The sequence below is a fragment of the Cucurbita pepo genome, chromosome LG11 (assembly GCF_002806865.2).
Source record: "Cucurbita pepo subsp. pepo cultivar mu-cu-16 chromosome LG11, ASM280686v2, whole genome shotgun sequence".
Taxonomy (NCBI): domain Eukaryota; kingdom Viridiplantae; phylum Streptophyta; class Magnoliopsida; order Cucurbitales; family Cucurbitaceae; genus Cucurbita; species Cucurbita pepo.
In genome coordinates this window covers 863,609-928,993 of record NC_036648.1, presented here as the reverse complement: position 1 = coordinate 928,993, position 65,385 = coordinate 863,609, and the positions used below count along the sequence as shown (strand labels likewise).

At 35.8% G+C, this 65,385-nt stretch overlaps 15 protein-coding genes, 2 long non-coding RNA genes and 1 other non-coding gene across 29 annotated transcripts in view; 12 read left to right on the top strand and 6 right to left on the bottom strand.

Annotated features, from left to right (window-relative positions):
• The window catches only part of LOC111806047, a 5,433-nt gene extending 2,736 nt beyond the window's left edge, over window positions 1-2,697 (top strand). The window contains exons 1-3 of one of the 2 annotated variants that reach the window (XR_002816731.1): window positions 1-92; window positions 821-852; window positions 2,352-2,697. The exon at window positions 1-92 is cut by the window's left edge and continues 2,171 nt beyond it. This is a non-coding gene — a long non-coding RNA (uncharacterized LOC111806047). The remainder of the gene's footprint in view (window positions 93-820; window positions 853-2,351) is intronic. The other variant, XR_002816730.1, reaches the window with a different exon arrangement.
• Window positions 2,463-8,176, bottom strand: LOC111806046 (uroporphyrinogen-III synthase, chloroplastic-like). Its single transcript, XM_023691387.1, has 9 exons — window positions 7,905-8,176; window positions 6,614-6,701; window positions 6,361-6,427; window positions 5,501-5,616; window positions 4,835-4,930; window positions 3,867-3,922; window positions 3,266-3,351; window positions 2,988-3,122; window positions 2,463-2,845 (listed from the first exon to the last, which is right to left on the bottom strand). Exons 1-9 carry the CDS (start codon window positions 8,172-8,174, stop codon window positions 2,794-2,796), a joined length of 966 nt encoding a protein of 321 aa, XP_023547155.1. The 5' UTR covers window positions 8,175-8,176; the 3' UTR covers window positions 2,463-2,793.
• Window positions 8,177-9,772: 1,596 nt separating this feature from the next.
• Window positions 9,773-12,568, top strand: LOC111806045 (patatin-like protein 2). Of its 3 annotated transcripts, none has more exons than XM_023691385.1 (8): window positions 9,773-9,798; window positions 9,881-10,022; window positions 10,337-10,518; window positions 10,729-10,906; window positions 10,991-11,155; window positions 11,504-11,806; window positions 12,048-12,226; window positions 12,373-12,568. In XM_023691385.1, the coding sequence occupies exons 2-8, from the start codon at window positions 9,891-9,893 to the stop codon at window positions 12,476-12,478; spliced, it is 1,245 nt and encodes a 414-aa protein (XP_023547153.1). In that variant the 5' UTR covers window positions 9,773-9,798; window positions 9,881-9,890; the 3' UTR covers window positions 12,479-12,568. The 3 variants fall into 3 exon arrangements, with proteins under 3 accessions (XP_023547153.1, XP_023547152.1, XP_023547154.1); XM_023691384.1 differs by having other exon boundaries at window positions 10,726-10,906; XM_023691386.1 differs by lacking the exon at window positions 9,773-9,798 and having other exon boundaries at window positions 9,932-10,022; window positions 10,334-10,518; window positions 10,726-10,906.
• A 2,429-nt stretch (window positions 12,569-14,997) lies between these two features.
• On the top strand, window positions 14,998-17,083 carry LOC111805989 (patatin-like protein 2). Of its 2 annotated transcripts, none has more exons than XM_023691303.1 (7): window positions 14,998-15,129; window positions 15,293-15,474; window positions 15,570-15,750; window positions 15,850-16,014; window positions 16,125-16,427; window positions 16,513-16,685; window positions 16,964-17,083. In XM_023691303.1, the coding sequence occupies exons 1-7, from the start codon at window positions 14,998-15,000 to the stop codon at window positions 17,043-17,045; spliced, it is 1,218 nt and encodes a 405-aa protein (XP_023547071.1). In that variant the 3' UTR covers window positions 17,046-17,083. The 2 variants fall into 2 exon arrangements, with proteins under 2 accessions (XP_023547071.1, XP_023547070.1); XM_023691302.1 differs by having other exon boundaries at window positions 15,561-15,750.
• Window positions 17,084-17,537: 454 nt separating this feature from the next.
• On the top strand, window positions 17,538-17,688 carry LOC111806216. Its single transcript, XR_002816767.1, has one exon. It is a non-coding gene; the product is annotated as a U4 spliceosomal RNA (small nuclear RNA).
• Window positions 17,558-17,692, bottom strand: LOC111805467 (the record flags this gene model as incomplete). Its single annotated transcript, XM_023690574.1, has 1 exon — window positions 17,558-17,692. A coding segment is annotated over one exon (117 nt), but the record flags the coding sequence as incomplete, so codon positions are not given.
• Window positions 17,693-18,201: 509 nt separating this feature from the next.
• Window positions 18,202-20,533, top strand: LOC111805895 (26S proteasome non-ATPase regulatory subunit 14 homolog). Its single transcript, XM_023691179.1, has 6 exons — window positions 18,202-18,453; window positions 18,723-18,900; window positions 19,194-19,275; window positions 19,599-19,775; window positions 19,864-20,031; window positions 20,105-20,533. The coding sequence occupies exons 1-6, from the start codon at window positions 18,312-18,314 to the stop codon at window positions 20,294-20,296; spliced, it is 939 nt and encodes a 312-aa protein (XP_023546947.1). The 5' UTR covers window positions 18,202-18,311; the 3' UTR covers window positions 20,297-20,533.
• A 78-nt stretch (window positions 20,534-20,611) lies between these two features.
• On the bottom strand, window positions 20,612-21,873 carry LOC111805466 (probable carboxylesterase 2). The gene is made up of 2 exons (XM_023690573.1): window positions 21,853-21,873; window positions 20,612-21,736 (listed from the first exon to the last, which is right to left on the bottom strand). Exons 1-2 carry the CDS (start codon window positions 21,871-21,873, stop codon window positions 20,705-20,707), a joined length of 1,053 nt encoding a protein of 350 aa, XP_023546341.1. The 3' UTR covers window positions 20,612-20,704.
• Window positions 21,874-22,224: 351 nt separating this feature from the next.
• Window positions 22,225-24,064, top strand: LOC111805791 (succinate dehydrogenase subunit 5, mitochondrial-like). Of its 2 annotated transcripts, none has more exons than XM_023691025.1 (4): window positions 22,225-22,507; window positions 23,130-23,434; window positions 23,519-23,704; window positions 23,826-24,064. In XM_023691025.1, exons 1-4 carry the CDS (start codon window positions 22,339-22,341, stop codon window positions 23,880-23,882), a joined length of 717 nt encoding a protein of 238 aa, XP_023546793.1. In that variant the 5' UTR covers window positions 22,225-22,338; the 3' UTR covers window positions 23,883-24,064. The 2 variants fall into 2 exon arrangements, with proteins under 2 accessions (XP_023546793.1, XP_023546792.1); XM_023691024.1 differs by having other exon boundaries at window positions 23,127-23,434.
• Window positions 24,065-24,171: 107 nt separating this feature from the next.
• On the bottom strand, window positions 24,172-25,190 carry LOC111805793. Its single transcript, XM_023691026.1, has 2 exons — window positions 24,936-25,190; window positions 24,172-24,827 (listed from the first exon to the last, which is right to left on the bottom strand). The coding sequence occupies exons 1-2, from the start codon at window positions 25,098-25,100 to the stop codon at window positions 24,384-24,386; spliced, it is 609 nt and encodes a 202-aa protein (XP_023546794.1). The 5' UTR covers window positions 25,101-25,190; the 3' UTR covers window positions 24,172-24,383.
• Window positions 25,191-25,237: 47 nt separating this feature from the next.
• LOC111805794 lies at window positions 25,238-26,347 on the top strand. Its single transcript, XR_002816709.1, has 4 exons — window positions 25,238-25,329; window positions 25,402-25,573; window positions 25,744-25,819; window positions 25,916-26,347. It is a non-coding gene; the product is annotated as an uncharacterized LOC111805794 (long non-coding RNA).
• A 321-nt stretch (window positions 26,348-26,668) lies between these two features.
• LOC111805768 (DPH4 homolog) lies at window positions 26,669-28,461 on the bottom strand. 2 transcript variants are annotated; one of them, XM_023690987.1, is made up of 2 exons: window positions 28,249-28,461; window positions 26,669-27,658 (listed from the first exon to the last, which is right to left on the bottom strand). In XM_023690987.1, exon 2 carries the CDS (start codon window positions 27,579-27,581, stop codon window positions 27,042-27,044), a length of 540 nt encoding a protein of 179 aa, XP_023546755.1. In that variant the 5' UTR covers window positions 27,582-27,658; window positions 28,249-28,461; the 3' UTR covers window positions 26,669-27,041. The 2 variants fall into 2 exon arrangements, with proteins under 2 accessions (XP_023546755.1, XP_023546756.1); XM_023690988.1 differs by having other exon boundaries at window positions 26,669-27,609.
• Window positions 28,462-29,276: 815 nt separating this feature from the next.
• LOC111805955 lies at window positions 29,277-33,307 on the bottom strand. The gene is made up of 7 exons (XM_023691265.1): window positions 32,586-33,307; window positions 32,396-32,484; window positions 32,174-32,309; window positions 30,426-30,524; window positions 30,204-30,326; window positions 29,844-30,106; window positions 29,277-29,751 (listed from the first exon to the last, which is right to left on the bottom strand). Exons 1-7 carry the CDS (start codon window positions 32,746-32,748, stop codon window positions 29,641-29,643), a joined length of 984 nt encoding a protein of 327 aa, XP_023547033.1. The 5' UTR covers window positions 32,749-33,307; the 3' UTR covers window positions 29,277-29,640.
• Window positions 33,308-36,093: 2,786 nt separating this feature from the next.
• Window positions 36,094-37,323, top strand: LOC111804851 (BRI1 kinase inhibitor 1-like). The gene has a single exon (XM_023689650.1). The coding sequence runs from the start codon at window positions 36,215-36,217 to the stop codon at window positions 37,115-37,117; it is 903 nt and encodes a 300-aa protein (XP_023545418.1). The 5' UTR covers window positions 36,094-36,214; the 3' UTR covers window positions 37,118-37,323.
• A 2,358-nt stretch (window positions 37,324-39,681) lies between these two features.
• LOC111804850 (phosphatidate phosphatase PAH2-like) lies at window positions 39,682-46,297 on the top strand. 4 transcript variants are annotated; one of them, XR_002816580.1, is made up of 12 exons: window positions 39,682-41,673; window positions 41,891-42,767; window positions 43,056-43,363; window positions 43,456-43,529; window positions 44,025-44,109; window positions 44,215-44,301; window positions 44,457-44,529; window positions 45,074-45,117; window positions 45,302-45,430; window positions 45,528-45,626; window positions 45,703-45,809; window positions 45,896-46,297. XR_002816580.1 is itself a non-coding variant. In XM_023689649.1 (11 exons), the coding sequence occupies exons 1-11, from the start codon at window positions 40,375-40,377 to the stop codon at window positions 45,757-45,759; spliced, it is 3,132 nt and encodes a 1,043-aa protein (XP_023545417.1). In that variant the 5' UTR covers window positions 39,682-40,374; the 3' UTR covers window positions 45,760-46,297. The 4 variants fall into 4 exon arrangements, 1 of the variants encoding a protein (XP_023545417.1); XR_002816581.1 differs by having other exon boundaries at window positions 45,703-45,813; XM_023689649.1 differs by having other exon boundaries at window positions 45,703-46,297.
• A 3,800-nt stretch (window positions 46,298-50,097) lies between these two features.
• LOC111804852 (zinc transporter 7-A-like) lies at window positions 50,098-53,080 on the top strand. Of its 2 annotated transcripts, none has more exons than XM_023689651.1 (2): window positions 50,098-50,216; window positions 52,565-53,080. In XM_023689651.1, exons 1-2 carry the CDS (start codon window positions 50,143-50,145, stop codon window positions 52,944-52,946), a joined length of 456 nt encoding a protein of 151 aa, XP_023545419.1. In that variant the 5' UTR covers window positions 50,098-50,142; the 3' UTR covers window positions 52,947-53,080. The 2 variants fall into 2 exon arrangements, with proteins under 2 accessions (XP_023545419.1, XP_023545420.1); XM_023689652.1 differs by having other exon boundaries at window positions 50,098-50,227; window positions 52,576-53,080.
• Window positions 53,081-57,495: 4,415 nt separating this feature from the next.
• Window positions 57,496-60,505, top strand: LOC111805665 (UDP-glucuronate:xylan alpha-glucuronosyltransferase 2). Of its 2 annotated transcripts, none has more exons than XM_023690820.1 (5): window positions 57,496-57,720; window positions 57,803-58,003; window positions 58,072-58,498; window positions 58,993-59,517; window positions 59,874-60,505. In XM_023690820.1, the coding sequence occupies exons 1-5, from the start codon at window positions 57,532-57,534 to the stop codon at window positions 60,287-60,289; spliced, it is 1,758 nt and encodes a 585-aa protein (XP_023546588.1). In that variant the 5' UTR covers window positions 57,496-57,531; the 3' UTR covers window positions 60,290-60,505. The 2 variants fall into 2 exon arrangements, with proteins under 2 accessions (XP_023546588.1, XP_023546589.1); XM_023690821.1 differs by having other exon boundaries at window positions 57,594-57,725.
• A 716-nt stretch (window positions 60,506-61,221) lies between these two features.
• Window positions 61,222-65,385, top strand: part of LOC111805709 (protein WEAK CHLOROPLAST MOVEMENT UNDER BLUE LIGHT 1-like) — a 9,033-nt gene continuing 4,869 nt past the window's right edge. The window contains exons 1-3 of the mRNA XM_023690901.1: window positions 61,222-61,994; window positions 62,079-62,252; window positions 62,588-63,897. Of these exons, the coding sequence (XP_023546669.1) occupies window positions 61,779-61,994; window positions 62,079-62,252; window positions 62,588-63,897 (1,700 nt within the window). The 5' untranslated portion in view covers window positions 61,222-61,778. The remainder of the gene's footprint in view (window positions 61,995-62,078; window positions 62,253-62,587; window positions 63,898-65,385) is intronic.

Here is a 65,385-nt window from a genome sequence, read left to right as displayed (position 1 = left end):
AGTATTTAACTATCATGAAAGGAATGTATGATAATGATTTGAGGTTTTATTTTTGAAGATTGACGGCAAAATATCACAGAATCGATCTCTCAGTACGTATCTATCTTTTAAGTCTTTTCTTTACGTTGTACCAAATTCTTTTTTGCTTAATCTTGTACATTTCTTTGATCATTAACTTCAATTTGATTTGATTTCTAATTTAGCTTTCTGTAATTAGAATTACTTTGGTACGATTTCTGATTTAAGTATTCAACTATCATAAAAGGAATTGATGATGTCAATTTGAGGTTTTATTCTCTTAAAAATTGTGAGTGAAATGCCATAGAATCGATCTCAGTACATATTGATCTCTTGAGTCTTTTCTTTATCTTCTATCAAATCCTTTTGTTCGATCTTCTACATCTCAGTACATATTGGAATTACTTTTCTCCGTGTTTGAAGTTAGCATTGAACTATCATAATAAGAAAGAGGTCACTCTTTTAAGATTCTTTTTATCTTGCCTTTAATTCCTTTAAAATCATTTTGATATCTAAGGATTCTCTACACCTTTCTCCACTAATCTTTGTTTATGTTTTGTTACATCAAAATTTAGAGACATTTTCCATCATCAATGAATTGAATCATCAAAACTTCTTATTTAGAATGTCTAATTTGTAGCCATCACAAAACACAATTGAAATTTGTTTTAGATAGTTGCAACCTTAATATCTTGTCATAGTTAGATGATTAGTTATTCGTTTGTTTTTTATCAAGATTGTGAAATATATCTGAATTTAGTTTTTTTTTTTTTTTTTTTCTTTTGTCTTGCATATTGATCAGGTTGGATTGCATGAATGTGATCTTCACCCAAGGTAAATCTCCTAAACTAATAATGCCAAGTTTAACGTATATTATATAGATTTTAAGATTAGCTTTTGTATTTCGTTAGTTGATGATGATTGATTATAATTAAGGTTATGAATGAGAAGTTGCAATAAGACTCCATAGTATAACATAATTAATTTTTTAACAAACAGAAAATGGATGTTATTAGGGAGCAAGAAAAGTTGCAAAGTGAACGGTTAAATTTTAACATAATTGATATATTGTGTAGTACAGTAAATGCCGTGTAGATGTTTTAACAGCTTAATTTTTTTTTTCTTTTGTCTAAAAGATCGGCCTATTCAATATTCTTTTTTAAGGTTACATAAAATTGAATTTTGTGTTGAATAGAGTCCTATTTTTAATTTATATACATCGGTGAATTTTATTAATAATTGAATTGTTCATTTGTATTTTGCTTTTAGTTTTTTTAGTTTTTGCTTTTTTAAAAATTAATTTCATAGACACTATTTACACTGATTGTTTCCTTTGTTTATTGACTTTTTTAGTTGTATTTTCAAAATGCAAAGCCAAGTTTTGAAAACTATTAGTTTTTTTTTTTTTTTAATTAGGCTTATAAATACTATTTCTACTTATTTATTATTATTATTATTATTATTTTATTTTTTTGTTTTGGTTTATATCTACTTTTTAAGAATGTCTTCAAAAATCAAGTTAATTTTTGGAAAAATAAAAAATGAGCTTTTAGAAACTTGTTTGTGGTTTTCTTAGTTTAACTAAGAATTCAGTTAAAGAAAAGATAAAAATATGATAAAGAAGTGGCAATAAAACAAACAAATGAAACTCTAATTTTTAAAAACTTGTTTTTGTTTTTGAAATTTAACTTTAAAAAAAATTAGGTAAATACTATCAAAATTTTCAATATTTCAAATATTAAGTGGATATTAAATGGAGATTTAGTTTTTTATTTTTGAAAATGGTTTTAAAATGCTTCATTCTTAAGAGACTTGCGTAGTTGTGAACTAATTTTAAAAATATTTGCAATATTCCAAGTTTTTATTCATTTTCAGTGAGGTTGAAATTATTAACAAACTTGTATTGACTTCGGAGAAAAATAACTAAATTTCTAGTTATTTCTCCAAATTTTTAATAACTCCATAGAGATTTCAAAAAAAAAATTGCCCTTAGTAACATTTTTCTCTATTTTTCTTCTTTCAATTTACTAAGTATTATTTTGTATAATTTATCATCAATTCATTTTAACTTTCACCCTTAGTAATATATTAAATTAAAAAATGTAAATACATCATATACTAGATAGAAACTTCAAATACTTGACAAAAATATATCCATTAGGAATTTTGACTTATTCAATGTTTTTAAAATTCATAGACCAATGCTAAATATTCATTAACATGCTAAACATAAAATTAAATTTTAGATCAATTAATTTTACATATTTAGGAACTTCTATAAATTCTAGGATTTCTCAAACAAATTTGAAAGTTTTTTTATATTTGTTCTACAGGATCCAAGACATTTCAAAATTCTAGGATCGTAATTTTATAGCCCAAAAGTCTTAAAAGGTAACGGAAGGCTGCTGTGCTGCAGGAATCTTGCAATTAATTTGGATGGTGAATTACAAACGTGGCAACTTTATTAGTTGGAGCTACCGAACTTAATTTCTTCAAACCAAAGTTAAGAGGAAAGACAAAAGAAAGAAAATTGGACATTGGACAATGGAGCGATATACCTGTCATACTCTTTCTTTTTTTTTTTCTTTTTTACTACACGGACCTATCCTATTCATTGAGAATTTACAAATTGCATTCTACTAACAAAAAAGAGAATAGAAGAACCAAAATGTTCATTAATTATCTGAGAAAAGTTCCGTTTGCCTAACCTCGAAGAACTCGGGCAAATGGATGGTGTGATCATTCCATGACGACCCTATGTTTGAGATGCTTTGATCAAACAACTTGAGCTTCTGATCTTAGCGCTTCCAATATACTATCAACCCACCTGCATCACAGTTATCACAATTTGTAGATTCAGCATTCAATATATTCGATCAATTGAAAAGATTGTTAAGCATGGAATCTGAACTAAGAAAAGAAATGCATCAACTAGACGATTGTTAAGTTGGAAGTACGGATTAAGTTACCCTTCCAAGCCAGGATTCTTAGGGTAGTATATGTTTTTCAATCCTAATCTTTTTGCGGCTGCTGCAGTTGTTTCCCCAATACAGGCAAGTGACTTTTCCCACTCCTTCGGCTCTGAAATAAGGTTGACCCATGCGCTGTTGCGACAGATTCATGATCCATGCCAAGATGGAGCAAACAAATTAACATTACAATTCTCTCTCCCCCGGATGAGATAACTAAAGTAATCAAATAGACAAAGTGATACATGCAAAAAATAAAGGAAAAAAACAGTTCATACTGAATTGCAGAAGGTGAAGCCACTGTGACAACAGGCAATGAACGTGCTTGCTCGAGAATGAATTGATCAACGTAATCAACAGGTGCCTGAAAGGTACCAATCAATAATGTTTGAGTGGACCGTAATGTTTCACATAGCCTGTTCAGGTTACTTAGAGAATGGTGCAGGGAACAAGGTATTCTGATTCAAGACTACTCCTGGAAGGAAATATATATTACTCACTCAATGTAATTCAGTTTAATTTGAATCTTTTATTTAGTTGTGCAGTTCACAATTTCCTTGTAAAGTTCTCCTATACGCTAGGTACGGGTTCGCTGAGCATCTTCCACAAATCTCTTTCCCCAATGCAGCTAATTGTCCAAAGGATTGGCATCGTACACTTAAAGAAAGTCCCATATAACAGTTCTTTTAAGCATCTATCATTAGTAATGCTGTAACTCGCTTTACTGATTCCCTCTAAGATTGGGATAGTAAATTATATTTATTAAATTCACTCAAGATCAAGCAGATGTATACACCTCTAAAAACCGCATGCAATGCTGAATCAGGGTGGTTCATCTTTAAATTTTCAGTGTTATACTAAGGCACATGAATACTTTACCGTAGTATAGGTGTTGAGCCTCATGACCTCAAATCCACGATTTGAAAGGACTTCCTCTGTACAGATAGCAAAGAGGGATACCAAGGTTATTTCTAAAAGCCATTATTTTGCTTTTAGTTATAATAGACGGAACACTACGGTGCAACAGTGAGACCACCAAATACTAAACTTTATTTTTTAAAAAAGAAAAAAGAAAAAAGTGAGTAGCAGATAAAAGCCCGCTACTACATACTTGCAAACAAATCACTTGACAGGAATATCAGATATCCACTACAGTTTTCATAAAACAAGGAGGAAAATATATTTGTAAATAATATATACTATCTACCACAAAGAGTGATGACAGTCTACGAAATATGAAATATTGCTAGAAACGAAAAAGTATTGACTTAAGCAACAAGAGTCAGCATCTAGTTTCAGGCACCACTATGTCTGAAATTTAAAGTACTTCAATAAATAACTTCCTCTTCCTTAGAGTTTTTCAGAACAAAAGTTCCCTATTTTTTAAGTGATTAGAACATAAACAACCTGCCAATTATTCACATTGTTCGTATTTTGTGTTTTTATTTTACATGAATCAAAAGTAAAGAGATGTCAGTACTTGATTTGAGGGGAATGCCATTAAAATGTTATTAATCTAATTCAAAGTATTTTGAATTTTCAGCTGTGGCAATTAGGTTTTACTGGTCCAAGTAAAACTGGACTTATCACAAAGAGTGGCTAATCAAGTAAACCTTAAACAATTGATAGCTGCAAGCCATCAAGCAACAATTTAGTAGCAATAATTCCAGTTCAAATAAAATTTCTTATAGTTATGGCATGAGAAGAAAAAAAAAAAAAAAAAAAAAAAAAAAAAAAAANAAAAAAAAAAAAAAAAAAAAAAAAAAAAAAAAAAAAGATCATTGTTTCCACTCTATCTAATGAAAATAGCTCTCAAGAGGGTAAAAGAAAAAAAGTACGATGCATACCAATATCATTGCTTGCTTTGGTAGAAGCAGGATATAAGACACTGCACTTTGTATTCCCCAACTTCGGAAGCTCGGAAGCCAAGACCTTGCCTATTGCTGAAAGAGATAATTGGACAAATATTTCAAATTATGTATGTGCAGGACAACATCCTAACAAATAATAATCATCATCACCATCATCATCATCATAATAACAATAATAAGAATAAGAATAATAATAAACAAAAGATATGTAGGACATCCACGAATCTTCGTAGAAGGATTCTTACTCTAATAAAATCCAGATGTATACACACATTGAATAATAAATCGTCTATGTTCTCTCAAAAAGAAAAGAAAAGAAAAGCCTGCTGCGAAGATACAAATACCCCTGACAAATTGTGATTGTTCAACAACGTTCATAACAGAGTGAGGATTCAAGAATAAAAATTTCCAGCACGAATAATATCTAATGTATTTGACATATTTCTTTGGAGTTGTTTTGATAGTTCTGATGTGCCATACTACTTCACTGTCTTTCTTGAGATCTTTTCATCATCTTATTTGACTTAAGACAGAAGGTAAATGATATAGCTAAAAATGTTAACATCATGCAAACAAATGCAATCCACAAATAATGAATATATGTGCATCATGCACGAGACTTGATTTTGACATACATCTTACCTTTTGAGGGTGCAAACGCCACTTCGAGTAAGTTTGATGATTGCAACACTTCGTCAAAAATGTTAGCTGTACCAGCTCCAACAACACCTATTCTAACTTTTGGCATTCCAGCGGCCCTAAGGAACAAAATAATGTGAAGGTATCACTCAAGGACGACCTAAAGCAGCTTTAATGGAACACGTGATGGGAAAGTATTAATCAATCTTGAGTTTGTGCTCGTCATTTGTAAAAAAAGTGCACTGTGGATCATGATTATATATAACCAACTATGCAAATTACTATTCAGCAGCAAGAAAGAGATGACCAGTAATAAAACAAAATTCAAAAACACGTTTTGCCTCACTTGACCAACAATACATTTCAAAGAGAATGATATAGCTCATGTACCATACAGCCACATACAGGTTAAAGAAAAAAGGTCCTAACAACGCATTTAATGTTGTAAAATAGAATTTATCCAATAGCATTAACATAAGAATTTACATTATCAAATGGTAATATGATGTTTCCTTCGGTTGTATTGTATCACGTGTAAAACAAACCATCCATTACTCAACAAATTCTAAAGCGCTAGACCAAGTTGACCAACTAGTATGATGAGTATGAATTTCTTAAAGTCCTAACATTCTCTACAAAGAAAACAAGTTGTATGCAAATGCTGATAAATTAAATAGGAAAAATATTCAAAACATATTTTTAATAAACTCATGAAACTTCAAACCTTTCAAAGTTCTAGGAAACTAACAACTGTCAATTTTTATTTTTATTATTATTATTATTTTTTTTTTTTTTTTTTTACATATGAAATTGTGTGACATACAAGAATGGTGAGAGTCCAGTGAGTTAGTTCTAACCCTTACTTCCATGCCTGTAGGAACACCAATCCAGCTTCAGGGGAGGTTATAATGATCCAATCAAATACAGAATCTGTTAATGAAGAGGGAGAGAAGATTGTAAACGGTTGTGCCAATTAATTGTTTTCCAAATATTCTATGGTACATTGAAAATTACTAATAAATATAGGCGTGCAATTGAGATAGAAAGAATCAGTTGAACGAGGATAGTGAGATTTTGAGGAGAGCGAGAAGAGAAAACCAATCCTGAAGGACGTACCACTAAGTACAGAGTGTAACCTATTCAAGTCAGGTCCTTGACTGTGTTGAATGAGTGGAAGCTCCAAACAGTTTATTCCATGTCTTGCCTGCGATCAACATCAGAAATATCAATAGTCTGGTTTATATTGATTTCAAACTTCATAGATTGGATTGTAGCTTGCTCATCCACGCAAAAATATCTATTATTTTACCTTCACAGGAGGTTTGTTAAAGAATAGTCGAGGAATGTTTTTTTAGGAAAAAGAAAAGGAAATTGAGGAGAGAAGCAATGGTATGTAGAGTAAAACATCAGTAACTTTAAGTTATGTAACAAATATGTCCATGTCAGAAATATTCATCCATTAGTGGATGATAATGGACAAAAGTTCAAGATAAAACATCATGTCTATTCTCCATCCTACCCTACCTATTCTTGATTGAAGCAATAGATCGGTTTCCTGGATGAAATACTACGAGAGACTAAGCAATGAACAGGATTCATAGTACCTATTGAAGCACTAATCACCACGAAAGTACTATACGCATCCAATAAAAAAGAACAATATTCTTAATATCAACGCCTCCTAAAATCAACAATGCAGAGCAGCTATTACGAATAAGCTATTATATGAAAAAAAAAAGAACTGAGATTAACAAGAAATTTACCACCGCATGCAGCGATGGAATGGTTCAATATAGTTCTGATAATATATCTAAGTACTGACATTAAACTCATATTGAGGCTACTTTCGAGTATAGATCAGCACATTTGATGTTAGAGGCGTTCTTATAATATAGTTCTGATAATATACCTAAGTACTTTCGAGTATCTTACAACTGATGATAAAAGACATTTTAATTTTTGGAAAACAGAAACTACATTGGAACTTACAAACTATTACAGTTCTAATTTACTTCAGCGGCAAGAAACGTCCACTAAAGTGCACATTCCTCATCTTCTCCAAAAAGACAATAACAACAATATTCCAGCAGAAGTAAAGGTAGTAATGAGTCTCAAAATGATTAACAATTTCGGAAAGATCTAGAAAATCGGTGAAGAACTTGAGAAGGCAACAATTAATCAAAAGACTCGAACAACCAGCATTCATTCCAACATTTAGTCAAACGCGTCGACTTACAAATCGCTGCATCACATGTATATAAGATTAACACAATGCCTAAGTAGAATGAGAATCAAACTGGCGAACGAGAACAAAGCAAAAAAAAAAAGGCTCGAGGAATCAAAAGATAAATCAACAATCTGAACAAAACATCCTCTGATTACAAAATCGAGAGGAACGAAAATTTACCAGAGCATCGATGAGCTTCCCGTTCTTGCCGCGCTCTCTTGTAACCACTACTTTTGGCGCCGAAATTGACGAAGACGTGATCGAAGCAGATGAAGTCAAAGTGGAGGAGAAACAGGCTAGCGTTCTGCGAGGAAGTAAGATTCGCCGGTAAAGCTGTAGTAGACAAGGCGAAGAAACAACTGAAGGCGTTTGGGAGAAAGAAGAGAGAGAAACTGGAGCCATGGGGAGGGGAGGAGATGAACAAACTGAGACGGCGCCAGATGTTGACATAATAAAACTCAATGACCCAAAAATTAATTAATCCAAATATTCTCACTATTTAAAGTGGATTTTCAGCCACGTTTCACCTTCTCATTGGTGGAAATGTTTCTCTTTATCGTAATTACGATACGTGGGACCACACCCAATTTTTCCACCGAATGGAGGACATTACGATGATTAAAAAAAAAAAAACTTGAGATTATTAATTATTATTAATTTAAGAAATTAAAATTGAGAAGATTGTCGATTGCTTTTTGATTTGCGTCCTAATTGCCCGCCGAACCATAGGGTGGGAATGCGTCCTGTAATTGGAACACATGCCAGCTCAGAATCTTCGGGCCAGGCCCTGCGGTGAGTCCCTTTACCGTACATTATGGTGTAAAAACAATAATAAAACAATACTTTACTTATATTTGTTTAAAATTAGGAAATAGGAAAGAAAAATACCTTTCTTTTTTAAAAAATGATCAATTTTGCAAAATTTTCTTAAAATTGAGAATAAGAAATACAAAAACTATTTAAAAAAAAAAAAACATTGTCTAATATAATGTTTGAAAATTTGAACATTGGGAAAAAATTAATTTAAAATTATATATATTGAAAACTAGAGGTGAGTGATTAAAACTGCCTAAGAAATCTTTATTAAATCAGGTGGGTTTACATTCTCCTTCCACGACACTCCAAATTTATTGGTACATGAAAATATTGAAAATGTTGAAAAAATAAGACCTAAAAAAACAAGATATATATATATATATTATTTATTTTTATAACAATCAAATTAAAATTCTTCTTAATTTATTTGAACTAAGAAACAATTATGTCCTCAATGCGACAAGATTAACACGGTTGGAATACTATCTTTATTGGTACGAGACCTTTTGAGAATCTCAAAGCAAAGTCGTGAGAGCTTATGCTTAAAGTGGACAATATCATACTATTGTGTAGAGTCGTTCACCTAACATGGTATCAGAGTCATGCCAATAGAATCCTCAAATGTCGAACAAATGACTCCAAAAGGAAAGGAGTAGGCATAGTAAAAAACGACTAAGGCTCCAAAAGAAAAGAAGTCGAGTCTTGGTTAAGGGAGGGCATACTTTGTTCGAGGGGAGGTGTTGGAATACTATCTTCATTGGTATGAGACCTTTTGGAAAAACCCAAAGCGAAACCATGAGAGTTTATGCTCAAAATGGACCATATCATACCATTGTGGAGAGTCGTGTTCATCTAACAAACACGATTTGAAAAAAATTCCACAAATTACTCCCGAACCAAAATTTCAAAAACATTAACTTAAGAATGTTGAAATGTGATGGCATAGGAGCTATATATAAAATGTTACAGGGGATGGGATTTTGATGCTTTTATTAATTTTCACAAGTTAATGACGAAAGAGACAACCCAAATTGAAAAGCAATACTTTTGACATTTCTACAAAATACTCTATTGGTCCACGTGTTGAAAAAAAGAGAGGTTTACAACGCTAATCTTTCCATGCTTTGCCATTTTGCATATCCCAAAGCCAAATAATGGTTCAAAAGGGAGTTGGTAATGTCTATAAATTGCCCCATGGAAGTATAAAAAAATATACACAAAACTCAAAAAAGGTTAAAACAAATTTAGCTCTCAAAAGGTTTGGAGTCTTCTTTCTAAAAGCTTCTCTTGCTCATCACAGCCCTTTCGACGAAGACTAAAAATTTTGTTTCTATTTACAGTTCAGTAGTCATGGAAGCGATAATTGTGCCATTTCAACCTCCAACTTTTGGTAACCTTATTACAATTCTGAGTATTGATGGAGGTGGGATTAGAGGAATCATTCCAGGAATTATTATTGATTTTCTCGAGTCTGAACTTCAGGTACCATTATATGTTGCATTTTTTAAGAATATAATTGTAACATATGTCAAATTAGTTTATAAGATTCATATATGGTCGTATACTCGTGTTTTATAGATGATCCTCTTGTCATGACTAATGTTTTGGCCATTTGTTTATGGAAAGGTCAAATTGAATCATCAATTCTAAATGGAATTTATTTGGTCATAGGTTAAATAGACCATATAGGAACAAATATCCAAAATAATGAAAGAATATGCCTAAAAATAAATGGTGTTTGGAAACAGGAAGTATTATTTGTTGCTAATAACTTTAGGATATTATTATGGTAGTAGAAATTAGACGGCGAAGAGGCAAGAATTGCAGATTACTTTGATATCATTGCTGGGACAAGCACCGGAGGACTTGTGACAGCCATGCTAGCAGCACCAGATGAAAACAATCGTCCCCTGTTTTCTGCTAAAGATATCAAACAATTCTACCTTGATCACTCTCCCAAAATCTTTCCCCAAATCAGGTAATTTATTCTAAAACAAAACGTAAACATAGATTTAATTTAGTTGATGTAATTTAGTCTTACGTCCCAACAATTTAAGAATGAATATAACCCTATAGTTTGATTAAATTATCTCACAAGTTCGGTAATAAACTTGAAAATAAATGGTAATGATGTAATTAAGACACGAAATTAAATTTAATCTATCGATATTTGAAAATGGGATAGAAGGTGGCCAATAGGAAGAATAGTGAAATTATTGTCTGGTCCAAAATACGACGGGGAATATCGCCACAAACTTGTAAAGGAAAAGCTTGGTGATATAAAGTTACACCAAACGTTGACTAAGGTGGTGATCCCGACGTTTGATATTAAGCTCCTTCAGCCCACCATATTTTCTACCTACGAGGTAATTAATTTTTTATTTTTATTTTTTTTACCTTAAATTCATTATCTTTTTCATTGGAGATTTTAGATTTGGTCCATGTTTCAGATGAAGAATAATCCATCGTTGGATGCTTACTTGTCGGATATTTGCATTTCTACTTCGGCGGCCCCCACTTTTCTTCCGGCGCATCACTTCAAAATTGAGGCCACTGCTACTCAAAAAACGAGAGAGTTTAACCTAATAGACGGCGGCGTTGCTGCAAACAATCCGGTAAATAACAACAAATATATTCATTTTATTCTTAATTTTATAACTCACTATAGATTTATGAAGAGGGAGTAGAGATCGCTTTTAGTTTTTTATTATTTAAACCAAAATGATAATTAAATTATTTTTCCTAGTTTAAAAGCATTTTTGTGAAATGAAATTAAAGGTGGTTAGGAATCACGACTCTCACAATGATATGATATTGTCCATTTTGATCATAAGCTGTAGTCGTTTTGATTTGGGCTTCTCCAAAAAATCTGGGAGATAATATTTCTCTCTTATAAATCCATAACCTTCCACTAAATTACTAAATTAATCAATGTGAGACTTACTCCTAATAATTCTCAACAGACGTTGGTGGCAATTGGTGAAGTGACGAAGGAGGTGATAAAAGAAAATCCAGACTTCTATGCTATAAAGCCAATGGACTACAGAAGGTTTTTGGTCATATCGTTGGGAACCGGAGCTCCGAAGTCGGAAATGAAATACACGGCGGAGCAAGCAGCGGAATGGGGGATGTTGGACTGGTTAACTAACGGCGGCTCCACCCCAATAATCGACGTGTTTTCTCGAGCAAGCTCTGATATGGTGGATCTTCACCTTTCTGTCATTTTTCAAGCCCTTCGTTGCGAACAAAACTACCTTCGCATTCAGGTTCACTTATTTCCCTCCTTTTCCCTATTCATTCAAATTATTATTTTTTTTTTCATTTTTACTTAATTTTAACAACAGTTAAATTTTTTTTTATGGTAAGGCTGATTTACATTATTGTCAACTAATTTAAATAAATATATTTGTATATATACAAAATTTATTAAAAAATTTAAGAATAAATTACAAGATGAACTTACTTGTATATACTTATCTTAAACGTTAGCTTTTACAAATTACACAGGATGATACGTTGAGCGGCAAGGTGGCTTCGGTGGATGTGGCTACACAAAAGAATCTCAATGATCTTGTGAAGGTCGGAGAAGGGTTATTGAAGAAGCCAGTTTCAAGGGTGAATCTGGAGACGGGGATCTTTGAGGATTGTATTTCAAATTCAGAAACAAATGAACAAGCCCTTATAAGGCAAAAATTAAATTAAATTAAAACCCCTTTAATTCTCTCTCTCTCTCTCTCTCTCTCTCTCTCTCTCTCTCTCTCTTTTTCAATGAAGAAAAATGTCTCAAAATTTGCTTTTAATTACTGCTGACGAATGGGTCTATCTTATGCAGATTCGCCAAGTTGCTGTCTGAAGAGAGGCGGCTCCGCCATGCAAGGTCCCCTCATGGAAGCGCTGCCGCCTTGAAATTGGAAAATAATGCATCTCCTGCCACCTGAATATTTATCATATTTCTCATATTTTTTTCAAATGTCTGAAAATGTTAGATTATTGATATGAATTATTTGAAAAATTGTTGAAATATAATATTTGGAGAAGATATTATTTATGAAATATATTTAGATATTATAATTTAATATATATATATTTTTTTATATTTGATTTATAGTATATTTTATTTTATTCTCCATTCTTAATTAGTTTATATTTTCCTTATTCTTAGGTATTAGTCGTTAGCTTATATCCTATTTAAAGTTATGAATATTAATGAGAATACACATTCTCCCCGTCTCAATTCTATTTTTATTTCTATTTCTCATTATTAACAAAATAATAATAATAAATAAATAAATAAATGTAGTTAATTTATAGGATTTGTGTTCATTTAGGGTGGTAATCCTGTTAACCTGTTGAATAATTTCATCTTCGGTCAAGTTTTAACTAATTTTATGTATCATAAGGTTCCATTTTATAAAGCAATTTAAATTTTATATTATTATAATATTTTTCAAGCCCTTCCCTGTGAGGACAAGTACCTCCGAATTCAGGTCACTTTTCCATGTCCCTAAATACGTAACAATTAAAGTATAATTTTTGGTCCTTTTCATAATAAACAAGAAGAAAAAAAGCTTGGTTAAATTAAATAATACAAATAGATAAGTTCGAGAGAACATGTGTTTCTGGTCCATTCGTGAGTCAATCTCTAATTTCTAATTCCCTTGTTTTAAATAATTGATTTAGAAAACCTAATTCAAACGTGGTTATTTGTGTTATTGGATCTAATAAAATGAAAAACATAAGCAACAATTTAGACCGTTGGATAATTCGTAGTACGGTTGATAAAAGCGATTAAGGAGAAAACGACAAAGCAGCCATTTGGTTCACGATGATAGCTGATGGCTTTTTGTGATGCGAGCTGGAATCTATTATTTTAATAATATACTTTTTTATTTTTTTTTTGGTCTTTTTAACTTATAGTTTCAAATTTAAAATAATAATTAAAAATAACAATAATCCACGAGGTATGCGCCTCATTCCTAGATTGAAATCTGACCCAAATTTAGGATACTTATGTTTGAATTGACCAACAAAAAGTAAAGATAAGATTTAGACTAATTTAAAATCATTAATTTGCTAAAGAAACTATTTTTTAGAATGAATTTGATATAAACATACGACGGCTTTTAGAGTGAATTTATTTTCAATATTTCTTATTTTTTAAATCGTTTGATCCTTTAGTATAAAATTATATGAATATTCGATAATATTATTAAATAATTAAATTTATTTTTCGAAATGAAAAAGTTATTTAGTCCGGTGGAAAATTTTGAACCCAATCATAAGGAAAAGATAGTCGTTTATATCGTTATGCACGCAAAGCTTGCGTCCGTGATAAATAATTATAATTTCAACATATCGATTGAGTCAATATAATATTTTTTTTATTGTTCCAATATTAAAATAATTGGGTTGAGCTTTGAAGTTGAATAAGACCAGAAATTGCAGAACGATAATCGAACGTAATAAATTCAAGTCTCCATAAAGTTGATTTTTCTAAGTACCCAACTTGGCCCATTTTCTAACCCTTTTTTTATTTTAAATATAATTTTCTACTCTCTCAAATAAGGATTAGCACAACTAGCTAAGAAAATTGAAATTATTTATTTAATCCACCATATTCCAATTATTCTGGAATTTGTTTCGTACACGAATCATATTATTATATTGTAACTAAATTATGGTGTAAATTAATTAGTTTTTAGAACGTGCCATTTAAGAGTCAAGACTTTATTAAGCTATGATGCATATAATTTTCATATTTTTTATATTCAAATTGTGTTATGTACTAAAGTTTTAATTAATTAATTAACGAAAGGAAAGCTGCTTATAATTATTTATGTTGATAACTTGTCCTTGGGAAAGACCAAGAAGATAAATATAAGCGGCTGCTAAGAGGGAAGTGGCTGCATGACCGAGTTGGAAGCTTATCCATTTGTAATTATAGAACTAAATAAATAACTAAATAATAATAAATGGATACAAGATATTTGTCTTTTATCCAATATGATATCTATGGTAATAATATAAGACAAATATCGCCTATAATAAAGTGATGGAAGGCAAATATCGTGTATAATAAAAAAAGCAAATATGATACATATGATAAAAAGGTAAAAATCTGCTTTGAATAAAGGATATCTAGATACCTAGATATTTACCTTGAATAAATTATCAAATATGGTACTTTGGGTATACCGAGTTAAAATATTCTCAATCATATAAAATATTTGTTTATAATAAATAGGTAGATATGATAAATATAATTGAAAAATAAATATTCTTAAATATTTCAACCCAATGTGTTCGAGGAATTCTATAAATACCTCAATACAATGCCCCCCAAAGAATAGAATTATAGATATTTGCTCTCAAATCCTTCTAGCAGTGCAGATATATTTACAAAAGCAAACACCTTAGTTTTTTCAATCCACGTTCCTTGATTTTTGTATATTTATTTATGGATTCAACAAATGTTCCTCTCCAGCCTCCAACTTTTGGAAACCTTATCACGGTGTTGAGTATCGATGGAGGTGGAATCCGAGGGCTCATCCCCGGAACCATCCTCAATTTCTTGGAGTCTGAACTTCAGGTACCATACGTAATTTCTAACTATTTCAATTGTTTCGAAGTTAGTTAACTATTAATCATAATATTCATTACTAATGAAGTATTAAATACACACGTGACAGTAGAATGTTAAAAATTAATAAAGGTAAGACTTTTGAGTTGATTAATGTTCATATGGTGTGTAGAAACTAGACGGCGAGGATGCAAGAATCGCCGATTATTTCGATGTGATTGCTGGGACGAGCACTGGTGGATTGGTGACAGCCATGTTAACTGCTCCAAACGAAAACAATCGTCCCTTGTTTTCGGCTAAAGACATCAAAGATTTCTACCTCGACCACTCTCCTAAAATCTTCCCCCAGAAACGGTCTGCAAATTTCACAATAACCTTAAACAATATACTAAACAAACTAATCCATTTTTTCTCTTGTAATAACAACATTTAGCTTCGAGTTTTGGCAGATCGCTGGCGATAGAAAAGATCGTCAATGCGCTGATGGGTCCAAAATATGATGGAAAGTATCTCCACCAGCTCGTCAAGGAAAAACTTGGAGATACAAAATTGAGCCAAACTTTGACTAATGTTGTTATCCCTGCCTTCGACATCAAGCTCCTTCAGCCCACCATCTTCTCCAGCTACGAGGTTCCTACACTTAAGTATTTCGATTTTGTCGACATATGAACGTAAGATACATCTCGTAGTAGTTTTATTGAATAATTTTTTTTTCTACAACCTTTCTAGGTCAAGAACAAACCTGATTTGAATGCAGCGGTCTCCGACATATGCATTTCGACATCCGCGGCGCCTACTTATCTTCCTGCTCATTACTTCAAAACTCAGAATGTCGCCACTGGTAAAGTTAGGGAATTTAACCTTGTTGATGGTGGCGTTGCTGCTAATAATCCAGTATGTATATTATTTTCTCTAAATAAGTTATATTAAAAGAATTAAATTTGATTTTAAATATAACTATAAAAATTGGAGAAAAAAAAATTAAAAACAAATAAAAATTGCAGACTTTGCTGGCTATGGGTGAAGTGACAAAGGAGGCACTGAAAGGGAACCCAGATTTCTTTGCTATAAGAGTAACAGATTACTCGAGGTTTCTAGTTATATCGTTGGGGACGGGATCCCCAAAAGATGAAATGAAATACACGTCGGAGAAGGCTGCCAAGTGGGGTTTGTTGCAGTGGCTCACGGCCGGCGGTTCCACGCCGATCATCGACGTGTTTTCTCATGCAAGTTCTGATATGGTGGATTTTCATCTTTCTGTGGTTTTTAAAGCTCTTCATTGCGAACAAAACTACCTCCGAATTCAGGTTTTTTTTTTTTTTCCGAAATCAATCAACCAATGAAAAAAAAAATGTTGAAAAATAATAATGCATTTAATTTTAAAATGGTTAGGATGATACATTGAACGGAGTTATATCCTCAGTGGACATAGCCACGAAGAAGAACTTGAATGATCTTGTTGAGGTCGGTGAAAAATTGTTGAAGAAACCAGTCTCGAGGGTGAATTTGGAGACGGGTGTTGTTCAACCTCGTGATTCTGAAACAAACGAGCAAGCTCTCATAAGGTAAAAATTATGTTATCATCAAATTATATATGTTGGATGATGAAAGATCTGGTAAGGTAGGGAATGATCATGAATTTATAATCAAATAATATTCTTTCTATTCATACGAGACATTTTGAGGAAGTCCAAAGGAAACAAAAGTTAAGAGAGTTTATGCTGAAAGTAGACAATATCATACTATTATAAAGGGTTGTGTTCATCTAACAATATATATTTACTTCCACGCCTTCATTGTTTATAATTTACAAGTTTTATACGTATATATGTGAATGATGCAGGTTCGCAAAAGTGCTGTCCACGGAAAGGAGGCTTCGCCATTCCAAGTCTCCCCATGGAAAGGATGCTGCAGCGTCCATTTAATTAATATCATGATAATTAATTTTATATGCAATATAAATTGGAGTGCAAAAAGTATGTATTACTAGTATTATAGCACTCCCATCATTGATTTTATTTACATTATTTCATTAAATTTCACCATGTATTAGGAAAGTATTGAGTGTGACATTTGGTTAATAAGATTGTTATTTCTATAGGGTTTGTTTACATAATAAAATTAGCCAATTATTAATCTTATTCTTTCTCTTTATACCTTTTAATTGTCTTTTATGTTTAATGTGATTTTGAATGTAAAAGTTTTATGAAAAATATACATAAATAAAAACCATATAACAAATATTTATTCAGTTTTATTACTTCAATTATTATTTTTGTTTATAGTGATAGTTTTTATTTGCGGGTATCCTCAAAATCAAACGGTTGCGTTATTTGTCGTCGTCCCACATCGGAAAAAGTGTCCATGAAACACATGCGGTCAGCTTTAAAATGGAAGCTTAGGGAATTGTATTGATCATCTTTGCGCTTGGGGCAATGACGCAGCTAGTGAGGTTCTAACCGAGGCGCGTCAATTGCTGGTTGAAAACTATTTCCAAACCCCCTCTTAGGCCTGGGCTTGACTTAGGCCTTCGAGAATTTCTGGAAGGGCTCCCTTTTGGGTAAAGCCCTACAATATTTCAGTGCTAAGCGTTAAACTTATCCCTAATAATAATGCTCAATTTTCGAAACTAACCTGAAATTATATTTTATAATTGCTTCAAATGATATGATATTTTTAATTATAAAATAATCTATTTTCTCTATTTCTAATTATTCTTCCTTCATTTCAATTATCGTTAAAAAAAACAAGTTATTTGAAAGCTACTCATTGTTATACATTCCAAATATGTAAAGGATTTTAGCTTTTAATAATTGAAAATGATAAAGGATCTAAGTTTAAACTCTCAGAGGTAATCATTTTGAGTTTAATTCACCAATTTATATGATATTTTTTTTTAATGTCTATTTGAAATCTACGTAGGGGTAGAAAACTAGTTGGACCATTTTCATTTTGGCCCTCAATTTAAATTTCACAATGTTTTTTATTTTTTTATTTTTATTATTGTTATTGTTATTATTTTTAATTTACATTTTAAAGCTTTCTAATGAAATGATGGAGAATATAAATACAGACGATAAAAAGAAAAAAAGAAAAGGCGCCGGTGTATTCTTATCTTGCAGCAAAAGAAACTCCGGGTACTTAACAGATCGGCGGTGATAGATTAGGAACTACAAGTGAGTGATAGACGAATGTCAGGGATGGAACGCCTTCAGAGGATGTTTGCCGGTGCCGGTGGTGCGTTGGGACACCCTCCCCCGGACTCCCCCACCTTAGATTCTTCCGAGCAGGTCTATATCTCCTCGCTCGCGCTCCTCAAGATGCTCAAGCACGGTAATTCATTCTACAATTGCTATGTTCTTGGTTGTTCGGTATCCAACTCTTAATCTTCTAATTCTCTGCTTGATTTTTGAGCACCATTCATTATTCTTTATAATTTGTCGCCAATAATTGTCTGAATTGTAAACCCTAAATCTGATGGGCGTTTTTGATTATCGAATCTCGTTACTGGTTTATCACAATACCATTTCCATAATTTTATTTGATTTTTTTATGGCGTTTGATGAATCTGTAATCGCGTAGCTGTCTGGTTTAATTTTTAGGAAGAGCTGGGGTTCCGATGGAGGTGATGGGTTTGATGCTGGGAGAGTTTGTTGATGAGTACACGGTTCGTGTTGTTGACGTCTTTGCCATGCCCCAAAGTGGTACTGGTGTTAGTGTCGAAGCCGTCGATCATGTTTTTCAGACCAACATGCTCGATATGCTTAAACAGACTGGACGGTATTTCATCTCTCACTTTGATCTCTTTAATTGTTATTCTTTTCTTACTTCAGTTAACTCGGTTCATCTTATTATAGCTTGTCTGTATATTGTGCATTCGTGCTATAATTATTCATTACTAAGAAGGCACGTTCGATTCTGACTCTGTAAATCCTGTATCTTAAACTAGGGACGGGTCCATCCATGTTTTTGAAAGTTGATCTTTTTTGTGAAGTTCTTTCTTCTTGTTATATTTTTTCAGTTTATACTGTCCTTTGTTGTTCAGATAGCCGAGCTGATTTCTTTGTTCACAGGCCTGAGATGGTCGTGGGTTGGTATCATTCTCATCCAGGGTTTGGATGTTGGCTATCTGGTGTTGATATTAATACACAACAGGTTTGTGTTTTAACTGTATCCCTTACCCATCAATTATGCATCTAAACTTATATACATCATACATTGTTGGCTATCTAATATGCGTCACTGTTGTCACAAAGCCCTCATGCTTCACTGTTATTAACGACACCGTTGGCAGCTTTTTGTGATATGTGGTTTCTTAGCTCTGAAATGGTGTATTAATTCAACCAATACAATGATATCAATAGATATTTGTGGAGGGTTGGGCGAGCTACCATTTGTAGTTTTAAGTAGGTCAAATATTTTAATTATTAGTATTGAATTATGGAGGTCAAATATTTATAGCATACATTGCTTTGCAGAGTTTTGAGGCTCTGAATCAGAGAGCTGTCGCGGTGGTCGTGGATCCAATCCAGAGTGTTAAGGGGAAGGTGGTGATTGATGCTTTTCGTCTAATTAACCCTCAGACTATGATGCTTGGGCAGGAACCACGCCAAACAACTTCCAACCTCGGGCATCTTAATAAGCCATCTATTCAAGTGGGTTATGAGCAACTGAATTACCTTTAGAGTTTTTCTCAACTATCTCACAGTTAATCTTATTCACACCATCATTGATCACTTCCAGGCGTTAATCCATGGGTTGAACCGACACTATTACTCGATTGCAATAAACTACAGGAAGAATGAGCTTGAGGAGAAGATGTTGCTCAACCTTCACAAGAAGAAATGGACTGATGGTCTGACACTTCGCCGATTCGATACCCATTCGAAAACCAACGAGCAGACCATTCAAGTAAGCAAAGTCCTTTGGACCATGAAAGGTATCTATTCAATAGACTGCTAATTGATGTATTTATTCATTTCAGGAAATGCTGAGCTTGGCTATCAAGTACAACAAAGCAGTCCAGGAGGAAGATGAGTTGCCCCCTGAGAAGCTCGCAATAGCAAATGTGGGCAGACAAGATGCTAAGAAACACCTTGAAGAACATGTCTCCAACTTGATGTCATCAAACATCATCCAAACATTAGGAACAATGCTAGACACGGTAGTATTTTGAAGCTCCACATTGTTATCCTGCAACTAAAAGGTGCTCTATTTAAACATCGCCCTATGAGAAGCTACACGTCCATTGCGATCTGATCGGGATGTAAGATCTTTCAATGCTTATTGGTTTTGATCTATTGTAATTCCTATCTCCCTTTTTTAGTTGATAGAGACAGAAATGGTAAACTTTAGAACTTGATTGATGCTGATTTTATTGGGTTTATATGATGATATCTGATTTTATCTTTGAGTTTCTCGTTTTTTAGTTTTGGTTTCTTTAACTTTCCACGTATAACTTGTATTGATTCCTGTTGTTAACGACGGAAAGTATCAAATGTGGTCTCTGAACTCTGCATAACTTTAACAAAAATTACAAATTTGGTTTCTTGGAAATATTAGCCTTAGAAATAGAAGACCAGACTCAACGCAGCAGTGAATGGGGCATGTCTCTGTTGAAGAAAGCCCCCAGCCTTCGGATCAAATCCTTAGCCTTCTGACCTTCCAAATCATTCAAATGAAACAAATGATCCTCATCCTCTGTTTCCACAATCTCTGCCACCCCCAACCACCCACTGCCCGCCAACGCCTCATAGTAATGCCTTCCTCTGTCTCTCAGCACATCCTTCTCAGCCACACAAACCAGAACCCTCCCACTTCCCATCCCAGCCAGCCTCGCTGCCCCCCCAGCCACTGGATTCACCCATGGATCATCGTTCTCCGGTCTCGCTGGACAAATAAACCCCCACAGCCGTTCAAACAATCTCGTCCTCATTGGATCCTCTGCCTCCTTAGCAGTTCTCGCACTGCTCCAGAAATATGGATGCTCCAAAGCAACCCCAACAAGCTCCATGTTCTCCCCGTAATCAGGTTCGCCGGCCAACATCGCCAGGTTGTGGGCGATGTTGGCACCGGCACTAGCTCCGGCCAGAAACAGCCTTCTGAAATCTGCATGTTTGTTCAACCAAATCTCAGGTCCTTTCCCCTCACAATGTGAAATGGCCCATTGAAGGGCAGCCCATGAATCTTCGTAGGCGGCGGGAACGGGATGCTCTGGTGCCTTCCTATAGTTGACGGAAACCGCCAGGACTTTGGCTTCGGCGGTGAGGGCGTTGAGGTAGTTGTGGTACTTGGCCGTGAATGGGGATTGGGTGCAGAAGCAACCGCCGTGGAAATAGACTACGAGGGGAAGGCGTTGAGTCGAGTGAGTGAGGTTTGGGAGGAAGAGTCTGGCGGAGACGCCGGATTCCGGGAATATTGTTACGTCTTTGGATGTGACGCCGGTGAGAGGGTCGGTCCCCGGTGGAACGAAATCAGTGCCGATGAGGCGCTCAATTCGTCCGTTCTTGTGGACGCGAAGAAGTGGGAGTAACTCGAAGGCTGTTTCTGGTTCGCCGGATTCCATGGAAGAAGGATACCAGGGGCGAGCAAATGGCTTAGTGAGTCCATAGAGGGTCTATTCTTCTGATTTATGGATTGAATTGTGAAGAATGTGTGGGCTTCGTTGGTTTATCTGGTTAGCTCCATTATTTATGGTGAAGAGATAAGTATTTGGAAGATGAAGCCACCAACCATGAGGCTTAAGTTATGCATATATGTTACTGTTGTGGTCTTTTAATTTTAAATAATATATTAATTGCCATTGGTGAATATTAACAAATGTTTCATCATACACAAGGTGTCATAATTAGAATTTTCCTTTTAGAAAAATTAATTACGTGAAGGGTTCAGTTAACTTCTTCAATGTTTAAAGACGATTAAAATTATTTTTTATTAAAAAAATTAATAAATAAAAATACTTAAAAAGGCTTGAGTTAAGTCATTTTTGCCGTTTTTCAAAATAAAATAAACTCCAAATGCCATGATTGGGCCGTGGGCCTAAATGGCCCAACAATGTCGGCCCCAAAAACAAATAAAAGAAGAAATGGAGGGTGGCACTCCTCTGAAATTGGATACTAACTCTTTTCTTTTACTACACCCGGTCATCGAACAGCCTCTTGCCTCGAGTTAGCTTTCAATTTTGCCGTTTCGAGGAAAAAACCGGAAGTCTCGGAGAAAATGGTGATTCTCAGATCATTATTGCGTTCTGTTCGCGCCAGATCTTACGTCATCGCCGGCGTCACGCACCGGAATTTACTACAGAGTCACCGTCAGGCTGCCCGAAGTTTCTTCTCTCTGTCGTCTCATCGTTCTTCTTTCTCAGATTTTCCGCTGAGAGTTTCTTCTGGTATTCCTCCTAATTAGTAATACTTACAGCTATTTATTATAGATTCAAATCTCTCCTGATTAATATTGGAAAGAAGCGGAATTTCTGATGAAGTCATTCGCTATTCTTTATTCAACTTAATTAATGCTAGCTATTGATTTTCTCAGTTGGTTGCTGATATGCTTGTGTCTTACTGGTGATTAGTTAAATGTATAGTTCTTCTACCATGAATTGCACATACAGATGTAGTTCTTACAAATCAAAATTTTGCTTGCTATATTTGGACAGTAAACTGCTATGTTCTTTTCTGCATTAGTATTTATCATCAAGTCTTCATATTGTTCGCAATTTGTGGTTAGTTTTGTTGAAATGCCGAGTTTCTTTAAGTTCCCCTTATTGTTACTTTAAGCAATGCTTTGTCTTAAAGATTTTTAACAAAATAAATCTCGTATCAGAGAGAAGGAATATCAACTATAGTTTTAAAATCTGTGTAGAAATGTGCACTGTGCAAAGTTTTATTGTTTCAGCTCGCTGCAATGTGAAGTGACTGAATAACGTTGATAGACTGAATTAAATTATTTTTTCAGTATTATAATGTTTGAAAATATATCATATGCCTGTTTCTTCTGGTAAATTTCAGCAGATTGTGGCTATCTATCTGGTGTAGCGCACGCTAGATTTTTTAGTGTTGATGTAGTTAATATGCCTACAATTGGAGATACCAAGCTTCAGAATGCTTTCAAGGATTTGATGGCTGCAAGTTGGGATAACCTTCCCGAGTCTGTTGTCTATGATGTAAAGGCAGCATTATCTGGAAGCACTGAAGACAAGGCTGGAAAGGAAATTGTGGAAAATGTTTTCAGAGCAGCTGAAGCGGCAGAGGATTTTGGTGATATACTTATCAACTTGAAAATGGAAATTGATGATAGCATTGGTGTCAGTGGCGAGGTATTGGAAATTATATATTTATCAAATTAAATTTGTTTCCTCTCCAGCTTCTTATCAAGTGAAAACTTCCGAGTCTATCTACAGGATGTTAAGCCTTTGTCTGATGAGCTTAAGAAGGCACTACAAACAGTTTATGATCGCTATACAGCCTACTTGGATGCATTTGGTCCCGAGGAAAACTATCTGCGAAAGAAAGTTGAAACCGAGTTAGGAACTAAGATGATATACTTGAAAATGAGATGCAGTGGCCTTGGATCCGAGTGGGGAAAGGTAAAAAGCTTCTCGCTATATAGTTTGTTAATTGCTATTTTCAAATAAATAAGTTGGTGAAACGAGTATTGACCATTAAACAATTTTTGTTAACCATAGCTTCTATTTTATTTTACGACAGGTTTCTGTGCTGGGAACCTCTGGTCTATCAGGGTCATATGTCGAGCAAAGGGCATAAATTTGGCTTCTTTGAAAGTTTGGCTGTAGTTGCTAGCCTACTCTAGTTTGGGTGTTTGTTTTTCAATGTTTTATTGTCTGTCTTCTCTCAAATCCAATAAATTGTGGATTTAATGGCAATTGAATAAGATCTCACATTGACAAATGAGTTCTCGGAATTTAACTTCCTTGCATGTTTGCCAATTATTGGGTTCCTTTTACAAGTTTATATCATCAGTTTCATGTTTTTGCATTTATGTGTTCTTGAAGAGTTCTGTGATCTACGGAGGGGGCAACCTTAACTATGATTATTACTACTGCAACTGCATATTAGCGGTAATTAATTTAAGAGGGTTAATACATATGTTTATGAGGTGAAGAAGAGTTGAAAATTGTTTTTAATCAGATCAATAGCTTGAAGAATTTTGTTACTAAGAGGAGCCACGTTTTACTCTTCAATCTCAACGTTACTTCTGGCAGCAGCAAAATACAAAAAAACAGAACTTAGCACCGAATTTTGACATCATATCTTCACAATTTTGGTGCCCTTACTCCATAACCAAGATTCAGATGGCGACTTGGGCAGAGGTGGAAGTAACACCGCTTTCCTGCAAAGACCAAACGGCCATCCTTCACAATGAAACAATTCCTGTAAGATGGTGCGCCTCTTGAGATCTTCATCCAGAAAATTAAGACCATTTAAGCTCGAACATCGGGAAAAGTTGGCCTCTACAGAAAAGAATGCTTCCTTTGTTGCAGCACTTGAACATGTGAGAAAACTCTGAACTGAGTAGAACTCATCTCCTGTGTTATCTTCATTTCCAGGTTCATCTATCTTCTCAATCTCCATTGAAGTAATATATAATTCTTTGGTTGCAGGTGAGAAAACCCAGGAAAAGCTGTCTGACAGGTTAGTCTTTCGTCTCAACTTTTCCATTGCCCGACTTCTGATTTCCGATACAATTTCCTGAGAAATGGATATAAAACTTAGAGAAACAGATTTCATGTAAGGTGAAAGAGTAAACAAAAGGTTATATATCTGTTGATATGCGAGGATAAGTTGGTGAGTGAGTACTTCCTCTTCATCATCAAAGTCACTCGTTGGATAATCATCCTCTGCGTTGGAATTTGGCTGTGGTTTGCTAAAATTATGGCAGTTGCAGAGTACATCCTTCAAAGCACCTGCTAGAAAGCATTTCCTTGAAGGATTTGGTGGGTCTTCTTGATAAAAGACGCCCATATTGGAGAAGCAAGATTTTTTGGTTGGTTTATGAGCCAGAAACTATATAAAGAATTAATGCCCCCTTACTGAGGGTTCAAAATGGCTCCATTTTTGACAGTGCCTTCACAGCTTATTGAAAATAACGTTTTCTAATCCTTCGGTGTAAAGACAAAGTTAGAAGAGAGCACAAGACACTCCAACAAATGATGTTGAACTGCACTAAAGATTCCAGCACAAAGCTCACACTGTATTCTCATTCTTCCATTACTTCGAAAATTAATTGGCATGCTGTATGCTAATCTAACACCTACTTTTCTAGGCGCTTGGATTCTCTCTTAATGCTCAAGATTTGGGCGAATTGAGACATTAACCAACCAATATCTCCTACTTTTGACAACCTGGTCGGGGGGCGGCACTTCCAATATTAAAGCTCATGGGAGGAGAAGAGTACGAAAAACAAACAGCCGATTTAAAAGTTTGGTATCAATCTGGTATGCTGTCCATATACAAAGTTTGCTCGTTTTAAATGAAGAAGTTGATCAGTCTACTCTTTTTTTCCCCTAAAATGTGCTACTTCGTATCATAAGGCTCGTTTTAAATCAGTTCGACTTGATATCTTTCTTCTTTTAATTAAATTTTTTTTCCAAATCGAACTGATTAGATCTTTTCCTGAATTGGGTCTGCTCTTCTACCATTGGATTGGAAATGGTGTTAGTGGTGGGTGGTGTGCATTAAAGGTGAGACTCACTTTTCAGAAATTTAATTTGAGAACGCTTCGTGCTGTCCATTTGCACTCTAATCATAACCAGACTTTTCTCGGACTTGTGACTTAGGAAGTGGATAGCAACGTCCTCCCTTCATTGAAGTGCTTATTGGCTGATTTATTATACCAGTTATGTTTATTGATGCCGATCATATCCATGTTTCCACAGTGTCGCCATCGACCTTCAAGAGAGGAGGAATTACAGGGTCATTATTTGACTTTTTAACATTGATTGCTAGCCATCCAATTTGACTTGTTCACCATCGTGCTTGTTATGCGAGGCAAAGCATCTTCATCCGGCTGCTTAAAGGCAAAGATGCTGCTGCTGATAATATATTCCTACAAGATGGGATAGAGACGCCTCATCTTAAGTAAGTTGAGAATGTTATTAGGTTATTCTTAAAATATTTCTTCCCTTTTCACGTTTAGTTGGGTACAAAAGCATTTGATCTGGTTAAATTATGTCATAATTATTGAGAAAAATCATGCTGGGTCCCATTTTAATTTGTTGAGTGATATGCTATGAAATATTGATGTCGATTGATATTTTTTTAAAAATTATTAAATAAGTGTTTAAATTAACAAATAAACATTTTATCCTTTGCAAATAAGTTAAAATGCTTACTATTAATAGTATATTAGTATAGTAATGTTTTTTTTTTCTTTATGTTTTATCTTTTTCTATGTTAAAGTTATGAACATATAGAAATATTAATACCTCAATCAAAATTTAACAAGGTAATAACCTAGGGACTGAGTGAAGGTTTCCCCGTCTAAAGAGCTATAAAATTACTTCCAAAATTAAATGATCACAAGGTTAAAATTACGAAGGACCCTTGAATGGATTGAACACTAACACTATTACAAAAAGAACCAAAAGAACCTTTGTCTTTGAAGTTCCTCTAATTTGGTGCTGAAGGAAACCTGAAGCCTCGTATTCTGTAGAATCTAAAACTCACCTTTAAGAAACCAACCTCCCAAGGCATCCTTTAGCCAATCCCTTACCCGCCCAGAGAGACATGTGGGCAAGCCAACAACAAGAAAGATCACCACCAGAGGCAGAGGGGCAGTGGATTCATCCCCCTCGATGCTAAAATAGGCCAGTAACCATTCTCATTTGGTCCAGCAAGCTCTCTCAAACATTGAAATCGTTCAAGAAAGAAACGCCAAGGATATTAAAAGAAATCAATGTGGTTTCAATCATTCAAAACACTTGAGTTCGAATCAATAAGTAAACGAACTTTCAAAGAGCAAGAACCACAAGGAAAAACAACGGAAGCAGGCAACACATCCAGAGTCCTTAAAGAAACCTTTCTCCCATTCCTCAACAATGGACATCCCATTTCATCCAACTCCCCCGAATCAATAAAGAAGTAATCTCCACAACGGCACTGATAAAGGAGTTCTACAACTTCACCTTTATCTTCCACACCCATATCCTCCAACCTTATGCTCTCTGCACCAATTGCATCGCCTTTGGCAACTTGGAGCTCTCTGTCATAAGCTGCACGGGACATTGAGCTGCTGAGGACTTCCCAAGCCTTCTGCACCTTCAAGTATCTTTCTCCCGCAATGTCGTCTAAATGAGATTTATGGCACATAGCTTGTAACTTATCAGGGTGGAAATTAAGGAGAGAAGAACGATAGCTGGCTCTTATTTCATCGTAGCTAGCATCTTCCCTCAAAGACAGTACATCATAATAAGTTTCATCAATGGAGCCACTGCTTGAACTCATTGTGGGTTGGCTTCAATTTTCCAGCCACCTTGAGAAATATTCAAGGGAAATTATTAGCAAAACCACAGTGCTGGTGCCTGTTAAAAAGAGGTAAACTGTAAGGATGCTGGGACTATCAATGGCGAGCTTACCGAAAAAGCTGATATAAAATTCTTAGAACAATTGAAATAGCTACCAAAATCCCAGAAATATGTGATATTAAGGTACGGTGGGGAAGTTTTCTCTTAGTTTGTTCTCACAGAGAGCTTACTTCTCTTAACGTTCTTTAGCAAACATCACCGGCTGTCAACGATTTCGAAATTCATAAAATTTCGATCTTTACAAACCACAGGGCCGAGTTTTTGAAAACAAACCACTAAGCAGCCCCTAAGTCGTTAAAGTTTATGTTCGCATACAGACTTGGATATCCAACTCAAGCTTCTCCGATTACATAAGACCCATCATTTAGCACATTCAAGAAGCTCGGTTTTATGGTTTTTGGCTAAACCAATAACCAAACCAATAATTTTGATTGCAAGAAATGAACAACCAAGCCAATTTCCAAAGTCATGATTAGGCAGAATCAATTCTCGATCGAACCGATCGTTTCATCCGTTTAAGCGTTCAGACGTTCATCCATTGTAAGGAAAGAAACTCGAAAGACAAATATGCGATTTAGATAAAATACCGGAGAGCAATAGAGGGTAGAAGATCAGTGAAGAAGGGGGTGCGGCAGCGGCGCTGAGAGAAATGGTGGAAGCCGCGGCGGATGGTGCGACGGAACAGGGAGCAGTCGTGAAGGTAGATTTGAACAGGGAGCAGTCGTGAAGGTAGATTTGAACAGGGAGCAGTCGGCGGATGGCGCGACGGGAGAGGCATAAGGCCGGATGGATTGTGAAATATTTAATTAAATTAATTTATTTGTTTAAATCAAGCAAATTTGGGCGGTTGGATTGGGTTAGTGCGCTGCTGGAGGGTGGGCTTTGCGCCGTAGATTAACTACAGGGTTAATTCAGTCCGTGAATTAAAGCTATATATATATGTATATATATTGAATACAATCGAGCAATTAATTCAATATATGTAACTTTTAAAAGGAAGAAATTAAATTCTTTTATGATTGTTTAAAGTTATCAGCCCGTAGTAACATTTAAGTTCAAAAGTACATTCATTCAAATTTGAAAGTTCATCGTACGAAATGAAATTTTAAAAATTTCAAAGCAGACTAGTCTGTTGAAAAAGCAAAAAACCATTTGATTTGCTATACCAATTGACTTAAAATAAAAAAAATCTGACGTTCTCTCAAAATTTGAGAGAAAAAAAAATACTTTTAGTGCTGAACATACTCCAAGTAAGGACTACACTCACTCCTCGCTCGGACGGTAACATGTTCATTCCAAAGGTACATGTAAGGATTATATTCACTCAAACAGTAACAGCACTCAAACAGTAACAGCCCAAATTCATCGTCAACAGATATTATTTGCATTAATCCATTACGTATCGTCATCAATCTCACGATTTTAAAATACGTCAATCTCTTCTAAGAAATGCTTCGTCCCCTCTCTCCAACCAATATAGGATCTTACACAAAAAAAAGATCCCAAAACCAAATTCACCATATGTATGTTATACGGACGGAACTGAACAGCTGAGAGATATTCACATTTTTTTAAAGAAAAGTAAAGTAGTTGGTTATTATCAGCAAGAGAGATGGAGAGAAAGAGGTAAGCTCACTCAGAAACTGACATCCTGAGCGTAATGAATAAATTTCAAAAGTTAATAGTCAACAAATAGCCTTTCTTTTTCACGTTACTTCTAAGTTCTATCTCATCTCGGCGCCAGACTTGTCAATCTGAAGTCATGGGCACCGGGATCGCCAATCCCTGTTACATCTTACATAAGAGTAAGAAGATATGACTCAAACAGACACTCACTCAAATGCTAGTCCCCTAAACACCTAACAACCCTCAAAATTTTCATTCGTGGCAACTCTATGGACAGTGATGCTCAGATGTAAGAAAGACAAGTGAAGTCATAAACATTTTAGCGCGAATCGCTTGCCTGATTCGTCGTACAATTAAACACTAACAACACCAGAGACCCAAGGGACAACCAGCGGCGCGGTCGGGTGTGAGTTCCTATAAGATTGAGGATAGTTGGTCTTGAAATTCAGTTTGGGATTTTCTGCCTGCATTTGGATTTGAAGAAGATGAGACAAGTTAGATTCAAGAAAGCATATACAAAAGAGATTTACAACTACAAAAGCAGTCTGGGGGTTACATATTTCAGCCAGCACTCCATATGTTTATGCTCGTAAATATCAGGTGAGTGGCATCCAAACTCAGATGGACAGTAAACCCAGATGTTGCATTTCCTGTCACCTGGCCGCGCACGTTTCGCATGATCCAAGCAAGCTTGACAGCAATCAGCTGCACTTTCTTTATGATGAGTTAGACCCCATCTTACCGCAGCACCATCGTAATCCGTATGGAGCTCAGCATGACATTCAGGTGGAACTGGTCTACCGGGTAGAATTTCATCATCTGCATAGAGAGGGGGAATGAACACCATAGTGAAATATAAACTAAGATTTGATGATATGGTACACAGAATGTTACTCATAGAGTTGCAAAAGTATACCAAATTCATCTACGCCCTCAGGCTTATCATCATGTTCCTTGTTGAAGATCTCTGCAGGTATCCAAAGACCAATTGATTCAGACAGCGCTGTCCAATCATTCTCCAAGGCTTTTACTAGAATCCCTACAAGAAGAGGAAAAACAAAAGTAAATATGATAAACTATCAGCGCCAAACCAATGAGGTTTTCAGGTCCCAGTCTCACTGATATAAAGATTCCATACCAGCGTCTTCAAAAGAAAGAGTTGAATTTTCAATCATTTGTTCTGTGATCAACTTCTTTGCTTCTTCCAATTTTTCCTTTCTCCAGCTTTCTACAGCTTCTGATCATATAAGAATTGCAAGATTGTAACAAGAAATATCATGCACAACATTAAAAATCTTCAACTTTGAACGTTCTACCAAAATTTCCACAAGATAGCAGATAATTGACGCAGCATAAATTGCAGATATGAGTCACCCTAAAATTTTAGTAATTCATAGGCTGGAAGTTTAAGGGAATTCATTTATCAATTTCGAGGAGGTTTCTGATGAAGTATGCGGACCTCATTTCTCTGGTTCCTTTTTCGCGCTCCAGAATTTCTAAGAAACTTTTTGTAGTCACTCTATATTTATGATTGAGGGTCAACTGGAGAGCTCTTGAAGTTGAGAAAATATAAAAGCTTGAACAAGATTTGTTCTACATGTCGTACAACTTCGTTGTTTGAGTTCCAAAAGAAGGTTAAGAAAGCATAGATTTCTTTGAGGAGGCAGTAAAGAAGTGAAATGGAATAGAGCAAAATCATGACATTAGTAATCTAATGGCTGGTCTGAACGAAGTTGGTCTTATGCAGCATCTACAACGCTCTAGAGAAATTTAGTGTGCCACGTTACATGCCATGTCAAGCAGCAATGATGTCATTGTGACTATAATGGATCTAGTGTTGAGAGACCAAGCCCACCCCTAGTAGATATTATCTTCTATGAGTTTTTCCTTTCGGACTTCATCTCAAGGTTTTAAAATGCGTCTGTTAGGGAGAGGTTTCTACACCCTTAATAAAGAATGCTTCGTTCTCCTTTCCAACCGATGTGGGATCTCACAATCTACCCCCTTGAGGGCCCAGCATCCTCCCTAGCACACCGCACGGCGCCTAACTCTAATACTATTTGTAATCAGCCCAACCCCACTGCTTGTCTTCTTTGGGCTTCCCTTTCAGGCTTCTCCTCAAGGTTTTAAACTGAGTCTGTTAGAGAGAGGTTTCCACACCCTTATAAAGGATGCTTCATTCTCCTCTCCAACCGAAGAATTCCTTATAAGAGTGTGGAAACCTCTCCCTGGTAAACGTGTTTTAAGACCGTGAAGCTAACGGCGATACGTAACAGGCTAAAGCAGACAATATCGGTTAGTAGTGGGCTTGGTATGCTATAAGTATATTCAATTCAACAAGTAACCAGTGTTAGATCAATGGAAACTCTATGCCAAATGGAATTCTAAACGAATTTCTAGCAAACTAGTTTTCTACATATTCAATCCCAGGAATATAATCTTAGGATTTTAGATATCAAGACACAGTCATATTAAGAAAAGATAACTTAATGATTTCTATGTCTCTCTGAAGCAATGCAGCCGGTAATAGCCTCTTTGGTTCCGACTCTAGTCACACAGTCACACAGTCAAGCCACCTGAAAAAATAAATTGCATATCCTAGCTCTAAACCCGGTACGAGAGAATGAGAGAGAAACACGTGCCTAAAACATGATAACCACGATCCGAATGCCTACTTGCAAACCTTAGTTATCAGTATATCAATATCAAACTTTTGTGAAAAATTGAATTACAATTATCCATTAACATTGAAGTCAAAGGAAAAGATTAACGGATACAAATGCTTAAAATAATTCCTAAGAGCAATGAAAATCCTTGGAAACAGAAACCAAATAAAGACATGAAAAAGTGATGAGTATAGCAAGGAAATCATGGGATTGTACTGACCTCTCTGCTGAGTATTGTTTGAGCTAGCATTCGAGCTTCTCAACTTCAGAAGAATTTCCTCGGTAATCTTCTGTTTCAATGGATGAGGCAATTCATCCACCGTCTCTTCCTGGGAGAATTCTTTCAGCTCCTTCACCTTCACACCAAAACAAATTCAAATGTGCTTAAACCATAAATCGTTCTCCTCAAACAGATCTGTTGCAAATCAAGTATGAGTCTTACCAATTTAATGAGCTCTACCGGCTCAGAAGCCCTACGAATCCGAATAAACTCTTCCATTTTCCTAATCTGATCCGGAGTGTACTTCACAACTAGCTCCGAAGGAAGAATATTAAACAGGAATTGTTAATAATCTACACATCGAACACGAATCAAGAACACAAAAAGAAATGCAAGTAGCTCAGACACTAACCATTTTGTGAATCGTTATCGGTATAGAGGTAGAGGGAAGCATATAGAGATCGAAAAACATAGAGGGCGACGATAATGTTGATAGAGCAAATGATGAGAGTGGTTTTCTTGTAGGAACACGCCCATTTACCTCTTCCTTGATAGCCCCACTCTACCCTCGCCATATCCCTTCTTCTTCACCCTCATCCCACCACCATATCTCCTCTCTCAATATATTAATACCTCGCACCAGAAACAAAATAGAAAATCGATGCGAAATTTCAACACCGCTCCGCTCCAATCTTTCTTACCCTCGAAGCAGATCGATCCGTCCGACCGGTCTTCACACCAAATCCGTAAAGTCCTTTTCTCAGAAAACAGTAACAAGCGGAGTCGATTCCTTCCTTTTCTCTAATCGCTCTGACAATTATATTTGTTTTCCTGATAACACCCAACTAACCAATGCAATTATTGAATCCGGTCAAGATTTTCCGCGCTATTGTGCGCCGTATCTAGCTGCCGCTTTGCCGCCTGCAGGCGATTTGAACAGGGCAATCGGACTGAGAGCCCGGCCGCGTCTAGCGGTTCCGAAGCTGGCGGAGGAGCTAACGTGCATCGGAGGCTATGTAAGCTATCTGACACACTTTGCCGTCCGTCGCCGACAACTCACTAAAGTGCGCTGGAACATCAAAGCTCTTTCCTTTTGTCGATGGTTAGATGCTAACCGACTGTGTACTGTTCTATTTTTGGGCATAAAAACTGAGAGGAATTTAATTATGATGTCGCTTTCTTAAAGACTTGATTGAAAATGATTATCTACTAAATTGCGCTTTGTTAAAAACGACGCAGTTTTCGTTCTTTATTGGGAGACTTATTTATGCACGGAACCGAAGCTTTTTACTTCACCTTATTACCAAACTTGCCCTTTTAATATATATTTTAAAATCTAATCAGTTTCTTTTTTCCTTTTTTTTTTTATTGTACATTCATGTCTGTTTATATTTGATCGCTCTACTTTTAATTTTGTGTTAATACATTTTTGATATATTTGATATTTTAAAAAAATTTAATGATTTTCTTATTAATAGACCATAAAATTTTTAATTTTGTATTTTAATAAATTCAATAGTTAAAAAAATGTTAAATATGTTAAGACGTTTAAGTTTAGAAGAGATATAATGGATACCCACTAAACTTATAATTTAATCATTAATCTAACATCACTTGAAAGAGATATTAAATTGTAAAATAATTAATAAATGGTCATTCATGTAGTGATGTAGATATTTATTTTTGTTTAATTTCTTTCTCGGCCAATATTCTTCAGAACTTATGGGCTTGGGAGTGTGTAGTTGGGCCCATTATACAGACTGAGCCGTCGGGTAAACGGGTGTGGCCCAATTGTGGATATTGAGCCCAATTAACGTATGTTGAAGGCGAAATTGTGAAAGGGCACGAAGCATTTTCTGATTCAGAGTGTTGATGTCTGGAGAAGGTATTCACCATTCTTTTTTGTCCGGAAGAAACTTTTTCAAAATGATGCTTGGACACTAGCTGGACTGCAACCAGCTTTTAAAAGAGCTTAGCAGTTACAGTTCGAATTGGAGTCAAAGTATTCCAACGGTATAAATGTGATACTAGCCCATTAGATCATATTTAATTGGAAAAATAGTTGTAAATGTGAGATGAACACGACTCTCCACAATGGTATGATAATAAGCTCTCATGACTTTGCTTTAGGCTTCTCCAAAAAGTCTCATACCAATGGAATTAATATTCATCACTTATAAACCCATGATCATTCTCTAAATTAGCCGATGTGGGACTTTCATCATCCAATAGTAAACATAGGGCCCTCGTCCTCATTTTTGCAAGACGAAACTTCCAAATAATGGAGCAATGGATGGAAGGGTTTCTCAATTGCTCATAAGTTGGCAGATGGGGATGCTGTAGTTTTTCAACTCATTAAACATACAACATGCAAGGTGATATCCCTTCAACTCAATGCATACATGCACATTCTTCTGTTCACTATCACTTCCATTCTCATTAGAAAAATAAGGCTGTTTGTTCATCATCTATCTATCTATCTACATGGATGCCCCTTGGTAACTGCTGCAATTGTATTGAAGTTTTGAGCGTTGGAACAGCCAGCCTCCCTCTGATCTGATTGGTTGAGGTCCTGTTCTTCTTATACATCTTTAAAACCATGATCTCAAGTGTTAGCTCATAGATTTAAGTTGTTTGATTCATTCATATTGTGCAGCTATGACAGAATGGAATCGGCTTGTGTTTGAAGGGAAAAAGAAGAGAAAACAAGACAGGGTAAGAAATCGAGTTGAGTGGCTAATGACAAAAGCAGAAAAGTGGGAAAAAGTTTGTCCACATGACCAATCGTTCTCATTGTGGGTTTTTGAGTACGAAATCTTTGTTTTTTTTTGCCATATTTCTTGCATCCTTCTTTTTCTCTCTGTTTTAAAATAAAGAATATGGTTTTGAAAGATGGGATGAGTGAGTCCACCCAAAAATAATGGCTCTATGATTGAGATATAGACAATTCTTCTACTCTATGCCACGCTATAAACCATTGTCTACACGTGTGTTTTGGGTCTACCATCTTAAGTTCCCCATAACTTTCCTAAACCCTTACCATTTTATTTTGAAGATGAACAGGCAAAAGGAAGCCACTTCATTCTTGATCATCTCTTGGTTAGTAAACACTTGATGTTTTTGCTTACAATACATTATTGTAAAATTGATTTTTTTTTTAAAAAATTATTGCTTGGGTTGGTGTATTGATGACACCTTAAATGGTTCTACTTTTCATCAACCATGACAGCAAAAAGGGCCTTTCATGTCACTGTTACATTAATAGCTAGAACATAATGGTCAGACAAGAGGAAAACATCCTACAACTACCAAATAAGCAAATAAAATGTGTGTAGTTTCTATTATTTTAAATCATATTAACTGCCTCAATCTTTGAATAAAAAGTTAAAACCTTACCTAATTTTTGTAATTCATTCATTCATCATGATTAGATAAGAGATTGCAAGTGTTTTGTTTCCATGCAAAGTTGGGACCAAATTGCTTGAAAATACTGACCCATTATTGATATATGAATGAGTAGTCTCATTCAATGCATCACAGCATACAAAAAAACATATAAAAGAGGATCGGCAGTGTATTATAAATATTGATGAGTTCTTCGAAGTTTCCTCCTGAAAAAGAGGTTTAATTAATGACTAATGGCGTACTCTTGTTAGGAAAGATCCATGAATACAACAAATACCAAAAACAGTAGCCCCCAATTGTAAAGGTTATTGGCTTTTTGTGGGAAATTTTGTGGGTTTTTGTTGGATTTTTCTTTACCGAATCTGTACTCTCAATAGCTGTAAGATTTGACAAGGACCCACCAATCCTTGACACGTGCTGCCCCCAAAAAGAAAAGGAAAAAATAAAAAAAAAGATTAAGAACTTGATTTAAGCAAGTTCAGAGAGGCAAAAACGCCAGACCCCCCCCCCCNCTAATATTCTTATCCTTTCCTGAAGGCATGGTGGTGTCCTTAAGACTGAAGTATTGAATTGGGATTTTCAGATTCAGAATCAGCAGACCAATTGATCTGTCAGCAGAACCTCTCTGTGTTTGTTATGGACATCCATCAGCATCAGAAGATCCAAGAAAGGGGTGTGGAGAACAATAGCAGAAGGTTTGAAGATGGCAGCTTAAATCTTGAAGAAGGCAAAGATAGGCAATTGGAGAAGCAACAATTGCCAGCTTCTTCTTCTCCTCCTTCATCATCTCCTTCTCATGAATTTTCCTTCTCAGTTTCTCTTCAAACTTCCTCCACTGACAAAGCCAAAGCCCCACCTTCCTTCACCATTGATTTGTCTCCAGCAGATGACATCTTTTTCCATGGCCATTTGCTTCCTCTTCACCTCCTCTCTCATCTCCCAGTCCCTCCCCGCTGCTCAACCAACTCCATTGAAAGTTATACCCTTCCCATTAGAGACCTGCTAAGTGACAAGGAGCCCAAGAAAGAGAGCAGCGACTTCATCAATTGCAACAGCGATGAACACTACCAAAACAACAGGAGTGATACAAGAGAAAAAGCCAAGTCCAAGTCTTTTTCCTTGCTTGGTTTAAGGTGGAGAAAGGGGTATGAAGATGAAGAGCAAGAAAATAAAGTGAAACAGCTCAAAAGGAAGTTCGGGTTCAATTTCAGCCATGTACTGAAGAGATATGCGAGAATAATGAGGCCATTTTTACACTTCAGAGGGAGAAGAGATGATATGCAACCCCACAGACAGTCTTATTCATTTTCAGGTAATTTAAGTTTGAGAAAGAAGCCAGAATTGAGAGGAAGAAGAGGCGAGTTCTCAGCCCCAGTTTCCATGAGAACGTCTCCAACAAATAGTGGTGTCCTCCTTACAACAACAACACATCCTCCGTCCAATAACGACAGCACAATGGAGGAGTTGCAGGCAGCAATCCAAGCAGCAATAGCTCACTGCAAGAATTCCATATTGAAAGAGGAGAGACTCAAATGTTAAGAGCGTATACAACAAAGGACACATATTGTTCATATTCTATTTCTTTATTAAAAATTATTCAGCATATTCTCTTTTTCTGCATTAATGTGCGTGGTATGTACGTGTAAATAGACAAAAAGAGGTACCAATTCAGTCCAGAAGGTCCGGTTTGAAATATATATATTACGTTTGTGCTCCGGCCCTTTCAATGTTTTATTTGCTTAAAATTTATCCTTCTGAATAAGTGGATGGTCACAATTTTAGTATTTGATTTAGATGTATATTTGAACTTAGTACTACTATATTGGTTGCTGAATCTCTTTTACCCTTAAACAAAAGCAATAATGATATGAATAAAGAAGCTCTGATTTGAAGAGAGTTAGTTCATCATTAACATTTTGGATTATACGACTGGGGCAAGACATTGAGTAGATAAGGATAAAGAAAAAGACATAAGAAAAGTTGATTGATCGATCTACTAACCTTCAAAAGAAAGGAAAATGTGACCAATCCATCATCGACCTGATGATCTCTCTACCAATTGAGTGGCCATGAGCACAGCTTAAATCAAACAACCATCCATGTTTGGACAGGCAAATACCACTCTTCTGCCAGCTCTGTTCTCTCCTTTTCGTCTTTTGAATCATTAACAAGCCAGACAAAAACCCATATAACGCTGGGACCAAAACTCTCATATAAGTTTAAAAGAGGTAAGCGGATTCAATAATTGTCTTAATCTACTTGAGAAATATTTTTTTCTCTACCACACCCATCCCTTGCTTTTAAGAATATTAACCATAAAAGAGACAGTAAAAAGTTCTCCCACAGAGGTTGTTAGCTTTATTGGCTATAAAACTGCCCAAGTAGATCAAAATGACATTGAGAAAGTAAACGTGTGGGAGTAATGCCTAAAAACATTGCATCAGATGCCAGGGGGCCAGGGGGCAGGGGGCAGGGTCCCAACAACAAATAGTCAGTTAAAATAGTGATCAACCATTTCTAGATGCATCGAAACAAGTGAAACCTCTGAAAAGAGAGGGTTAATGGGGCTCAAAAGGTGTGGGGTTAAGTGAGATAATGCCTTAGACAACCCAATTGCCACCACTACGTATAATATTAATAACAATAATTCAGAATAGGTATCAATGCCTTCAGTAACAGTTGATATGATTTTTTAAATTGAAAAGCATCAGAATGAACGATATATATCGTAAAGGTATGGGCAACTGATAGGAAAGCTACCTTTTGAGTATTATTGCATTGCCATCTATGAAACCCACCTGATCAAGCCCCCCCACGCTAAAAGAAGTGCTTTCAGTCTTTTCAGCAATGCCCCTAAGCCTACAAACAAAGAAAACAGGGAACAACCGCAATGCTTTTATTAGTACAGCCGCGTGAATACATGCATGTGTGACCGAGGTGCCTGTGCACGCTTTTATAAGAAAATCCAATATGAGCATTGAATTTCATTGGCAGAGATGAATGAAACGCCATTTTTTTCTAGGATCAATGAAAAAGACAACTGGCCGATCCCTATCCTGCCATACACATCTAGGAAGCCCCCACAAAAAAAAGGTGATGGCTGTTGGGGCTCAAAAGATAATATTATAAATTCTCAGAACTTGAGCTTCTGGTGACCATATTTTTCTCACCAAATGGTTAATCAATTGATATAATGCAAAAAAAAAAAAAAAAAAAAAAAAAAAAAAAAAAAAAAAAAAAAAAAAAAAAAAAAAAAAAAAANGCTCTGTCAGAGGACTTTTATCAAACACTTGACATGCATAACCTATCAAAAACAGCGCACAGATTCTAGAACTTGCCTTCAAATAAATTTCTTCCACATGAATCAAGCTTAAATTCAGTCACCCTTAGAAGTGTCAATGATCTAAAATGGTTTAGCCGAATCCCATGAACAAAAGACAGCATGAAAGATAGATTAAAATAGACACCAAATTTTGATACCATAAACAATCTTTAACACTCAACCAAACAAGGATGAGCGGGAGGATGGATGAGGTTCTTAACTTTCTTGATACACTCACTGCAAGTGCAAATTGGCCACTAAAATTATGGTACCTTGCCTTCAGCTTCACTCCACCCATAACTTTATTTTGCAAAATTTCTTTATGGGATCATGACCTTTTTGTCACTTGTCGCCCGGATGAGCAACACGAAGCCATGGCCCTTCGCTGGGTTGCCCCCAATGAATTCCTAGTACAAAGAGTCAAATTGGGGCCGTACAACGCATAACTGGCCGATTGGAGCATTTTCAAATCCTACTTCCCGGCGGCCCAATAACCCTTGAGTGGATCAACTCTGCGCGGGTTGGGGGATTGTACTTGTCGAGTAGCATCCTTTTGAATGACTCTCGTGAATAAGACGGAGAGAAATTTGTCTAAATAATATAAATTTTGGGAGAATAATGTCGCAAGTTATTATCCGCAAGTTAAAATGAAGAATATGAACAGAGTATTAAATACAAACTTGTGGCCAAGTCAGAACAAAAATAATCCAAAAAAAAAAAAAAAAAAAAAAAAGAAGGATATTATTCATATTAATATTAATATCAACAGGAATACATTATTCATTTTACCCTTTTTTTTCTAAAATCAGAGCTCTTAGTTTTCTATACTTGATTCTGCAAAGAAGATTTCGATGTTTCGCATATCACGTGCTGATCTTCCTCTGCAAAACTGGATTTGGATTAATGGCGGCGTAACATTCGAATAACTAAAAGCGATAAGCTTTAGTTATGCAAACGGCGTATTTTCTTCGCGGTTCTTTCTTAAACGAGTGTCGGTTGCCTATCAATCAGGCTTCCAACTAGGGCGACTCTCTCCCTCTGTGATTAATGGCCTCTTCAGGTTCTTGACCTCTTCAGGTTCTTGATTACTCATCATCAATATTGTCGTTAGGTTCTTTCTTTGATTTGGTTTGGTTGACTGCTTCAACATTGATTACCTCGGTGGTTTATCATTTGGGTTTCGTGTAATAATTGTTTTTAAGTTAGAAACTGAAGATTAAATTGATTTATTGGTTGATTGGTTGAATGAATTGATTCCGCTTGTTCTTGAGACGTCTTGAAAATTTGTGATCTGGGTTAGTTGTGTGTGTAGTTTTCTCTTTAGTTTTAAGAGTTCTGGAGATTTATGATTGGAGATCATTGAGCTAAAACACTGGATGCACGATTTTTTTGGGGAACTCTTACAGGTTATTATATTATGGCCAAAATTAGAGATTATTGATCTGGGTGATCGGAAAAATCACAATATTGGACGATGAACGCTGTAGGGATACTAGGTAGTTACATTTCAAAGGGTGTTTATACCGTTTCTGGGCCATTTCATCCGTTTGGTGGAGCTGTGGACATTGTTGTAGTCGAACAGCAGGACGGTAGTTTTAAATCATCGCCTTGGTATGTACGGTTTGGGAAATTTCAAGGAGTTTTGAAGACAAAGGAGAAGGTGATCAACATAGCTGTAAATGGGGTTGAAGCTAATTTCCAGATGTATATGGATCATAAAGGAGAAGCTTATTTTTTGAGGGAAGTTGATGCTGAAGGAGAATCTGGATTGTATTCTTCATCTTCAGGCGATGAGGCCGAGGGGAAATTGCTGCAGGAACTCGATGGTAGGATCCTTGGTTCAAAAAGTTACAACTATGATGCTAGGAGTTCAATAGATGGGATTGAGAATAGTAAAGATAAAGGGAAGATAGTGACAAAGACTACCTCCCAACGACGGACACTTGGATTTTTATGGGGTCGTAATTCAGTTAAAGAAGATCATCATGAGGATGCATCTCTTGCGAGTGTAGACTCGCTGAAGCGTGCTGAGATTGTAGCTGATCTTTTAGAGGTTAGGTGGTCTACCAATCTTCGCACACAAAAGCTTGAGAAATCAGATTGTTCCAAGTTTTCTTCCATCGACACTTCAGATGACAAGGATGAGGAAAAGTTGAGGAGAGATGATGAGACAAGCCACGTGACATCAACTGATGAAGGTAACATGGGGAATAGTCTTGATAAAGATTGTGATAACTCCGGCAGCGAGCACATAACCAATGGCTCTCAATTGGAATCGGAAGACGTAGCGCTGTCGACTGAGGTAACTAGAGAATTGTCAAGTTTAAGCACCGAGGATAGAGTGATTGAAATTTCCACTATAGGGGGAAAGGATTTTGACGGGACATATGAAATGAAATCTGCACCAAGGGATATCGAACAGACTGCCAAAGATACTGTGAATGCGACAGGAACCATCTCCGAAAATGCAGATTCCGAGTCCCAGATTTTATTGTTGAAGAACAGTGATTCATATTATGGAGAGAACTTTATTGGACGCCACTTATCTGATGAAACAAATATCGTTTCTCAAGTATTCAACATTTCTGAAGACAAGAGTGAATCCGATGCAGTCCAATCCTTAATGTTCTATGAAACTTCCAAGAGCTCAATGTTGACAATGGATGACTCAAGCGTACTGACTCCTGAAGCCTCCCACCCGGCCAATGGAGGATCTGGGATCGTTGATGTGCATTCAGAGGGATTGCACCTGACAACTGAAGTTCATCCTGGGGTAAGCTTTATTCTGACATGAAATTCATTCACACATATGTGTCATTTAGCAATGTAGGATTGTTAAATTCAGAGCCTATTCTAGCATTTTTACTGATGTAGAGAGTAGATAAAAAGAAGTTTCCATGATTTCTTGAAGTCAGAAAGTTCGCTGAATTTATTTCCATTGATGCTGACTCTTTTTTATTAGCGCTGATATCTCAAAAATTTGAATTCAGTATACAGATTCTAGTGTTGTAGCTGGAGATTTTGAAATAGAGACTGAAAAATTTGAAGCCCTCGTGAACTATTCTCAACAAGTGGATCATTGTAATAGTTCTGTCTATGAAGGCAACACAATGGACCACCAAGAAAACCTACCGACACTCGAAGCTTCATATACTCAAATAGTCCCCACAGAAGAAATGCATGGTTCAGTTAAAGAATTTAAGTCCGATAGCATAGGTTCAAGTTTCGGCTCGGATTTTCAAGATGACAAAAGTGTAGATGGAAGTGTCAAAAGCAAGTTCCAAATTTCTTCGAATTCTATCGGTAATAGAGTCGTACCAAAAGAAAGTAACATAATACCATCAACAAATTCAGACGATGAACAATTCCTTTTCAGTGATATTGATGTTTCAAAAGCTGAGCTAAATGGTAATATAGAGTTAGACAGCCAACTTTACAATGATAAGGAAGAATATCCATTAGCATATCCAAGTAGCATTGATGAAGAGGATAGATTTGTAAATAGAAGTTGTGTAACATCCAGTTCGCCAGATAGTCGTGAGTTCTTCAATCAGGGGATTGCAAGTTCCATCACAATTCCTTCAAGTCAACCAATCTCGAATAAAGAAGTTGACCGTATGGCAGCATCACTACCTAATATGCAGGATCGTATTGATAATTTAATTGCTGCTGGTGAGATCAGCCATCCTCTAAGCCATTCTGTGGACTCAAATTCCAGATCATTGAAGTGGATGGAATCCTGTAAAGATAATGCAAGCTCCAAATCTGGTAGAGATGAAGAAGATAAAGTGGCAGAGGAACGGTCAAGATCTGAAGAATCCTCAGTTTCAGAAGAACTCAAAAGTATTATTCCCAACTCTAGAGCAGGTAAGAGAATTAGGATACTTATTGTAAAAATTTACCTTTGAGTTCTTATACTGTCTCAACAAATTTATTACTGAGTTTAGGCTCTAGATTGTATAAATGATCCTTTGTTTATCCAAATACATGCAAAACTCAACGGCAAACTGTAAGGTCATAAGCTTAAAAGTTGGCAGTTATTCCTTATGGAGTGAGGTTCCTCTATTTAATTGAGGATCATATAGTTGAGAACAGAACGCATATCCGTTATGAAACACTTTATAACTCTTGACCCTATTGAGAAAACTCTTACAGGTAGTCCAGCAGAAGCAACTGTTGACCCAGTTGGAAATTGGAAACTTTGGCCTTTCTCTTTTAAAAGATCTAGTTCTGGGAAAGGAACTCAATCAGCTGTTGACGATTACGTAGATTTTGATTTTAAGAAGACTTCAGATAGGAACAATGGAATGGATGGAGAAGCAAGTATCTTTAAGCACAAGGCAGAGAAAAAGATGGTTAAGTCCCTCACACCGACATCTGAGCAGCTGGCATCCTTAAATCTCAAGGAAGGGGGAAACACAATACTTTTCACATTCTACACTACAGTGCTGGGGAAACAGCAGGTCAGAGTTCTTTTTTTCAGCCGTCCCTGTCTTCTTTCTTTCTCTGTTTCCCTTCATATTTGCATTTCGTGACTGATTATGTTTCTCAACAGGTTGATGCCAAGATTTATTTGTGGAAATGGAATACTCGCGTAGTGATATCAGATGTGGATGGGACAATAACAAAGTATGGTATTTCATTCTGATGATTTTGGATGTGATATTCTGATATTTAGCATAGTTTTATTAACTCTTCTTTGGAATTGTTTACTCCTGTTGTTGGCTCCTTTCTAATCTTTTTTAAAAATTAAAATGTTGCCCTTGGACGAGTCATTAGTAACATCTTCTGCCATTAAATTAATATCCTCTTTGATATTGGAAGTTCTTGTTGACAAGTCCAAGAGTTGTTTTTTAACCATCATAGACGCCTTGAAATTCACATTCGTTAGAAATCAGATAAATCTTCGTCTTCTGTTGGCTGTTCAGAGAACACAATGGTGATTGGCTAGACTTTTTAGCTTAGAATTTTGATAATGAACTTTCTTCAATTTGTAAGAAACAGGGTTAGAAAGCAGTATATAATCGAGAGATGAGGCCTGAATTTATTTTCTAGTATTCGCTAAACACAATTTTTTTCTAGCATTCACTTTCTTTAGTTTTTCTTCTTGTGTTACTATCTTAGATCGGATGTTCTGGGTCAATTCATGCCATTTGTTGGAAGGGACTGGTCACAAACAGGCGTCACAAATTTATTTTCTGCTATTAAGGTACGTTATCTCACCCTCATGCAGTTGGATGATTGTCTGTGATGAAACTAGTATGCAATGAACTCTCTCAGTCTCTCTCTCTCAACATTATATATATACTTTCAGGAAAATGGGTACCAATTGCTTTTTCTTAGTGCGCGATCAATTTCTCAGGCCTATCAAACCCGCCAATTTCTTTTCAACCTTAAGCAGGTAATATATTTACTTAAATTCAAGCTTGTTTGGAATGAATTTCTAAGTGCTTAAAAACACTCTTTTTGGCCTCAAAAACACTTTCTTAAGTACTTAGAAAGTCAACAGACCATTAGTATCCATGATTGATCTTTACTTGGTTTTCGTCCCTGCAGGGTGGGAAGGCTCTGCCGGAGGGACCTGTTGTTATCTCCCCAGATGGGCTTTTCCCTTCACTATATCGTGAAGGTTATTTCCTTTTATCCTTGATCTTTTCGTTAGAACTATGTTTTGAGAATTACCACCCAATTCTTCTTTCTTTAAGCTAGATTCTAGTGAATCGCTAGATGCTCTGGAGAAAGTTTTGGTCATTGAATGTGTTCTTAGATTTGGTGGTTATATTTAAACTAGGAATAGCTGTAGTTGGTACTTTTTTTTTTTTTTTTTTTTTTTTTTTTTTTTTTTTTNACTTTCGTAAACATGTTTTTCCCTCGAAATGCATACTTTAGCAGTCATGTGAGCCCTTAAGCCTTTTAAGCATCCCCTGCATTTTGCATCCGTATTCTTGGGATTCTAAATGCCTGTTTATTAAAAAAGCATAGACTCTGCCATGGGCTGGTGGGGGTGAACCATCTCCTAAAGCTAGCTTTGGGTGGGTGAAACCTTCATAGATATTTGTGAAGGATGGGTTGTAAACACGATGAAGAGCAAGGTTCTCATAATGCAATAATCGTATATATACATATCAGCATGCTTGGATTTGTCGATAACCCTTTTCATTTCTTCTTCTCAGTTATTCGGCGGGCTCCTCATGAGTTCAAGATTGAATGCTTGGAGGTTAGTTTTCCTTCTTTCTTGATATTTAAACTGATACAAATTTTACATTCTTCATACTCATACTGTGATGAGCTTTCGTATATATTATTACTTAAATCAATCACTCAAATCAGAAATTTCGAATAACAGTTGTTCACATGGGTTCTGAATAAGATGGCTCATAGTTTGCTTTTTTTAACTTTAGAGAATTCGAGAACTATTTCCTCCAGATTGCAATCCATTTTATGCTGGGTTTGGAAACAGGGACACGGATGAATTTAGCTATCTTAAAGTTGGAATCCCAATAGGAAAAATCTTCATTATTAATCCCAAGGTATGATTTGAGGGGGATTCACGAATATGACTTGAAAACAGCATAATCTTATGCGATTTGGCAGCATCAAAATTGATAAAAATGTTCGTGCTTGTAGGGGGAGATTGTTGTAAACCGTCGCTTTGACACAAAATCGTATACGTCACTTCATACTCTTGTCAATGACATGTTTCCTCCCATTACCTCGTCTGAGCAGGTTGCTTAAGCTTTAAACTGAATTTGGATTAATTCTAGAATTACTTTTATCAAACCAATTCTTTGGTTGCTTACAGGAGGACTTCAATTCATGGAATTACTGGAAACTATCACCTCCCTTGGTAGATTCATAAAGCTTTTTTTGCCTGAAATATGAGATCCTTGAATCTGTGCATAAACTGTGGTGGGTCAGTAGATTTTGATTTTCAAATTCAATATTATGTCATCTTCTGAAGTCTTAGAACATCTTGTTGGTATAACATGTTCCAGGTGGGTTTCTTTGCTAAACTCATTGGTAGAGATTATTAAGCTTCTGGATCCATTGCTGATTGCGCCCACCTAATACATCTTCTGCAGAATCAGTTCATATTTCATGCTGATCTCTGCTGAGTTGAAACTTGTGTTACATACTGGATATAGGGTTATTGTACAGTGGTAAGCTCATTGTAAGTATGTAGTTTAAATTCATAGGTAAAATAATAAAGCTCCATACAGTTTATGTGTTTATTTCCCTTTAGGAAGAAAGTGAGGAAAAGTAAATAGAATGCCTGTACATTTTCCTTTTACCTTTAGAATTGCAAAGGAATTTGCTTGCAACATGGTGGCAAAATTCCTCATTAGCAACATTTGTTATTATTTTATTCTAATAAAGAAACAAATATTTGAAGGAGATTTTCTTTTGCCCATTCTTTTTATTATAATTGTGTTCGAAATTAAGATGTCTCATGAGTCTTATATGTCCTTTAAACTCTAATATGGTGAGAAAACCATCATTGTCGGTATCATGTTAGATACAAACTTTGAACTGTTGAGTTGAACCTCGAGTGTCTTAGAGGAAGGATTAGAGCTCTTGTTTGGTGAGATCTCCGAAGGTTTTAAACTCAAATTTTATCAATTCAGTTGCTTCATTCTCAGCCCAAGATGTTAAAAGATCGATATTGTTAAACTAAGGCTATATTTGTATGGATGGAATGTTTGTACATCTCGTATATGATAGCTCGTCTGGCCAACATATATGAGCTCGTATATTCCCTTCTGTTTGCACATGAAGGTAAGTCTCACAACGAATAACTATCTTCTGTATTTCGATCATATCTTTCGGTAGAAACTGGAATCTCCATCCTGATTGGTACCATAAAAGTTATTATCAATGGTTGGTTGAGCTCGAATTCTTACTTTTTGGTCACTACAAAAGTTGGACCAAAGCGAGTAGGACCCACACCTTAGTTGTTCTATACCTTGCAGGAAAAAGAGTTAAGTATCCTTTCAGAATTAAATGGAATATTAGCCTGAAAATGCGACTCTAACAACTAGGTTTTGAGAGAACTCGTAAAGACATTATTAGTATTTGCTAATGTCAACTCTTGTTTGGTAATTGCCTTTTGCGCCTAAGATATTGTATGAAATTAAATTATTATAGTTTTTTTTTTTTTTTTTCTAAATCTCTAAACTTTTACTGGACAGGTTTAATTTCAACTGTAAAGGTCAAAAATTTCTTTCTATTTCTTGTGCTTAGATTTACATATTTAAATAATTAAAGTAGTCTTTATGTTTATTCGAATCACTAATTTAAAAACGAATTTTCTAGATCGTCAAAATAATTTAGATCTTTCTTTCCTTTGGGGTGATTAGTTATCCTTCTCGGATATTTAGATTAAAAAAAAAAAAAAAACATAATCTTTTAAACTAGAATTCTCAGGCCTGGGTGGGCCCTTTTTAAGTAAGGTAGATCACGGACTCGCAAGGCAGCCCTTATTTTATTTTATTAAAGCTTGGAACGATAGAGTACAACAATACAGAAGGGGACGTTATATTACACGCATTACCTTCATCAGTACATCTTCACATTGCACTGCTCCGCGTAGTCAAGGAGCCTCTCAAACTCCTCCTCCGTAATTTCGTGATCAGCATAGTCATCAACATGACCCATACTCATCCCGTAGTGAGATTCACCATGGGAATGGGAATGCCCATGACCATGACCATGACCATGGCTGTGGCCATAGTGGCCGCTACCATTGCCATAATCACCAGAAGCCATACCAAACCCAAAGCGGGAACCCATGTCATCCTGGTCACGAGCATAACCCATGCTGCCACAAGTATTAAAGTTGTTGGCGGCGTTACGCCTCTGAAAGAAGTGGGGGATGACGGGTCCGAGGATTTTAATAATTCCGATGATGTCCCTGATCTTAACGCTGCCTCTTCTTGACATGTGAGCATTGGCTCTGTATACGTTCATCAGGTCATCCCTGCATCGGAGGTTATCCACTGAACGGCAAGCCATTTTTGTTTGGAAAGGAGGTTCGTTGTTTGATTGGTGCGAAGGGTGTGTGTGATGAAAGGTGTTGAGGTTTTGGGTATTTATAGCATACTTTCTTAACCACTTACCCCTTATTACTTATGCCTTCCTACTTCATTTTCATGACAACATAGTGATATTAATATTCCCTCCCATTCTATGTTGTCTTTGTCAGCGATGGACCCTGAAATTCCAAGGAAAAAGGAAAGATTCTATACTTAATAATGCTTATTAACAAAATAAAATAATTTATTTGATAAAAAATATATATTACTTTCTACCCATTGTTTCAACTGAAGTTTCTCCATGATCTTTAATTTCCTACTATTGATGTGTAATTGATTCATTTATAGAATCATAGTGTTATTTATTTAAGCACATATTTTATTGTATATATTTGATCATATAACATATTTTTCTCTGAATTGCATATAATATTATTATTATTATTATTATGAGAGATTTTTGAATTTCTATAAAATCTTCTCTTCATGACAATACCTTCTCCTTCTCTCCAAGCCTTTCTCATCGCCCAACAATATAATTTCAATCTTTTCTTCTTATTGAAAAGAAAGAAAGAAAATAAAAAGTTGTGGCTCTCTTCTTTCATGGATGTCAAAATTGGTATAATGGGGCATCTACTTTCATCGAATGTGACTAACGCATGCAACAGAATATAGGTTTATTTTAAAAAAATGAACACAGATAGATATGTACAAATCTTAACCTACTTGGATTTGGTCCTTACGAATTGGATTCAATACGTAAAGACAACAATGAGTGGCTTATCTATTTAGAGTATTGATTCTTGAATTTTTTTTAAGTGTAATAGCCACAAATAAAAATTTCAAATATCTTCGAGTTCAAATAAAAATTTCTTCAAAAAAATTTCTCAAGAGTTTAGAACGCCCACCATATTATCATCTTTGAGCCCTTATGAATTTTCTCTCAAAATTTTAAAACGTGTCCATTAGGAAAAAGTTTCTACACTCCTTACCATTAACTTACGTGGTTAAGTTATTATACCCTATTTAAATATCAAATACTTGAATCTCTAATCAATCTTTTGTGAAGAAGTGAAAAAATAGGAGAAGGAAACATATGTATAATCTAACTAATAACTCATACATGAGTTGCGATATTAAATATCTTTTTCGGCATGAAACAGCACATAAAAAAGGAATAAAAATATAAGATAAAGCCAAATATAAAAAGGAAAAAAAAAAAAAAAGGATTATCAGCTTTGTGGGAATAAGTTTCTTTTCCATCCTTATCGAAAGCAACTAAAGAACCAAACTTTGGGACTCCATAATGCTCATTTAGTTTAGCTCCCCAATAATTTATTACTCATACAATATTATATAGTTTTTAAATTACAGATCATTTTTCACTCAATAAAATTGAAAAAAATTACCACTTTCTAATTAATTCTAATCTAATAGATCTTATTTGCAAGACAACTTTTAATATTTAAAGTCCCATAAAAAAAAAACTAATTAAAAGTTAAATTATAAATTATTATCTCCTCCCATTCTAATATCTTTAATAATCAATTCATTGATTGATTTGTTGTTTGAGTTGTGAATTTATGCTATTGTCATTTCAAAGAATTGAATATTGTATGTGGGTGTCTTTTTCTAACAGATGCAAATTTTAGATTTGAAAACTATTAGAACAATTATTATTATTATTATTATTATTTGTGAATCTAAATGTACATCAATTATTTAACATCATAAAGTTTTTTTTTTTAAAAAATACCTTATTTGAACTAAAAAAAATCTTTATACTTAAGAAAAAGGGGAGTTATACTGTGATATAAGCAGCTTTGGCATAAACCATTGGTAAATTTGTGATATAATAAAATAGGTCAATTTAAGAACCTATATATATATATATTTAATCAATGACACACAATAATGATCAATTATGATGCATTTTATCAAATAAATTATTTATTTTTATTAATGAAACATTATTATGTATAGAATCTTTCCTTTTTCCTTGGAGTTTCAGGGTCCATTGCGGACAAAGACAACATAGAATGGGAGGGAATAGTAATTTCACTATGTTGTCATGCAAATGAAGTAGGAAGGCATAAGTAGTAAGGGCTAACTGGTTAAGAAAATATGCTATAAATACCCGAAACCTCAACACCTTTCATAACACACACCCTTCGCACCAATCAGACAACGAACCTCCTTTCCAAACAAAAATGGCTTGCCGTTCAGTGGATAACCTCCGATGCAGGGATGACCTGATGAACGTATACAGAGCCAATGCTCGCAGATCAAGAAGAGGCCGCGTTAAGATCAGGGACATCATCGAAATTATTGAAATCCTCGGACCCATCATCCCCCCCTTCTTTCAGAAGCATGGCGGCGCCAACAACTTTAGTAGTTGTGGCAGCATGGGCTATGCTCGTGACCAGGATGACATGGGTTCCCGCTGTGGGTTTGGTATGTCTTCTGGTGATTATGGCAATGGTAGCGGCCACTATGGCCACAGCCATGGTCATGGTCATGGTCATGGGCATTCCCATTCCCATGGTGAATCTCACTACGGGATGAGTATGGGTCATGTTGATGACTATGCTGATCACGAAATTTCAGAGGAAGAGTTTGAGAAGCTCCTTGACTACGCCGAGCAGTGCAATGTGAGGATGTACTGATGATGAATGTAATGGGTGTGATAATAACATACCCTCCTATGTTGTTGTACTACTCTATCCTTCTAAGCTTTTAAATATCTCCTAATAAAATAAAATAAGGATGGGCTTACTAGTCCTTTGTCTTCCTTACCTACAATGGCCCTCAATATTTATACTTAAAAACTTTGTTTAAAATATTTCACCAAACTAAAATATAAATAATCATTTTCATAATCGGTATTCTATTAAAAATAAAGTTTTGTGATTAAAATTTTATTTACATGTCCCAATATCTCACCAAATGCCAACCCCACACGCGTGTATATATATATATATAGAAANGTGATATAAGCAGCTTTGGCATAAACCATTGGTAAATTTGTGATATAATAAAATAGGTCAATTTAAGAACCTATATATATATATATTTAATCAATGACACACAATAATGATCAATTATGATGCATTTTATCAAATAAATTATTTATTTTTATTAATGAAACATTATTATGTATAGAATCTTTCCTTTTTCCTTGGAGTTTCAGGGTCCATTGCGGACAAAGACAACATAGAATGGGAGGGAATAGTAATTTCACTATGTTGTCATGCAAATGAAGTAGGAAGGCATAAGTAGTAAGGGCTAACTGGTTAAGAAAATATGCTATAAATACCCGAAACCTCAACACCTTTCATAACACACACCCTTCGCACCAATCAGACAACGAACCTCCTTTCCAAACAAAAATGGCTTGCCGTTCAGTGGATAACCTCCGATGCAGGGATGACCTGATGAACGTATACAGAGCCAATGCTCGCAGATCAAGAAGAGGCCGCGTTAAGATCAGGGACATCATCGAAATTATTGAAATCCTCGGACCCATCATCCCCCCCTTCTTTCAGAAGCATGGCGGCGCCAACAACTTTAGTAGTTGTGGCAGCATGGGCTATGCTCGTGACCAGGATGACATGGGTTCCCGCTGTGGGTTTGGTATGTCTTCTGGTGATTATGGCAATGGTAGCGGCCACTATGGCCACAGCCATGGTCATGGTCATGGTCATGGGCATTCCCATTCCCATGGTGAATCTCACTACGGGATGAGTATGGGTCATGTTGATGACTATGCTGATCACGAAATTTCAGAGGAAGAGTTTGAGAAGCTCCTTGACTACGCCGAGCAGTGCAATGTGAGGATGTACTGATGATGAATGTAATGGGTGTGATAATAACATACCCTCCTATGTTGTTGTACTACTCTATCCTTCTAAGCTTTTAAATATCTCCTAATAAAATAAAATAAGGATGGGCTTACTAGTCCTTTGTCTTCCTTACCTACAATGGCCCTCAATATTTATACTTAAAAACTTTGTTTAAAATATTTCACCAAACTAAAATATAAATAATCATTTTCATAATCGGTATTCTATTAAAAATAAAGTTTTGTGATTAAAATTTTATTTACATGTCCCAATATCTCACCAAATGCCAACCCCACACGCGTGTATATATATATATATAGAAACATATATATATATATATATAGATATAGAAAGTAGTTTGGACATTATTAATACCATTCATATGGTTCAAAGCATGCACTAATTACAGTTTGTAGGCAAAAGTTGATAAAATTTTGGATTGGGACTTAAATTTTCTAGAATTTAATGAATGAGTGATTTTATTACAAATAGGCAGCATAGCTTTGTTCCACCTTGTTGGTGTATGCTTATCTTGATTGGGAAGCTTTGGCGAATATGGAACGTTTTGAAGGTTCTAAACTTTCTTACTTTGCCAGATGCGCCTTTCTTTGCTTGTCTCTCAGCTCTACTACTAATTTATGTCGAATCAAAATTATTTATTACAAATTTTAACGACTTATATAAGAAAAAAATAAACAAAACTTGGAAATCTATGATTAAAGTAGATACTCTTTAAAATTTTAAACCAAATTTAGGCTTAAATAATCTACCCTTATTAAGATAANCGCAGATCAAGAAGAGGCCGCGTTAAGATCAGGGACATCATCGAAATTATTGAAATCCTCGGACCCATCATCCCCCCCTTCTTTCAGAAGCATGGCGGCGCCAACAACTTTAGTAGTTGTGGCAGCATGGGCTATGCTCGTGACCAGGATGACATGGGTTCCCGCTGTGGGTTTGGTATGTCTTCTGGTGATTATGGCAATGGTAGCGGCCACTATGGCCACAGCCATGGTCATGGTCATGGTCATGGGCATTCCCATTCCCATGGTGAATCTCACTACGGGATGAGTATGGGTCATGTTGATGACTATGCTGATCACGAAATTTCAGAGGAAGAGTTTGAGAAGCTCCTTGACTACGCCGAGCAGTGCAATGTGAGGATGTACTGATGATGAATGTAATGGGTGTGATAATAACATACCCTCCTATGTTGTTGTACTACTCTATCCTTCTAAGCTTTTAAATATCTCCTAATAAAATAAAATAAGGATGGGCTTACTAGTCCTTTGTCTTCCTTACCTACAATGGCCCTCAATATTTATACTTAAAAACTTTGTTTAAAATATTTCACCAAACTAAAATATAAATAATCATTTTCATAATCGGTATTCTATTAAAAATAAAGTTTTGTGATTAAAATTTTATTTACATGTCCCAATATCTCACCAAATGCCAACCCCACACGCGTGTATATATATATATATAGAAACATATATATATATATATATAGATATAGAAAGTAGTTTGGACATTATTAATACCATTCATATGGTTCAAAGCATGCACTAATTACAGTTTGTAGGCAAAAGTTGATAAAATTTTGGATTGGGACTTAAATTTTCTAGAATTTAATGAATGAGTGATTTTATTACAAATAGGCAGCATAGCTTTGTTCCACCTTGTTGGTGTATGCTTATCTTGATTGGGAAGCTTTGGCGAATATGGAACGTTTTGAAGGTTCTAAACTTTCTTACTTTGCCAGATGCGCCTTTCTTTGCTTGTCTCTCAGCTCTACTACTAATTTATGTCGAATCAAAATTATTTATTACAAATTTTAACGACTTATATAAGAAAAAAATAAACAAAACTTGGAAATCTATGATTAAAGTAGATACTCTTTAAAATTTTAAACCAAATTTAGGCTTAAATAATCTACCCTTATTAAGATAATTTTGAAAGGTTTATAAAAAATAAATATCCAAAGGAAATAATTCCTTCTATACATATTTGGTGGAGTATGGCTTTTTTATGTTTGATTGTCCCACTAAACAAGGGCTTTTATTGGCGTATCTTTGACCAATCTAGGTCTTTGGATCTTGACTTATTAAGTTAATTGAGAATAAAAGAATATGATTTTCCTCTAATATGTGGTCTAATGTTAATCAAACTTTCAACTTAAACTTTGAATTTAATACTTAATAACTTGGAAACTAACTCATGAATTAATTACTCAAAATCATGAATCTAAATTAAAAGTAAATTTAGTGGGGGAGAGATAGCAATAAGCGTTGTTATTATAATTTGATTAGAAAGGGTTGAGGAGAGTATTGTTATTGAGAAGGTCATTACATGATTTAACGCAGCAAAGGTGACAGTCAACACCTCTTAGAGTGAAATCTCATGGCGTAGTCGACGAGTTTATCGAGCTCGTCTTCGTTGATGACGCCATCGCCATCCGCATCGGCATAAGCCAGGCCATAGCGAGCTTTGTGGTGAGGGACGAGATTACCTAAGAAGCTGAAGGCTTGGGTGATGTCACTGATGCTGAGGACGCCATCTCCGTCCATGTCGTGCTCTAGGAAGATCTCCTTTATCTCTTCCCTCGACAGATGCCACCGGTTTTTGAAGGGCGCCATTGGGATGGATTTTGCAGCCTGGCTCTCGTGCTTTGTTCTTGGGATGGAGTGCTTATATAGACTTTATTGAAGCAGGCGAGTATGAATTATTTGATTATTATTTTGAAGGAAGAAGTTCTTCATTCATACATAACGGAATCGAACAGATGCTCTCTACCCATTAGTGCAACTTTATGCATTGTACGTGGTGGGCTAATAGAAAAGAATAAAATTCTCAAAATATTAAATATTAAATATTAAATACTAATCATTACCATATTAGAATCTATATATGTTCCATGAAATAAGACACTAACTATCCGATGTTTTACTAATTATTCGATGTTTTTTAAAATACAAAACTCCAAATCCCTACTCGAAGGAGGGAAAAACACATTTAACAAATTTTATTTTTCATTTGACAAGAAGGGTTAATAGATTCCCCTCCTTCAAATGCACATAGATATACGTAAAGACATAGACTAAAAATAAGTAGAATAGTTTAGCCGGAAAAGGCAACATATATGTACTTTTTAACAAAGAGTGTATTTACGACTTTTGGCATATTGAATTAGCTTGTCCATCTCGGCCATGCTTATGAAACCATCACCGTCGATATCAGCGGCACGTAGTGCCTCTTCTACTCTGAACGAGCTGAAGCGTGAACCAAGATAGTCGAAGGCTTGCTTCAACTCCTCCTTTGTTAGCTTTCCATCACCATCTCCGTCGTGGTTTTTGAAAACGCTAGCTAGTTGCTCCTCTGAGAATGGAACAAGAACTCGTTTGTAAGTTTTGCTTTTGGAGTTCCCCATCAAAGTAAATGGAGAGAAGAGAAAAGGAAGGAGATTTTTGCTTGGGTTAAAACGCTTGGGTTGATTGAGTTTTTAACATAGAGGAAAGCATCTCGTATCTTTGAATTTTAAATTAAATAATAGAATTTTATGTTTATCCATTTCTCTTAAAACTTTTTTTTTTTATTTCAATATTTGCGGCGGCGAATCATCGACTTTTGAAATGATAATTAAAATCATATTCATCAAGTTGGATGTCGGAATTAATTAGAAGAAAATTATAAATCTAATATATAAATTGGTTTTATTTGCATACCGTATAGAGTAACGTTATTCTATTTCAACAAAATGAAATAATAAACTACCGGCCAATTAAATACCGAAAAAAAACATGATGAGGAAGCAAAACTCGTGGCATCCTTTTCGTTTCGTGTTTCTTCTTTTCTAATAAATGAAAATAAAATTGTGTTTTATAACTATTTTTTATTTCTTTTTTATTTTTAAAATATATATAAATATGTTTGACAATTATTTATTATCTATTATTCTTTAAGATTCGAAGAGGAGTAACTAAAAAGTTACTCACAGTGAAAGCGTCGGTCATCTTCCTTCTATCAAATATATTAAAAATGATTTTTTTGTTAGTCATTCTTTTCTTTCTTTCATTTTATTTTTATATTTTTTGTTCGGATGATATTTCATTCTTATTTCTTAAATCTTAAAGATAAGTCTCACGTTTTGTTATGTGGTCATTTTTAATTTGACTGAAATTTAGAACAAAAAGAAAGTGAAAATTAGAATGAAGCTTAGCTAAATATATTATTAATTAGCCAATCTTGTAGAAAAATATTTTTTTTAGGAAAAGAAAAATACATATACAATCCTCAACATGGAGGAGAAATTGAGATTATTAAAAAAGATGAACGATCACAAATCAAATCAATTTACTTTTCTTTTTGCCAGAAGTAAAGATGCTTAATCGCTAAATTCTTTTTTTTTTTTAATACTTCCGTAGTTATTAAGTTATGTTCATATTGACTTTTAAAAAATAGAAAGAAAGAAAAATATAAGGTTAATTTTATAGATTTTATTTTTTTTATAAATTTATTCTTAAAATATTTTTTTTTTTTTTTTTTTTTAAATACTCGTATTATTATTGGACAATGATATTTTAACAAAGGTCAGGTCAAATACTATATCATATCACTCGTTAATTTCAAAGACCACTTTTCATCCTCAAAAATCGCTCACTAAATCATGTAAATATATTTTAAGTTATTAATTTTTTTTATAGGTGTTTGTAAATAATCAATTTTATTTGAAAAGAAAACTTTTTTTTTTCAAAATTATTACAAAGATATTAACTAAACCTTGAATTTATTTAAAAGTACATATATATGTTAATCATGGTGTTTTTCCTTTTTCGATCTAGAGCTACAATGTAAAGGCTAATTTTTATTATATTATTATTAATATAAAAAATATATATATATAATTTTAAGCCAATAATTGTGAAACGTGATGGTTCACCATAATTCAAACGCGATTGGAATTGGATCATATGAGCCGTGTTAAACATTGTGAAAGTTGGTGGTTACTTTACGGTGTCGTTTTTCATACTGCTATTCCAACCTAAAGCAGAAGCAAGCTTAGTTGTGACACTAAAACGACGACGAATCAGCGAAGTGGAAATTTTTAAACAAAAAAAAAAAAAAAAAAGGGAATTTGGAATTGGTGGAGACTTGCGATTTGCTAACGGATAAAAGCGACATTTCACTGCATGCACGAAGCCGACTGTCCAACAAACTCTCACCATTTTTGGCCCGGCCGTCGAAGTTGAAGGCAACTTTACAATTCTACCCATGACTCGGTTTCTAAATTACAGATATATTATTTTTTTATATATTTAATTGGAATCTGTACCTTTTTTTATTTATAATTGATAATTGAATTATGTTTCTTTGTTTTGGTGATATAGCATAATGTTTAACTATAAAAGGGGGAGGGTATATTGGGAAATTGAAAAGAAACTGAGTTCTATGAGAAACAATTTAGGGCAAAGCAAACCCTAAATTTCTCCAATCTTTTCCTTTTACTTAATGTTTATGTTTGTTCAAAAGAAAAGGAAATGTATGTCCAAAAGAGTGACACTTGGCGGCATCACAGTGCTCCAACTTTCTTTAATCTCTACTCTAATTTCGCTCTCTTAAATCCCAATTAATCTCTTCCTTTTTCTCTCATTCTCTAATTCTCTTCTAATTCTTTTTAACCATTTCCATATTACACGAACCCAATTTCTTATATATATAAAAAAAAAAACCACCTGGGTTTTCTTCACTAACTCTGAAATGGTTGAAGGATTTGGTGTTCAGAGAATGTTGAAGGCTAAAGCTTGGATCATCAGAATCAACCTTCTCTTCCTAGCCTTCTTCTTGCTCCTTTATGTCGCCCTCCTCCTCCGTCCATCATCTTTCGCCCCGTATTCTCTCAATTCCGCGTCGTTCGTCTCGTGTTCGCTGCGTGAATGTCATCCCAAGGTTAGGTGAGCTAACTTAGTAGTTTTTGTGTTGTTATTTGATGAAATTAACAATGTATTGAAGCTTTGTTTTAATTGTGTAGATGAAGGTAGTTTTGGAGGAGACTGAGCCAAGTTTGGCGTTAAAGTCGAAGGGGAATAGCAATATGACCAAGTTGGAGATACCAATGAAGCTTTGGAAGGAAATGGGGAAATCAACCAAGATTGGGATGGTCAATTTTGATGAAGATGATATCAGTGAATGGGAGTCCAGTTTTGAAATCATACCCATTGCTTTCCAAAAGGTGTTATTAAATAATCTCTTTAACAATCCATTTACAATTATTTTTCTACTCACATTCTTGTAAATTAGGTGTCCAAATATTTTGAGTGGAAGGATTTATTTCCGGAGTGGGTTGACGAAGAGGAAGATCTAGATGGTGCATCATGTCCAGAGATTCCGGTACCTGATTACCGGAGTTACCAAAAAGTTGACCTGGTAGTGGCGAAGCTGCCATGCCGGTACCCAGAGGCGGAGTGGGGGAGGGACGTATTCCGGTTGCAAGTACATCTGATAGCGGCGAACATGGCTGCGAAGAAAGGAAAGAGGGATTGGTTTTCCCGGACGAAGGTTGCGTTTTTGAGCAAATGCCGACCGATGATGGAGGTTTTCCGGTGCAACGACATGATCGGCCGGGAAGGAGATTGGTGGTTTTATGAGCCGGAGATGAATAGATTGGACCAGAAGATTTCATTGCCGATTGGGTCCTGTCAATTGGCTATGCCCATTTGGGATCGAGGTATGAAGATGGTTGCTTGATTACTACGTTAAGAGTTAGTTGAGTTTTGGTTGAGAGTTTATATTTGCTTCTCTTCACAGGGTCCCCCAACCAAATCATTTGTGTTTTACTTCAAATTCAAAGTAATATCAACTACCTAGTTAGTTAGGAACCCATTTTCTGATATTGAATTATAAATTATTGACTTTATTAACTTTTTATTAATTTGGGAGAATAAGCTCTCCTATTTTTACTTTTGGTTTCACAATAGACTTCATACTAGTTCGTTCCTTTCTTATAAATCATTCATAATATTTCTCTTAATTACGGGAATTAAAAATATGTTTAATATTTTATTAGGCATAAAATTCATTTTCAAAAAAAAAAAAAATTAATATATTAAAAATATGTAGAAATACCCTTAAATATTAATAACAATTTAAAATGGATTTAAAAATTTGGAGTAATTTTAGTTTTGAGTGCTGACGTGGATATTAATAATATCTCCATTACAGGAGTGAACAAAGTGTACGATCTTTCGAAAATCCAAAGAGCAACAAAGACAGTGAAACGAGAAGCATACGCCACAGTAATCCATTCGTCGGAAGCCTACGTGTGCGGCGCCATAACGCTAGCTCAAAGCCTCCTCCAAACCGGAACCAAACGCGACCTTATCCTCCTAATGGACGACTCTATATCCATGTCCAAACGCGCCGCCCTGGCCGCCGCCGGGTGGAGGATTCGGATGATAACCCGGATCCGAAACCCGCGGGCCGAGAAGGACTCTTATAACGAATACAACTACAGCAAGTTCCGGCTGTGGCAGCTTACTGACTACGACAAGATCATCTTCATCGACTCCGACATCATCGTTCTTCGCAATCTCGACCTTCTCTTTCACTTTCCACAGATGTCCGCCGTCGGCAATGATAACTCCATCTTCAACTCGGGCATTATGGTTATCGAGCCCTCGAATTGTACGTTTCGGATCTTCATGGAGCGACGTGACGAGATCGTCTCATATAACGGTGGTGATCAAGGTTAGCTAACTCATACCTCAAAATGATATATATTAGTTTAGAAAACATTTTTGAGTTCTATCCTCATGTGATGTGAAATTAAAATGTATAATAATATATTTCTAAATCTTAAAATGTTTTTAATACATTTTAAAATAGTTAATCTTGTGTCATATTTGTTAATTTTTATTTTTTTATTTTATTAGAATAGTAGATCTTTCATCCATTTGATTTTTTTTATTTAAAAAAATATATAAGCCGCACAAAATTAAAAATTATCAAATAGTACCATATTAAATCATTATTGAATCTAAAAGCTTACAAGTTAACTAGAGGAGGTTTCATATCAAAATTATCATTTTATTCATATTGTACAGGATTTTTGAACGAAGTGTTCGTGTGGTGGCATAGGCTACCACGACGAACAAACTTCTTAAAGAACTTCTGGTCAAACACGACACTAGAGAAGAGCGTGAAGAACGAGATGTTCGGGGCCGATCCACCAAAGCTTTACGCCATCCATTACTTGGGATTGAAGCCATGGCTGTGCTACAGAGATTACGACTGCAATTGGAACATAGATGACCAGCGAGTTTACGCTAGTGATGTGGCTCACAAAAGATGGTGGAAGCTACACGATGCCATGGATGAGAACTTGCAGGCATTTTGTAAGCTTACAAAGAGGAGGAGGATCGAGTTGGATTGGGACAGGAAGATGGCTCAGAAGGCTGGCTACGAGGATCAGCATTGGAACATCAACATCACAGATCCTAGACGGATTCATTTGGTTTAAAGATCACTGATAATTTGTTGTATGTCTATTTTTTCTTTTTTCTTTGTATTTTTCTATAATTTCGTGATGATTTTTTTTCCTGTTTCTTTTAGTATAATTTATGTGTGAATAGTTCTCGGTTAGTTCTCGAGAGCTGTGATTTTACACAAATATATGTGGTTTTAGACCTTGTATCACTTCTTGAATAATTCCATTTTCTTTTAGGGATTTTCTAAATGGTAGAGTATAATATTTTTTCATGATACAGATTGAGCCCTATCTATTCACGAACTCATATCACATATACTAATCTTACTCAAAATAACAATAAAGGGTAAGCGTTTTCGTGCATCATGATACATTTTAATTTTAAGTCTATTCTAAATAAAAAGTATTTTCATGCATCTATTAGTGAGAAACGATTATCAAACCATCGTAAGCGTTAGATTTCAAAAATATAATCAATTATATATGAAATTCGAATTTGTTATTGACAGAAGTAGGATAGCCATGTATAAATGCCCAAATGGAAACTCAGTTTTAATTATACAAAATTAATTTAACATTTAATTTTGTCAAATTTTATACGATTTTGAAGCATTAAAAGTTTAGTTTGGTTAATTAATTAATTATATGAGTTTTAAGCTTATTGTAAAAGTAAAATAAATAATGAAGGAAATACAGAGAAGGGGTTGAGGGACTCTAATGGATGATGTCCACGGGAAGAGGAAGAGGTGGGAAACTCCACGCGCCCTCCGCCTCCCATTTTTGTTCTTTCTATTCTTAGCTTCGATTTTTCCACCTCATTTTCATTCTTTCTCAACAAAATAATATCCTTAAATTTCCACTTCTCATTCATCCGGTTTCATTTTCAATTCCATTTTCCTCTCTGGTACGTTTCTCCCTAATTTACCTCTCTTGTTTCGTATTTGCTATTGCTGTAATCGCTTACGAATTCTTCTTGTTTTGAAATTACTATCTTTCGATTATCATTCACATTGTGAAACTGTGAATTTTAGAGCTTTTGTTGGAGATGCATTATGTTCGTTGAAGATTAGTATCCATGGAGGTTGTTTGATCTTCTTTGTTCGATAATTTGAGTTATGTTTCTGAAATTTTAACATCTTTTTTTAATTTTAATTTCGTCCTGTGTACTATAAATGAATGAACAATTTGGTTTCTTCATTGTGATAAAAGCAGACTGGGAAGAACAATTAATTGAAGATTTTGGCGTTAGAGAAGTTAGAATCTCTATGTAGAAACTAATTGCCAGTTGAGGCGATTATTTCGATTTTGAATCAGAATTTTTATCAACTGCCTTTTTTTATGTGGATTTTCAAGAGTTGGTTGATAATTTTTTCTGATCTCGTTTCTGTTCTTGGTTTGCTTTGGAACTCGTGTTTGTTGGTTGCCTTTCCTACTTTCTTTGAATCGGGGGTGCAGCTGTTAAACGTTCAATAATGGCAATTCAACTCAACGTGTGACTTCAGCGGAGACATAGGATTTAAAAATGACAGGATCTGAAAGTGAATCTCCCACTGTCATTGCTTCCAATACACAGATAGACTGTGAAGGTGGAGGTCCAACAGGTCCTGTTGCCAATGGAGTAATATATTCTGCTCCTGTCGCCAATGGAGTAATATATTCTGAAAGTCCTAAATTCTTTCCTACCAAAGATCCACCTTGTGTAATTTCTGAAGTTGTCCATGATCACGACAAAATCACTGTACATTCTGTCTTCTCTTCTAACGTTTGATTTTCAGACCATGATGTTGAAAAGGTTCTTGTTGATGAGTCTGTTCTGCTGCAGGAAAAGGGTAATCACGATGCAATGGATGTTCATTCTCCCAATGATCTCAAGCAAGGTGGTTTAAATAGAGGTTTCATTGAAACCAAGGCACCTATTGAATCTGTAAAAGCAGCTGTCTCTAAATTTGGAGGGATTGTTGATTGGAAATCACGTCGACTCCATTCTATGGTGGAGGTATTTGTGTTTTTGGCTTTCTTGTCCTTTGTTTTCTTTTTGTGCATAGAGTGAGATTGGCACCATTATATGGACATTGTGGATCTGTATTTTTGTTGGGAGAGATGAAGAAACATGACTGAATATGTTCTTAAGTATCTCGTCACGTTTCACTGCTAAGTTGCCACAGAAATTCAGAGAATTGTTCAATGTGTATGAAGAAAGATGATTGAATTTGTTCTTATTGGTTGTGGACTGATTAGCACATTGCATATAATTTAGGCTTGTTCCTTAACATTAGGATCTTTCAATATTTCTAAGGCGATTGAAATGTCTTCTGTTTCCTGCTTCTACAGAGAAGTAAGACAGTGGAGGAAAGACTTGAGGATGTGCATGAGGAGCTTCGTAGGTGTACGAGAGCGTCAGAGGAAGCTGCGGAGGCAGAATTCCAAGTGTTGAAGGAGCTCGAAAGCACTAAACAACACATAGAAGAATTAAGGCTTGCACTGGAGATTGCTCAGACAGAAGAGCAACAGGCAAAACAAGATTTAGAACTCGCCAAGCTTAGATTGGAGGAGATGGAGAAAAGAATCACGGAGGAGATGGAGAAAACAATCACCGAGGAGAATAATGAAGCTCTGGCCAAGGCACAGCTTGAGATGGCCATGGCCGGGCATGCTGCTGCAGTTTCAGAACTGAAAGCCATTAGAGAAGAATTGGAAGTACTACGTAACGAATTTACTTCTTTAGTGACCGAGAGAGATTCCGCTGTGAAAAACGCTGATGATGCTCTTGCTGAGTCTAAGGAAGGTGAGAAGGCACTAGGGGAGCTGACTATGGAACTGGTAGCTTTAAAGAAAGCGTTAGAGTCTGCACAAGCTTCCCATTTAGAAACAGAAGAACAAAGGATGGATGCAGCCTTGGTCAAAGAGCAAGATTGCTTCAAATGGAAGAAGGAGCTCGTTGACGCAGAAGAGGAGTTTTGTAGACTAAATATGCAAATTCTGTCAATTGAAGATCTTAAATTTAAAGTCGATACTGCCTCAACTTTATTATCGGATTTGAAAGCCGAAATGTTGGCCTATATGAACTCGGTATTAATGGAGGAGACAAGTGATGTACAGCACTTGAAAGGTGAAATTTCCGAAACTGAGAAGAAAATAAGTACTACACGATCAGCGATTAATTCAACAAAGATGGAACTGGAAGAAGTAAAGCTCAACATAGAGAAAGCAATGTCTGAGGTAGAATGCTTGAAGATGGCTGCGGCTTCACTAAAATCAGAGCTAGAAGTGGAGGAATCTATTATGGCCACCACTAAGAAGAGAGAAGCCAGGCATTGTGAGGTAGCTGCATCATTTGAAGCTGAATTGGATAACATGTCCGAAATAGTTGTTGTTCAGGGAAACGTAAGAGAAGCTCAAGGAAGTAGTGGAAACCTGACCAATCAATTGAAGCAAGCAGCAGAGGAGGCTGATCAGGCCAAGTCACTTGCTCAGATGGCTCGTGAAGAGCTGCAAATGGCAAAGATAGAAGCAGAGCAAGCAAAGGCAGAATCAAGAGCAATGGAAAATAGATTACTTGCAGCTCAGAATGAGATCGAGGCTTCCAATGCTTCAAAAATGTTAGCATTATCAGCAATCAAAGCACTAAAAGAGAGTGAGGCCTCTGAAACCGCCAGAGAAGTTTCGCCAACCATAGTAACTATTTCACAAGAGGAATACAATGAACTCAGCGAACGTGCCTGCGAGGCCGAGGAGCAAGCCAGAATCAAGGTGACAGAAACAATTTCACAAATTGAGGTCGCTAAGGAATCCGAGGCAAAAAGTCAACAAATGCTGGAAGAAGTTACTCGCGAACTAGTTGCCAGACAGGAAGCGCTGAAAGCTGCAACGGAAAGGGAGACTGAGGCCGAGGAAGGAAAGTTAGCAGTAGAACAAGAGCTGAGAGTACGGAGGGCAGAACAAGAGCTGAGAATACGGAGGGCAGAACAAGAGCAACAAAGGGAGGACGATAAAACTGGCCATGAAGTAGCAGTCCCTACAACAAGCCCAAGAATAAGCATTGAAGTAGAACAATCAACAACTGGTGACCAAGCAGACGATTCTCCTTCTCCCCAATCTCCTTCTCCCCAAGAGGATCAACAACTCGTGGCCAACCAAACAACGGGTGACCAAGCCGCAGACCATTCTCCTGCTCCCCAACAACAACTGGTGACCAATCAAACAACTGGTAACCAAGCAGCAGACGATTCTCCTGCTCCCCGAGAAAACCAACATCTGATGGGTGACCAAGCAGCAGACGATTCTCCTGCTCCACGAGAAAACCAACATCTGATGGGTGACCAAGCAGCAGACGATTCTCCTGCTCCACGAGAAAACCAACATCTGATGGGTGACCAAGCAGCAGATGATTCTCCTGCTCCACGAGAAAACCAACATCTGATGGGTGACCAAGCAGCAGATGATTCTCCTGCTCCACGAGAAAACCAACATCTGATGGGTGACCAAGCAGCAGATGATTCTCCTGCTCCACGAGAAAACCAACATCTGATGGGTGACCAAGCAGCAGATGATTCTCCTGCTCCACGAGAAAACCAACATCTGATGGGTGACCAAGCAGCAGATGATTCTCTTGCTCCCCAAGAAAACCAACATCTGGTGGGTGACCAAGCAGCAGACGATTCTCCTGCTCCCCAAGAAAACCAACATCTGGTGGGTGACCAAGCTGCAGACGATTCTCCTGCTCCCCAAGAAAACCAACATCTGGTGGGTGACCAAGCTGCAGACAATTCTCCTGCTCCCCAAGAAAACCAACATCTGGTGGGTGACCAAGCTGAAGACGATTCTCCTGCTCCCCAAGAAAACCAACATCTGGTGAACCAACATCTGGTGGGTGACCAAGCTGCAAATGATTCTCATGCTCCCCAACAACAATTGGTGACCAACCAAACAACTGTTGACCAAGCAGCAGATGATTCTCCTGCTCCCCAAGAGGACCAACAACTGGTGACCAGCCAAACAACCGGTAATCAAGCCACAGACGATTCTTTTGCTCCCCAAGAGAACCAACAACTGGTGATCAGCCAAACAACTGGTAACCAAGCCGTAGACGATTCTCCTTCTCCCCAAGAGAACCAACCAACTGGTAACCA

Bases quoted from the DNA above. Each gene is read 5' to 3' on its own strand.
- LOC111806046 (XM_023691387.1), bottom strand. From the start codon at position 8,174: ATGTCAACATCTGGCGCCGTCTCAGTTTGTTCATCTCCTCCCCTCCCC. The intron at 6,428-6,613 runs GTACGTCCTTCA...CTTCATTAACAG, and splicing joins GTTACACTCTGTACTTAGTG to ATTCTGTATTTGATTGGATC. The intron at 3,923-4,834 runs GTATGCATCGTA...CTATCTGTACAG, and splicing joins CAAAGCAAGCAATGATATTG to AGGAAGTCCTTTCAAATCGT.
- LOC111806045 (XM_023691384.1), top strand. From the start codon at position 9,891: ATGGAAGCGATAATTGTGCCATTTCAACCTCCAACTTTTGGTAACCTT. The intron at 10,907-10,990 runs GTAATTAATTTT...TCCATGTTTCAG, and splicing joins CCATATTTTCTACCTACGAG to ATGAAGAATAATCCATCGTT. The intron at 11,807-12,047 runs GTTCACTTATTT...CAAATTACACAG, and splicing joins AAAACTACCTTCGCATTCAG to GATGATACGTTGAGCGGCAA.
- LOC111805989 (XM_023691302.1), top strand. From the start codon at position 14,998: ATGGATTCAACAAATGTTCCTCTCCAGCCTCCAACTTTTGGAAACCTT. The intron at 15,130-15,292 runs GTACCATACGTA...TATGGTGTGTAG, and splicing joins TCTTGGAGTCTGAACTTCAG to AAACTAGACGGCGAGGATGC. The intron at 16,686-16,963 runs GTAAAAATTATG...TGAATGATGCAG, and splicing joins AACGAGCAAGCTCTCATAAG to GTTCGCAAAAGTGCTGTCCA.
- LOC111805895 (XM_023691179.1), top strand. From the start codon at position 18,312: ATGTCAGGGATGGAACGCCTTCAGAGGATGTTTGCCGGTGCCGGTGGT. The intron at 19,276-19,598 runs GTTTGTGTTTTA...ATTGCTTTGCAG, and splicing joins TTGATATTAATACACAACAG to AGTTTTGAGGCTCTGAATCA. The intron at 19,776-19,863 runs GTGGGTTATGAG...GATCACTTCCAG, and splicing joins TTAATAAGCCATCTATTCAA to GCGTTAATCCATGGGTTGAA.
- LOC111805466 (XM_023690573.1), bottom strand. From the start codon at position 21,873: ATGCATAACTTAAGCCTCATG. The intron at 21,737-21,852 runs GTTGGTGGCTTC...TCAGAAGAATAG, and splicing joins TGCATAACTTAAGCCTCATG to ACCCTCTATGGACTCACTAA.
- LOC111805791 (XM_023691024.1), top strand. From the start codon at position 22,339: ATGGTGATTCTCAGATCATTATTGCGTTCTGTTCGCGCCAGATCTTAC. The intron at 22,508-23,126 runs GTATTCCTCCTA...GGTAAATTTCAG, and splicing joins TCCGCTGAGAGTTTCTTCTG to CAGATTGTGGCTATCTATCT. The intron at 23,705-23,825 runs GTAAAAAGCTTC...ATTTTACGACAG, and splicing joins TTGGATCCGAGTGGGGAAAG to GTTTCTGTGCTGGGAACCTC.
- LOC111805793 (XM_023691026.1), bottom strand. From the start codon at position 25,100: ATGGGCGTCTTTTATCAAGAAGACCCACCAAATCCTTCAAGGAAATGC. The intron at 24,828-24,935 runs GTACTCACTCAC...TCCATTTCTCAG, and splicing joins ACTTTGATGATGAAGAGGAA to GAAATTGTATCGGAAATCAG.
- LOC111805768 (XM_023690987.1), bottom strand. From the start codon at position 27,581: ATGAGTTCAAGCAGTGGCTCCATTGATGAAACTTATTATGATGTACTG.
- LOC111805955 (XM_023691265.1), bottom strand. From the start codon at position 32,748: ATGGCGAGGGTAGAGTGGGGCTATCAAGGAAGAGGTAAATGGGCGTGT. The intron at 32,485-32,585 runs GTTAGTGTCTGA...CTTCGGAGCTAG, and splicing joins CGATAACGATTCACAAAATG to TTGTGAAGTACACTCCGGAT. The intron at 30,525-32,173 runs GTCAGTACAATC...TTATATGATCAG, and splicing joins AAACAATACTCAGCAGAGAG to AAGCTGTAGAAAGCTGGAGA.
- LOC111804851 (XM_023689650.1), top strand. From the start codon at position 36,215: ATGGACATCCATCAGCATCAGAAGATCCAAGAAAGGGGTGTGGAGAAC.
- LOC111804850 (XM_023689649.1), top strand. From the start codon at position 40,375: ATGAACGCTGTAGGGATACTAGGTAGTTACATTTCAAAGGGTGTTTAT. The intron at 42,768-43,055 runs GTAAGAGAATTA...AAACTCTTACAG, and splicing joins TATTCCCAACTCTAGAGCAG to GTAGTCCAGCAGAAGCAACT. The intron at 44,302-44,456 runs GTAATATATTTA...TCGTCCCTGCAG, and splicing joins TTCTTTTCAACCTTAAGCAG to GGTGGGAAGGCTCTGCCGGA.
- LOC111804852 (XM_023689651.1), top strand. From the start codon at position 50,143: ATGGCTTGCCGTTCAGTGGATAACCTCCGATGCAGGGATGACCTGATG.
- LOC111805665 (XM_023690820.1), top strand. From the start codon at position 57,532: ATGGTTGAAGGATTTGGTGTTCAGAGAATGTTGAAGGCTAAAGCTTGG. The intron at 57,721-57,802 runs GTTAGGTGAGCT...TTAATTGTGTAG, and splicing joins TGCGTGAATGTCATCCCAAG to ATGAAGGTAGTTTTGGAGGA. The intron at 58,499-58,992 runs GTATGAAGATGG...TCTCCATTACAG, and splicing joins TATGCCCATTTGGGATCGAG to GAGTGAACAAAGTGTACGAT.